At 33.6% G+C, this 72,089-nt stretch overlaps 3 protein-coding genes and 1 long non-coding RNA gene across 5 annotated transcripts; 2 read left to right on the top strand and 2 right to left on the bottom strand.

Annotated features, from left to right (window-relative positions):
- The first annotated feature begins 5,688 nt into the window (after positions 1-5,688).
- Positions 5,689-14,137, top strand: LOC114324141 (ABSCISIC ACID-INSENSITIVE 5-like protein 3). Its single transcript, XM_028271886.2, has 3 exons — positions 5,689-7,074; positions 7,286-7,357; positions 13,680-14,137. Exons 1-3 carry the CDS (start codon positions 6,268-6,270, stop codon positions 13,755-13,757), a joined length of 957 nt encoding a protein of 318 aa, XP_028127687.2. The 5' UTR covers positions 5,689-6,267; the 3' UTR covers positions 13,758-14,137.
- Positions 6,219-8,541, bottom strand: LOC145792807 (uncharacterized). Its single transcript, XR_014332728.1, has 2 exons — positions 8,033-8,541; positions 6,219-7,048 (listed from the first exon to the last, which is right to left on the bottom strand). It is a non-coding gene; the product is annotated as an uncharacterized LOC145792807 (long non-coding RNA).
- A 16,843-nt stretch (positions 14,138-30,980) lies between the features above and the next one.
- LOC114324093 (uncharacterized) lies at positions 30,981-36,163 on the top strand. 2 transcript variants are annotated; one of them, XM_028271812.2, is made up of 3 exons: positions 30,981-31,320; positions 32,032-32,156; positions 35,534-36,163. In XM_028271812.2, the coding sequence occupies exons 2-3, from the start codon at positions 32,049-32,051 to the stop codon at positions 35,987-35,989; spliced, it is 564 nt and encodes a 187-aa protein (XP_028127613.2). In that variant the 5' UTR covers positions 30,981-31,320; positions 32,032-32,048; the 3' UTR covers positions 35,990-36,163. The 2 variants fall into 2 exon arrangements, with proteins under 2 accessions (XP_028127613.2, XP_028127614.2); XM_028271813.2 differs by lacking the exon at positions 30,981-31,320 and adding an exon at positions 31,408-31,637.
- Positions 36,164-47,665: 11,502 nt separating this feature from the next.
- On the bottom strand, positions 47,666-66,014 carry LOC114279025 (uncharacterized). The gene is made up of 13 exons (XM_028221189.2): positions 65,531-66,014; positions 65,329-65,416; positions 64,458-64,557; positions 64,293-64,366; positions 64,086-64,157; positions 63,825-63,902; positions 62,822-62,946; positions 62,112-62,184; positions 60,964-61,025; positions 60,511-60,891; positions 49,145-49,247; positions 48,136-48,367; positions 47,666-47,913 (listed from the first exon to the last, which is right to left on the bottom strand). The coding sequence occupies exons 1-12, from the start codon at positions 65,617-65,619 to the stop codon at positions 48,167-48,169; spliced, it is 1,446 nt and encodes a 481-aa protein (XP_028076990.1). The 5' UTR covers positions 65,620-66,014; the 3' UTR covers positions 47,666-47,913; positions 48,136-48,166.
- Between the last annotated feature and the right edge of the window lie 6,075 nt (positions 66,015-72,089).

Raw genomic sequence — 72,089 nt, 5'->3', positions numbered from 1 at the left:
AAAAGTCAAAAAGTGCATTTATTTAGTCTTCCCAAACTTGGCCTAAGCCTTGGTTTGGTTTTCATTGTGGGGGCCTCATTTGGGAACAAGCTAATTTAGTAATTTTTTAGCTATTTGATCAAAATATGAGCTAAAAAAACTAGTATGTTTGGGATGATTTTTTGACTTTTTACGAAAAGATGTGCAAAAAGTAGAGAGAAAAGAGAATCTTTGATTTTTTGGTATGGGTTGTTGGCTTTTTGGCTAATTTAGTATTTTTTTGACTTTTTGACTAACAGGAAAGGTTACCAAACGAGGCCTTAGCACAAAAGACAAAAAAAAAAAAGCTACAAAATCACAAAAAGACAAAAAAGCTACAAAAGTACCAAACTACCCCATATACAAATAAAAAATCAAAAAAGTATCATTCTATACTAAGGGCAATTTTGTCATTCTAAAGTCAAAAAATCAAAAAAGCCAAACAATAATACCAAACAACTAAAAAAGTCTCAGGCTAAAAAAGTCAAAAAAGTCAAAAAGTCAACTAAAAAAGCCAAAACCAAACGACACCTAAATTGTCACATTCTAAAAAATTAAAGAATAAAATTGATATAATTGAAACTAGATGGACAAATAGACACTAGACAAATTACTAAAAAAAAAATCCTAAAAATTTTATTGACAAAATTTTATTAACTCTACAATAATACCAACCCAATCTACTCCATTTGATTTCAAGCATGGTATGAAATTGTTCTCTATAATTTCTCTGTGGTCTTAATCTGAATCAGAGAGTTGTTTTTTGGCCCTATTTCATAATCCAAGCTATTTATTTTTTAGAACTATCTGTATATGTTATTCATAAAAAAAAATTAAGTTAATCTGATAATCATAGTCTCTTTATTTTATAGTATTTCTCTAAAGAAAAAGATGAAAGACAAGTATATGATTTTTAAAATAGACCATCTATTTTTATTTTATTTTTTTGAAACCGAAGTGATAAAATTAAAAAGTTACAATTGTTTTACTTACCTTTTTTTTTTCCCGGATTATATACACATGATCTTAAAAATTGAATAAGCTAGATCATCGAAATGGAGTTATAAAGAACCCATCCCTTTTTCTTTTCTCATGACATAGACAATCCCCCTCTTATGCCAAGAATAGTCCTATATCCCCTTTCATCATGTCTGGTAACCACATGGGTATCCAAGAACATTCACCACAGTTGCATCCACAAGCATATATATATAGCAAGTCTTCTTTGCTCATGGTGGTTGATTCTTCATCTAATAAATTCTCTCACTTTATATCCCAGTTGGGCATTAATCCAAGAAATCTTTTGTATTTGCATGGAATACCCATCATCAGTTTTGCTACTAATATTGGTGGTGTGTGAGGATGAGACATTGTGAGCCATTAGAATTTGCTTTGTTCATCTGTGGTGTGGTCTAAATTCCAATGAATAAATAAAAAAGTGCCAAGTGGCAAAAGCAAAACCACTTTAGAGATTCCATACTTGATACAAACAGAGAAAAACTTTGAAGAAGATTCTGATGTGCTAGCCTGCTATGTTTGGATTGTTTTGGTTCTGTTTTTCAAACCAAAATTGGTGAAAAGTAAGAGCTTTTCCAGAGTGAAGTTGTCCAAATATTTGGGGAAATTGCAAATCAGTTGTAAGATCAAAAGAAAAATTGTAAAGTCGTAGAAAAGTTTGTCACTTCAATTATTAAAGTTAGTTTTACCACTGATTTGAAATTTGTTTTAAAAACATGTATTGGATTGCAATTTCTCCCAAATGTTTTGTTTGGCATGATTAATCATGCAATGTACAAATTTATAAATGAGGAGTAGAAATATGTGAATTACATTACACTAAAGTTTGATAAAATAATGTTAAGGATATTTAAAATCTACACATTAAATTATGTGAGCCTCACTCCCTATGCAAGAAGGGGAGTAGTTGAATGTGTAAAATTTTAAGTGTCAATATGTTTACTCATTTTAATATATACTACACACTTCATTTTTAGGAACTTTATTTTTGTGATTTTATTAGTATCAGAGCCCAGATCTCACTTGTACCTCCATATTTTTGCAAATACTTTTATTTGTTCACATTAATTTGTAATTTTTTCAATTTTATACAGAATTATCATCCAAAATTATATGACATTCATTTTTAAAAAGAAAATTATACTCGTAATTCTTGTAATTTGTCTCTTGTATTAATTTGATCATTGTAGTTCTAATTGTATCAATTTTATCTTTCAATTTCTCATATTGTGTTAATTTAGTTTTAATTAATAACATTTGTTTAGATTCTTGACAAAAATCAAGGGTAAATTTTTTTATTAGAAAACATTTCAAATTAGATAACAACCTCTCAATCACTTTAAGAAAAGTGAATGAACTAGTTTACCAGTTGAATTGATTTAATTATAAGTACATGAATCAAATTGATATCAAAGATAAATAACCAAAACTTCTAAAATTATAAATACAAAAGTCATGATCAATCTATATTAATTTTACATAATTTTAAAATTTCTCAAATTATTGTGGCTTGGGTAGGAACATAGACAATCTCAAGCTATTTTCAACATAAACTAGCCCACGCAAATCCAATCCAAGCTTTGACCTATGCCCTCTACAAAAACTACTGTGGTTTTATATATATATATATATATGTATATCTGAAAGAGGCTTATCACTTATGGGGTGATATGATATTTGGAAAATGCTTTTCTTTTAATTTTTTTCATAAATAATCATCTATCAAAATTAGAATGATATGATAGTGATAATTTTGATATTAAGAAATCTCGCAATGGATTATTTTGTTTTAAAATAATTAATTCTTAATTGTGCCACACCATTTTATATGCATTCTTTGTATATAATTTATGTTCCTATATCATTACAAATGATATTTAGCGATGTAGATTAATAGACTAAATCAAGACATTTAGTTTAGTGGTTACATAGAATTAGTGTGCGGTTGTAAATTCAACTCTAATATTATTGACTTTCTAGCTACTATTGGACTTTAGTAGTCCAGTTTGATGTAGTGTTTCTCTTATTTGTATCGATTAACCCCGAAAAAATAAAAATAAATAAAGATTAATAGACTATCATAAGTAGTTTTGCTTCCTAATGCTAAAACACTTTGATAACAAACCATGGACCAACTCTCGTGATGAATTTATATTGGGCTTACATTGAAACTAAGCCCCAAACTTTATAGACTCCATTTGCCCTGATTACAACCCATCATTTTCTACTTCAATTTTTTTTCTTTCATTTTTCTTTTCTCTCATCAAATTTTAAATCCAATCAAATTATACAAATTATTATTTTATTATTTTATTTTATTTAATATTTGTGGACCACAGTATAAGGCTGGGGAGAAAGTGTTATATCATGTTTTGTAACCACTCATTATCATAGAAAAACAAAACAAAATTTAACGAATGGTGATTTCTATTATTGTAGGTGAATGACTAAGTAAAATTATATTTTGCTAATTCTAACTACAATAAAATGTAATCACATTTCATGAGATTTTAAGATGGTTTTTTTCCTTCCAAGTTGGATCAATTTCATCAAATTCCATTATTCCAATCACACCTCTCTTTTTTCGTAAGCAAAACTATGATATTATTTAATATATTCTATTCAGTTTATTTTTTCCTATTCTTTTAATTAGTTTAAAAAGAAAGGGAAGTTACATAGTACATTAAGATCATGTTTGTTTGGGTGGACATGAGCTTGGGATTGGACTAATAGTCCAATAAAATTATTAATCCGATGTTTGGTTAAACAATTGAAGTACGGATTAATTATTTTAAACTTGACTATTAGTTAAGATAGGATACATAATCCAACGGATTGGTAGTCCTAGGACTATTAGTCATAGGAATACTAATCCAGTCCGCCCAAACAAACATGGCCTAAGGGCATGTTTGATTGGAGGGATTAAAGCATGGGATTGGGATTATTAATCCGTGGGCCCAATTATCCTATGTTTGTTTTGACACTTTGGTTTAGGATTATTAATCCAATGGATAATTAATCCAACAAATTTGTAAGATTATTAGTAATGGGGTAGGGGTGGGATAGTTAACACCACACTAATTTGATAGGATTATTAATACTTCACTAATAGTGAAGTGAATCAAACATGACCTAATAGAACTCAAAGCCCAATATTACGCATGGTAAAGGGCTAAGGATTCGTTATCCTCAAATTATTATTGATTGCTCTTCACAGCTATTAGATCAAATAAGAATCTCAAAGAACTAGAATCTCAAGACATAATCTAATGGATGTGAGTATTTATATTAGAACAATAAAAATAAAAAATAGACAGAGGATTGCACGCTCTCATAAGCAAATACCTCCTCCAACAAGTTAGGAATAGAACTTGGGTAGATTCTATCGAATTAAGGGTTTATCTAAGTTTAATTTAAAGTATAAAGAGATGTTCAAGTCCAAACCCGACCTCTACCCAAACTTGCTTGCCCAAAAGCCTAGGCCTAAATTTATCTCAAAACATTCGGGCTAGGCTTGAGTTATCCAAATTCAATCACAAAAAAATTAACTTCAATTGTCATAAAATTGCCCTTTTTGAAATAAAGAAAATATCTCAAAAAATTACAAATATGAAGCATAACAAAAAATTTATTTATGTTACGTGTATCAGATTATAGAATACACTATCTTATGATGGGACAATAATAAATATTTTGTAATATTTCATGCTTATTATTTATAATTATATATTAACAATATAATTTCAATTATTCAAGTTATGTGCATCCCCTTATTGGAGCATGCGTTGTTCCCACATCAAATAAATAGTAGAAAGAGATGAGTATATATGTTGGTCCTTAGTGTTAGGTAAGTAGACTCTAAAATTTCCTCTCAGATGGATTGAGTCGGCACTGTTGTATGCTTGTAGGCTTTATAATTCACTAAAAACTAATATCAGAGTCAATAGCAGACGATTTATGATCGAAATTTCTTGGTGAGCTTGGGTTTGCACATAAACTCTTGATGGAGTACAAATGCACAGCAACACAAGCCCAATCTATTAGGGAGAAACTTCAAAATCCACAAATGCCACACCAAAACCAAACATACATTGGAGAGGCCGTCTAATTTATATTAACACTAGGTCATGGCCGAATTAAATTTCAACTAGCAAATTTTAGCTTAGATCCTAACCAAAAATTTAAAATTATCTATTCAAATTCTAAAATTTTAAAATTTAGACTCAATTACATTAGATTGAGTTAGCTCGAGTTTCACCTAGGACTGCAAACGAACCGAACTGAGTCAAGCCAAGCTTTGTTGAGCTCGAGCTCGGCTCGTTTACTTATCGAGCTCGTTTATTGAGCTCGAGCTCAGCTCGATAAAAAACTGGGCTCAAGCTCAGCTTAGCTTAGCTCATTAACATTAATAAAGCTCAAGTTCGGCTCGGCTTGGCTCGGCTCGATAATTTTTTTTAATATTATTTATATATATTTATATATTAAATAATATTTTATTATATAATTTAAATAAAGATAAATGAGCCGAGCTTACGCGAGTTCGAACTCGGCTTGTTTACTAAACAAGCTTTATAGTCAAGCTCGAACTCGGCTTATTTACTAAACGAGCCGAGCCGAGCCAAACCGAACTTGCTCATTAACTGCTCGATTCATTTGCAGTCCTAGTTCTACCCCAATGTCATCACTTTCTTATGGTGGGCATACAACCACTTGATCTTTCTTTTTTGTAATCTTGCGACTACTCATCCACTCCATAATCCCTCGAGTACACAATCATTACTTCCAGAAATTCAACCGTCGAGTGTCAAGCCGTTAAAATCCCCCCGCCAATTTAGCACTCAAACCCGTCCTAGCTGTTGAGATGAAAACTCTCTCTCTCTCTCTCTCTCTCTCTCTCTCATACATACCTACACAAGTATGCTTCTCTTTATCGAATCCGCATAAAGAGATTGTTTCTAACGGGTTCTTCGATCTTTCTGGCTCCTCAGATACCTCTTCTAAAACTTCTCTCTCTCTCTCTCTCTCTCTCTCTCTCTCTCGTCACTATTCCACTACTCACACAATGTGACTTTTCTTTCTTCAAACAATTGTGGAAACTAGGAACTATCTCAAAAGCAATGTGTTACACTCTTCTTTTTCCAATCCAATTCCAATTTCGTGCTCTGCACCATTACCATGTTCTGTTTTTCAAAACAGATTTCAATTACTCGATCAGATTAAGTGTTTGCATAAATGGGTTATAGAGCTGTTTTCTCTCCCAGCAGAGTTCATGGGCCTCATTTTCCAATTTTACACAACCTTACCTTGGATCAACTGGGTAATTCAAATTTAACCAAACCCTTGAATAATATGGATTTGGTTGAGTTAGTCAAGAATGAGATCTCCGCTGATGAAGAAGGCCAGTCTATGCAAAACCCATCTTCTTCTTCCTCTTCTTCTTCTTCTTCAATCTTTCTAGGGAATTTGAATTTGAATGGGACACTGAGTAGGAAAACTATGGATGAGGTCTGGAAGGAAATTGCTCATCAAGAGCATGTCAATGCCACTGATGAAATCAAATCAGTGCATCAACAATTGGCCCTTGGAGAGACAACCATTGAGGATATTTTAGCGAGAGCCGGTGTCATTAATACTCAGCCGTTTATGGGAATTGATCCAATGGTCGTGGTGTCACAGCAGGCAGATTGGTTCAAGTTTCCGATGGCTTCTGTTCATCATAATCATCATCATCAGCAGCAGCAACAACAGCAAATGACAATGCCAATACTATCAGTGGTGGACTCAAATTTCCAAGTTTCAGAGTTGGAGTTTGAGACCCCGGGTGGTGTGGATGTTGGTTGTCACTCAGAGAACCAGCTGGGATTGCAAATGCCAATGCCAATGCCAATGGTGCCAGCAAGTTGTTCCTTGGAATCTCAGATGGGCATTGAAAGGAAGCGCTCATTCACAGATGAGATGATGGAGAAGACCATTGAGAGGAGGCAGAAAAGGATGATCAAGAACCGAGAGTCAGCTGCTAGGTCAAGGGCAAGGAAGCAGGTTAATGTTGGAATTAGCTTTCAAAAATGCATGTACCCAGAAAATAATATTTAGAAACGTGTCAAGAATTTGAATGTGATCTACACATTTCAAATTCCGAACACTTTTTTGAGTATTTTTTCTGGGTACTTAGCATTGCTACTTGAGTTTCTTGCTTGGCTCCATTTGATGATTAAAGTGTAGTACTTTCTGTATGCTTTGGTGATTGTAGGCTTACACTAATCAATTGGAGCATGAGGTGTTTCAGTTGAGGAAAACAAATAGTTGGCTCAAAAAGAAGAAGGTACAGTTCTCTTGCTTCTTCAAAGTTCAGCAATATGCTCTATATTTTTCGTCCTTCAAATAATTTGGTACATGGGTGGCTTGACCCAATGATAAAGATTTGCTATTAACGTTCTGGTGGCATGAGTTCAAGTTACAAAAATACTCTCTTTAAAAATAGGGTACGAGTGCATACTTCTTGCCTTTCCCATAACCCCGCTTTTATGGAAGGAAGCGAAACTCGTGGACTGAATAGCCATTTTAAAAAGTAATTTGGCACATGTAGTGATTAAAGCATGAAAAAACCTAGAAACAAATTTGCTTGTAAAACCAAAAACATTATTTTTTTGAAAATATATCATGGGTTTTCTAAAAAGTTCCCAATGTTTTATATCCATAGAAACTAATTAACAAATTGAACGCCAAAGACACTACAGTAGTTTCTTGTAAAGGGTTGAGTCTAGACTCTAATGCTAGTTCTTCTTATTTTCACTTTTTTATTTTTTTATTTTCTAGATGATTGGGTGTCTGCAAAAATCAGAGGGTTTGTTAGTTTTTGAGCACTTTTCTGATTAGGTAACTTTACTGTTTCTATTATTCCACAAGTTACACTGGAAATTCATACTGTTAGTCACTTTTCCCTCTCTTCTCCTTTCCGTCTATAAATCTACTCTCAGATCCTTAATCCAAACATTACCTTAGAGTTTTGGAGACGGCAAACTCCAAATTAATTGGCAATTGATGGAGCGGCCTCAAGATTACATGAACCGAGTTTGGATGGCTTAGTGAGACGATGTGAGATAAGTTTCCATTCTTCTCCCGCATACGTGACTTGATTGTATGTGCAGGTGACAGAGATAAGAGACACAAAAAATAGACCTGGAACGGCGACTTGACCCATAAGAGACTACCCAAGACCTAACTCTAATAACATATTAGAGTGCTGGAGGCATCCAACCCAAAATTCATTTGCAATAGGTGGACTTATTTCAAAATTATATGAACCGAATTTGAATAGTTTAGAAAAGTGATGCAAGACAAGTTTGACACAAACCTTGGAGACATAATGGTTCGCACAGTTAACAAAGCCTACCATAGTGTTAGTTATTCAAAATGTGTGATTTGGAAAGGCCCACTACACTCTTGAGGAACTTGCTTGGCCTCAGCTTCGGACTGAGGTATTGAAGCACTGCTAAAGGAGGCACAAATAGCAGTATCCCAAGGGCAGTGCTTTACAGAGGGCTTAGAATCAATCCAAAGTAGTGATGGTTGGAGAATTTTTGTGAGATTTTTCATTGATTCTCCTATGTCATGAGATGTAAGTTAGTGGAGACAATTTGCATCTACAAAAGGTTGATTATGATGCTTCCAAAACAGTGGCTCATTCATTTTGATACCAAATGATGTCGATCACTAGGTTCTGTTGAGTGTAAGTATTGATATTGTTCGAGTAAATTTTGGGTTAAGGTTCTCTATGGACTCGAACCTTTGACTTGATGAACTTGCCGACAACACCCCAACCTCTGGGATGGACTTGGGCTTCAACTATTCTTTTGGCTTATTTTTCGTCTTTGGTAGATTTTTTTTTTTTTTTACAAATCATTTTAATTTTTAGGATCGTCTAGTCTAGACAGATTTAAAAAGAAAAAATTTTAAAATGAAGACAAAAATAAACAAAAGAAAAAAAATAAGTAAACTTATAAGTTAAGCGCTAAACATTGAAATCTCTACACATGTTTGTGGCTTTTTAGCCTTATTCTTTCAACATTTTTCTTTGTGGGAATTGACACAGTCCCGAGTAGCAAATGGAATGGTGTACTCCAGCATAGGGCACTTTGATCACAGACATATTTTTATGTTAGGTTTCTAGTAGAGTTCATTAATTAACAATCTCTCTCCCTCCCTTTAACCGTTGAAGATCTCTCCATTTCAAACCAAAAATGGAGAGATCTATTTCATGATCAATGTTTGAGAAAGAGCGACATTATCACATCTTTATTTTAAACCAATAATAAAGGGAATTTTAAAACTTGACAATTTATACAGAGTTAATTTTGAATTTCAATGATATGTTATAGCCTTGTGCATTACAATAAATATCTATATTACCTACCAGAAATGGAAAGTAATGCAGAATAAGATTTTGAACTGTTTTATATTTTTATTTATATGATTTTGGAATTAGATTTTGACTATTATTTTGTTATTTAGTCTAAAGTAGTTAGCATGTTTTGAAAAATAGGTTAAAAGCTAGCTTTTTTTTTTTTTTTTTTTCTTTTGAAAAAACTTATAAAAAAATAAAGAGATAATATAATTTTAAAAAGTCAAAAAGTCAAAAAATTGACTTTTAACGAACTTGCCAAAATAGGCTGAAATAGGATTGCAAGTGGAGCCAGGTATGATAGAAGCCAGCTTGACATCTGAGTATCTAAAGTTGGGTTGACCTGACCCTCAATGCCGTTGGGTCTACCCGCCAAGGTGAGAATTAGTTTGCACAACACGAGATTGAGATTTTTGTCTTCTATTTTTTTACTTAGGTTTACTATTATGTATCAATTTAAGTTTCCAATTTTAAAATTATTTGTTCTACAAATATTAGGTTTAGTTTTATAATTATAAAGAGCCATGTAAGTGTACGGGCATGAGGAGTTTTATTCATTCAATTAATAATATTTTCAAAAGTTTCTCTTATTTTTCTTGTAGATTCAAAGTTGATCTTGTGGATTCAAGAAATCACATCCATTAGAATGTTATCTAATCTTCATTTTCCATTGCTGATGCATCAAAAAGGATCCAAATCCAGTGATGTGTCAGTTTCGAATGTCATCCAAGTTAAGATGGATGCATTGCCCTATTATATAAATGTTAGTAAAAATAATGTTAATCCCTAATCGATAGGAATTGAATAATAATTCAAACCAAATAATTGAACAAGAACAATCAGGCAATTGTGCAATTGATTCAAATGTCTCAAAAGAATAAGGACTTCTCTAGAACAATTGATAGTTACAAAGTAAATAAAAAGTAATTTCAGAATAAAATTACTAAAGTTCACCAAGTTACAAATTATGAATTACAAAGAAACTACTTCTAAGTTACAAGATTACCCCCAAGTCTAAAAGTTAAGTGTTGTTGAGTTGTTGATGTCCTTCTTCCTGTCATTCTCTTGGCTTTTATACTCCCTCCTTTCTTGGCTTATGATTGCAGGACTCTAAACATGCAACTGTCATTGCCTTAACTACTTCTGTAACTGCTCCCTCACTTTCAAGCCTTCAAACTTCATCAAGTCTTTACCCGTCGAACCATCCCCCCCTCATGTTTCCACGTCCTTCAACATTCTAGGCCTCCCATCGATAGAGCCTAGTCTTTATTCTGCACATGATCCTCTCTACAAGCAACCTACTAAGTCCGTGACTTAGCCTGATAACTGTCCCATCTTCTGAGTCATCAATGCACACGATCAACTTCTCTAATGCCACTTGTCCTTTGATTGATGAGAAACTCTCATTCTAACTTTGCCAAATGTCACCATTTGATTAATCTACCTGACGACAAAAACTTAACAAAAAATAGGTGCGAACAATAATCTTGGATTTGACTGTCCTCTATGAGTAAAAACTCTTCAATTCTAGTGCTTCATTTGGGACCTAGTTTTCAGCCACCAAAGAAAAGAAGAAAAAAACTTTGGCGATGTATTAGGAAATTCCTTTTTAAGTATTTGTATCTCAATTAATTTATAATATATTCTTATATTTTAATAAATTCAATTATTTGGACATTTGATCCATCAAATTTTAATTTTTATATTTAAGATATTTTATGAACAATTTTACCCTTATAAATATTTTAAACGGTTTACAATTTGATGATGTGAACATTCATATTTTATAGTATGAATGTTCACATTAACGTGTGAATGTTCACATCACAAAACATTCACACTGCTAATGTGAATATTATTATTAATGGTAGTTTGATAATTACGTCACTTATAGGACTTATTGAAATATAAAAAAAATAATTAGGATTAAGTGGAATATAAGTAGGTGAAGAAGGATTTATGAATAAATACCCCAATTGAAAATTTTACCCATAAATTTCATATGGGAGAATGTTGATCCATTTAGTCCTAAGAATTTTATTATGAACCAATTAGTCATTTTTGTTTTAGAAAGTTGTATTTATTTGATTTGATGCTATTTGAGTTTAAGTAAATGTCCTTTTATGATTCATCTTTTCAATTTTCTGATTATTTTTTTGGATGGGAATGGAGAGGTGATGTGTGGAAGATTCTTTTTTGAGGGATTGATGGCTGAAATGTTAGTTGTTGAGCATAAAAATTTACATTTCTGTTAATGTGATTTTGTGGTGTTACATTGGAGTGTTAAATTAGAGTGTTGCGTTTAAAAAAAGTATACTAAAGAGTTTTCGTGTGTTACATTGATTGGAGTGTTACGTTTAGAAAAAAATATATTAAGGAGTTTTTTTGAAATATTACGTTGTTATGTTTGAGAAAAGTAAACTAAGAAGTTTTTTTAATATGTTACATTAGTTGGAGTGTTACATTTGAAAAAAATATACTAAAGAATTTTTTTGGAATATTACGTTATTACGTTTGAGAAAAATACACTAAAGAGTTTTGTTAAAATGTTATACATTTGAAAAAAATACCCTAAGTAGTTTTTAAGTGTGTTATATTGGAGTGTTATATTTAGGAAAAATACACTAAAAAGTTTTTAGTATGTTATATTAGAGTGTTACGTTTAGGAAAAACACACTAAAGAGTTTTTGTGTATTACATTGATTGCAGTGATATGTTTGGAAAAAATACATTAAAGAATTTTTTTAGAATGTTACGTTGTTAAGGTTGAAAAAAATACACTAATGCTGTGTTTGGTTGGGGGATTTGGGGAGAGATTTGGAAAGGGAAATGAAAAAGGTAGGTGAAATGTGAATAAAACATGCCTATATTTCACCTAGTTTCACACACCTTTTTCCTTTCCCTTTCCAAATCCCTCCCCAAATCCCCCAACCAAACACAACATAAAGAGTTTTTTATTATATTACATTGGAGTGTTATATTTTTATAGTATTACATTAGAGTATTATGTTTAAAAAAATACACTAAGAAGTTTTTTTTAAATATTATGTTTAGTAATTTCAATATTATGCGAAAACTCACATTTGTCCATCAACACATAACACATGCGCGTTTACACTTGATCACTGATCCCTTATGTAATTCAGACTAGAATAGGACCGTTGGGTCTATACGAAAAAGTGATGACCAAACAGTTCATAAGATCACTATTTAAAATTTATTGATACTTCACCCAAAAAAATTAGTCCTAACAATATAAATATATCAACTAGGATAGCATGATGATAAATAATAAATTGGAAGGTCACTGTTGTTTTCTTCATTCAGGCACTTGCAATTTCCACATTTCTGAGTTTACTTGAACCTTCTATGGTGTTGTTGTATGTCATAGTTCTCTCTCTTGTTAACTTCCTTCCCTTCTGTTGTGTTGTATTTGTGTTGTATAACTGTCAATTTGCTATTGTATATTCTTCCTTTTCACCACTATAAAAAGAAAGAAAAAGGGAAAAGATGGGTTCGTTTGGTTTGTATTTGTGAAAAAATTTTGGGAAATTTTCTTTACAAATAAGTTTTTAAAAATAACAAACCAAACAAATTTTCCTAAAAAAATTTCTCAAAACTTGTAAACCAAACAAGTTTTCCAAACAAATCTCTCTCTCACACACATCAAATCAATCATTTTTTCCAAAACCCGCTCTCAAAATAATTTTTCAAAACATCTTTTGAAAAAAACCAAACCAAACAACTTTTCGTACTTTTTATCTCTAAAACACATCTCTCAAACACAAACCAAACATACCTGTATTTTCAGCATGGGACCTTTGATCATATTTTTGTCCGAGACATTCATCGTTTTCAGATTTTTTAAGCTAGTTTTTGAAAATTCGAAAACCACTTATTGATATTTTCTAAAAAGGTTGTTTTTTCAAAACAGTTCAGCAACCAAGTTTGATGTGTGACAACAAGAAAATCAGAACACAACCAGACAACAGTTCCAACTTCATTTTTCTTTACCTGTATTTTTTCTCTTTCATTTTTGTTTCCCTCCTCAACAAATCCAAGATCCAAATGCATCATACATGTTGTGAATTGGAAAAAAAAATGCTCTTTTCATTATAATTTATCAATGTCAAGTCCTTTAATTGTTTGTGTGACAATCAAGAAAGCTAAAGACATTGAAACAAGACTGGTGTGGCTGATCACTAACTTCCCTCTCTTGTTTGATCTTTCTTGTTGTTAGCAGGAAGTCGAAATGCTTCTGTCTTCATCAACCCCCTTCGCCAGATACCAGCTGCGGCGATCAAACTCAGCATCATTCTAGCCATCATCTGTCAATAACATCCAGAATTTTCTTTTCTTTGTTAGTTGGTTGAAATCGGCATAAGACTTTTTGTTTTGTCATGAGCTTTGGTTTTGGTTGTTGTCTTGGAAGTCTATATTTTCACACGATTAACCACTCTGGATATACTGATTCTCATCCCTTTTTTTGAATTGATAGTTGGACAAGGAATGTTGAGCACCTAGAATAAACAGAATTTTGATGGAAGTCATTTTGAACAAAAAGAGAAGCACAAATTATACTCCTAATCCCTGTTATTTTTCCATTTGTGTCAATTTTTTTTTTTTTTTTTTTTTGGGAACATTCTATGCATTTTTTTTTAGGATTAATTACACCAAAACCTTCTCAATTATTAGTGAATATTATTTTACTCTCTTCATTTATGAATTCGTACATTTTGACCCTCTCAATTATAAATTTTGTTTACTTTTACCACATCCAAACCACAGGTAAATAAATGAGAAGTAAAGTGATATTTATCGATACTTTAACGCTGTGTTTGGGTTGGGGATTTGGAAAGGGAAAGGGAAATGAAAAAGGTGTGTGAAATTAGATGAAATATAGGTATGTTTTATTTAAATTTCACATTTCTTTTCCATTTTCCTTTCCAAATCCCTCCTTAAATCTCCCAACCAAATACAGCATAAGAGTTTTGATATAATTAATCTTTATTTTTATGCATGTAGCACAATTGAATTTTTAAATATCTAAAAATTAAGTAATCTTAGAGTTCTGTGAGTGGATCAGGCTTATCGAAACTAACCCAAACCTCTCAAAATTAGGAATGGTCATTCCAATTCAAGACACTTGGAAGTGTCTCATAGTCATTATTTGAAAGACTCGAGTCTGGTGTCTAGGTTGTTGACCCTCATTGCACAAAATTTAATAGAATTATTCCCCTCTCATATGAAACATCTTCTAGAAAGTATGCCATATGCAAAAGTGAAATGATACATCTCCTAAAAATGAAGCTCTAAACAAAGCTCTATGCAATTGGTAATAAAAAAAATAAAATAAAATAAAAAAGAAACCAAAACATCACATCATATGAGACACACCACCTCTAGAGTTCCATTAGAGCTTTTATTTTAAAACTCTAAAATATTTTTGTATGCAAAAAGCAAGTAATGTCTTGTCTTTTAAGTTTTCTACTAACTTCATCATTAGCGGACTCTTGAAAAAGAACACTCTTGTGCGTCTAAGGATATGTTTTGCAGGAGCAAGTAGAAACGAAAGTTCTACTCATCACCTTGAAGTCTAGTCCATAATCCATCCAATTAATAATATTATCAATTTTATACAAAACATTTATATACTCTCTCTTCTTTTCTTTTCTTTTTTTTTTTCTTTTTTTTTTTTGGTTAAATTACATTACTCAGGCACAATCCATGTTTAAACTTAAACTACAACAGTTAAATGTCTAAAAATAAACCACACCCAATAATCCTTATTCAAAATGACATGGATTGATGCCTTGAGTGGGTGGGACGAAATGGGAATCGCATATCTCACATGAAGAATCATATTTTGGAACAAGTTCAAAGCACAAACCATATGCTTAGACCTCATTATTCAAATCCTTTCTTGCCCCTATCATTAGACCCTTTTCCAAAACAAAAATTAGCCATCTTTTAATTAGATAAATTGAATTGACCAACCCCTTGTACCTTCTCTAGTTTGCAGTCCCTAACCTATGATGGGTTGAGTATACCTTCTTATTAGAGTATGGGACCTAATTGATTTATTAAAAATATTTAATTTAATTTGGTATTGGTTATAGTATATTTTCTATATAGTATATCTAATTTTTGAAAACTCAATAGATATTTAATAATTAATTTTGTAACAACTAGAATTTTAATAAAAAAAACCCAAGAGTTCATAATATATATTGATATTGTGTTTGTTTCTCCATGTGTGAAGCAACGTGATTATCATCATTGTAGTAGAAATTGTGCTTGTTGCTAAAGTAATGGGTTTGACTTGGTGGAGTTGCAACTGTTGTCTCTAATTGGGCTGATTTGGTCTATTATTTTTGGATCTTTTACAATTTTGTTTCAAAGACTTTTGTTCTTTTATTTAGTAAGGTTTTTCTCTTATTTATTTGTAATTATTTATAATTCACCTAAGAGTTATTTGTGAGACCATTCGTGTCTTGTTTGTAATCATTTGAAAACTTTTTGGTTAATAATGGAATTGGATTTCGATCATGTAGACGTATCTCACATTGAGAGAACCACATAAAAAATTTTGTGTCGTTGATTTAATTTTTCTTCATTAGTTTTTATTTCCATTGATTGATTTACTTGTAGGAAATCATCTATTTTCCCTAACAAATGGTATAAGAGCTTACGGTTTATTTGGATTTATTTATTTGTGTAAATCAATGGAGACGAATGTGGGTCGTATGTCTAGCTTTAATAAAAGCAATTGGATAACTTGAAAAACTAAAATGGATGACCTATCATTTTCTAAATATTTGTATGGGTCTATTGAGGGTGATAGTGGCAAACCCCAGGATATAAAAGATGATGAGTGGAAGAGGCTTAATCGAAAAGTCGTTGGTATTATCCGTCAATAGATTGATGATAGTGTGTTTCATCATGTAGCTATTGAAATTTCGGCACATGATCTATGAAAAAAATTAGAAGGTCTTTAAGATAAAAAAATCAGCTACAAATAAAGCTTTTTCATTTTGTAAATTGGTTAATTTAAAATATAAATATGGCTACCCAATTCCGGAACATTTGAATGAATTAAAAAAATATTGTTAACCAACTTGCTTCTATGAAAATTATTTTTGATGATGAGTTATAGGTTTTGATGTTATTTAGTTCTTTGCCTGAAAGTTGGGAGACTTTGGTTGTGACGGTTAGTAATTCAGCGCCCGATGGAGTTGTCACAATGAGCCAAGTCACTAGTAACTTGTTGAATGAAGAAACTAGAAGAAAATTAGCGAGTTCCTCTCATTTGAAGGCATTTGTTGCTAGAAGCCGAAGCAAAACAATGGGGAGGAGTAAGACTCCTCATGATTGTGATCAAAGCTGTGAAATTAAGAGATGGTTCTTTTCCAAAGAAATACATTGAGTGTCATTATTGCCATGAGAAATGACACATAAAGCGAAAATGCTGAAAGCTCCAGAATAAGGAAAAAATGAGTGACAAAAGTGTGGATAAGAAGCAAGAAGACACAATGGCGGTTACTACTGATGGTGATCTTATGGTTGTTTGTGAAGATGATTATGTCAATTTTGTGGGCCAAGAGAGCAATTAGGTGATTAATTTTGGTGCTTCTTTTTATGTGACTTCTCGAGTTTTTTTTTCCACTACCTATACCAAAGGAGATTATGATTGTGTTCGAATGAGTAATGAAAGTTTGTCCAAGATTGTTGGCATGGGTGATGTTTTCTTGAAAACAAATTTGAGTTGCAAGTTATTGTTTAAAGATGTGAGGCATGTTCTCGACATTCACCTTAATATGATCTCTATCGGGAAGCTAGATGATGAAGACTACAACAATAAATTTGGTGATGGAAAATGGAAGTTCACAAAGGGTTCTTTAGTGGTGGCTAAGTGGAAGAAGACTCGCACACTTTATTCAATATAAGGAAAAATTTGTAAAGGTGTTGTCAATGCAGTTGAAGATGATACTTCTACCGAATTGTGGCACAAACGGCTTGGACACATAAGTGAAAAGTGGTTGTAAATTTTGTTTAAGAAAGAGTTTCTACTCGGTTTGAAAGGTACACATCTTAAAACTTGTGTTCATTGTTTGGCAAGTAAACAACATAGAGTTTCTTTTCATAAATATGTTGTTTCTAGAAAAGAAAATGTTTTGGAGTTTATTCATTCGAATATTTATGATCCTTTAAAAGCTAGAACACATAGTGGTGCACTTTATTTTGCTACTTTCATTGATGATTATACAAGGAAAGTTTGGACTTTTGCATTAAAAACTAAAGATCAAGTTCTGGATGTATTTAAGCATTTTTCAGGCCATAGTTGAAAGAGAAACATGATAGAAATTGAAGTACATCCGAACAGACAATGGTGATGAATACATTGGGCTATTTGATGAATATTGTCACAGCCAAGGTATTTGGTACCAAAAGACAGTTAAGAAGACTCCTTAACAAAATGGTGTTGCCGAGAGGATGAATCGCACCATTGTGGAAAAAACAAGATGTCAGCTTTCACATGCTAAATTGCCAAGATCTTTTTGGGGGTGAGGCAATGAGGACAGCGGTTGACATGATCAATTTGTCTCATTCCTATCCTTTGAATGGTGATGTCCCCGAAAGAGGTTGGATCGGCAAAGATGTATCTTATGAGCACTTGAGAGTGTTTGGTTACCAAGCCTTTATTCACATTTCAAAGGATAAGAGGTCCAAGCTTGATAGCAAGTCAAGACAATATATTTTTCTTGGCTATGGACATGATGAATTTGGTTATTGATTGTGGGATTCAGTCGACAAGAAAGTTATTTGAAGTTGTGATGTTATGTTTCTTGAAGACCAAACAGTTGAACACTTTAGCAAAGGTGATCAATCGGAGCTAAAAATTAGTGATCTTATTGACATGGATTTATCTCCTTCATCTTTAGTCGATGATGAAAATGGAGGAGATATGCAGCCACCTCTTGAAGATATAGATGATGATGCTACTCCAAATGAAGTTGAGCCCGAAATTGAAGAAGAACATCTAACTCAAAAATCACCACCACAACTTGAGTTGAGAAAATCTACAAAGGATCGGCAACCTTCGAAAAAGTATTCTCCTAATGAATATGTGTTGATATCTGATCAAGGGGAGCTCGAGAGCTACTAATGAGCAATTGAGCATGCAAAGAAAGGTGATTAGAAAAAGACCATAGAATAGGAAATAAACTCCTCGCTTGAAAATCACACTTATGATTTAGTGAAGTTGCTAAGGGGAGGAAAATTCTGAAAAATAAGTGGGTTTTCAAATTGAATAATGATGGCAAGAATCTGAGGTACAAAACCCATTTTATTGTAAAAGGTTTTGGACAAAAGAAATGTATTGACTTTGATGATATTTTCTCGCCGATTGTGAAGCTGTCTTCTATTCGAGTTGTACTTGACATGGCTGCAAGTATGAACCTTGAAGTTGAGCAACTTGATGTGAAGACTGCATTTCTTCATGGTGATCTTGAAGAAGAAATTTACATGGAACAACCAGAAGGTTTTGTAGAGAAAAGGAAAAAGAAATTTGTTTATAAATTGAAGAAAAGTTTGTATGGCCTCGAGCAAGCCCCGCAACAATGGTACAAAAAAAATTGAATTTTTTATAATGAATAATGGTTTTTCTAAAACCATTTCGGATCATTGTATGTTTGTGGAAAAAAAAATTAGATGGCAAATTTATTATTCTTTTGTTTTATGTTGATAATATGTTAATTGTGAGTCAAGATTACACTATGATTAACAGTTTGAAATTGGAGTTGAGCCAGTCATTTACTATGAAAGATTTGGGGCAGGCAAAGTAAATACTTAGTATGAAGATTGTTCATGATCGAAAGAAGGGACTGATTTGGTTGTCTCAAGAAAGCTACATTGAGAAGGTTCTTGAGAGGTTCAATATGAATAAAACAAAGCCAGTTAGTTGTCCACTTGCGGGTCACTTCAAGTTTAGTTCAAATCAATGTCTTGCAAGTGAGAAAGACAAGGAAGAGATACTGAAAATTCTTTATGCTTCAGCGGTTGGTTTTTCGATGTACGCCATGGTTTGTATAAGGCTGGATATTACTTACGCCGTTGGTGTGGTGAGTCGGTTTCTCTCTAACCCAAGTAAAGAACATTGGGCAGCGGTAAAACAAATTTTAAGGTATCTTCGAGGGACTTCGAATGTGTGTTTGTATTTTGGAAATGGTAGGCCGATGCTTGATAGGTTCACAGATTCTGACATAGCTGGTGATGTTGATTCTAGAAAATCTACTTCGGAGTATTTGATGACTTTTGTACGGGGAGCTGTGGCATGACAATCTAAATTATAAAAATGTGTTGCTTTCTCAGCTACCGAATCAGAATTTATTGTCATTATAGAAGCTTGCAAAAAGGGGTTATGGTTGAAGAATTTTTTGCAAGAATTGGGTTTGAAGCAAGAAAGGTATGTGCTTTATTGTGATAGTCAAAGTACTATTTATTTGAGTAAAAATTTTACTTTTCATTCGAGATCAAAACATATTGACGTAAGATATCATTGGATTCGTGATGTGTTAGATTCGAAATTGTTACAACTCGAAAAGGTTCACACGGATGATAATATTTCAGATATGTTGACTAAGACTTTGTCGAGGAACAAACATTTGAAGTGTCAAACTTTGACAGGTATGATTGATGTCTCCACCTAAGTCGGTAGAGGGAGAATTGTTGAGTATACCTCCTTATTGGAGTATGAGACCTAATTGATTTATTAAAAATATTTAATTTGGTTTGGTGTTAGTTATAATATATTTTTTATATATTATATCTAACTTTTAAAAGTCTAATAATTAGTTTAGTAGCAACTAAGATTTTGATAAAAAATCCAAGAGTTCGCAATATATATTATTGGTATTGCGTTTGTTTCTCCATGTGTGAAGCAGCCTTGATTATCATCATTGTAGTAGAAATTGCGCTTGATGCTAAAGTAATAGGTTTGACTTGGTGGATCTGTAGCTATTGTCTCTGATTCGACTGATTTGGGTCTATTATTTTTGTATCTTCTATAACTATACTTCGAAGACTTTTGTTTATTTATTTAGTGAGTTCTTTTCTCTAATTTATTTATGATTATTTGGAATTCACCTAAAGGTGGTTTGTGAAACCATTCGTATCTCGTTTGTAATCCTTTAAAAACTTTTTGATTGATAGTGAAATCAAATTTCGATCTTGTGGACGCACCTTATATTGAGAAAATTACATAAAAATTCTTGTGTCGTTATTAATTTAATTTTTTTGCATTAATTTTTATTTCTATTGATTGATTTATTTGTAAAAAAATTATCTATTTTCCTTAACATGGTGGGCATAAAGGGCTGGGTCAGACTTAGGCCAAGTTTGGCTATCCTAAATAAGTACACATTTTTTATTTTTTTTTCATCACATCATCTCTCTACTTTTTGTAAAAAGACAAAAAATATACTTATTTAAGTCATTCCAAGCAACCCTTTAGGGTGAAATTGGACTTGCACTTCATTTGGTATTGACTTTTTAAATAATTTTTTAACATTTTTAAAATTTAAAAAAATTTAATATGTTTGAGAATTGCTGAGAAAGTTAATTTTTTTGGTAATGAAAAAGTTAATTTTGTTTTTGTTTTTTTCAGTGAGTTTTTTTTATGCTTCCCAAATAAGTTTGCTTTTTAGGTTATTTTACAAAAAAAAATAATAACTTTTTATTTCTTTTTATTCCAAACAGTAATGAGTGTATGTGATGGTGGTGGTGATTGGCAGGGAAGGGAAGAGGGGATGACAAAGGACCAGATCAAGTAGTGTCCAACGGTGAGTAGTTGGCCACTAGAATTGGAGAGATTAGAAAGGATGGTGGAGTTAAGTTACAAGAGAAAATTTTGTTTTTGTCTTTTTTTGCAATCAATTTTGACTATTCCGTATCTATCGCAATTATGGGTTGCGTCCCACCAATTGGGATTATTTTTTGAAAAAATATTAGTGAAAAGTTTATTTTTACGGATATATATCACATCAGATTTAATGATTAATTTATTTTGGTTAAAATGACATGATTAATTAAGGTCAAGATTGGCAACTCTAATATAATCTATCTTTTTATTTTTTTATTTTTTTTTCTATCACATCACCTCTCTACTTTTTTACACATCTTTTCGTAAAAAGAAAAAAATTATACTTATTTAGGTCATCTCAAACAACCCCTAAATATGTTCGGTAGAATTATAAATAATTGTTTTAATGGTAAATTACATTGACACCCCCTTGAAGTTTGGTTCAATTACTATTCATTTCCTAACATTTTAGAAATTATATTCTCATCCTTGTGGTTAATAGTTTCATTTCACAAACTCTCCTATTTATATAAAAGGTAACAACTCTTGGTAGAAAAATAGATAAATTTACATTAAAAAATAAATAAAGGAAAGGAGAAAAAAAAGAAAAAGTAAAACAAAGTAAAAAAAGAGAGAATGTATGAGTTCAATATCTTTATTCTATCTAAATAATTACAATGACAAGAGGAGTTAGTGTAATTTTTCAAATGCTAAAGGGTGATATATATTAAACCCAAACCCAAAATGTAAGTGTAATTTACCCTTGTTTTAAATTACCGTTTTTTTTTTTCCCTCTTTTTGCTTTAGTACTGTTTCTATCATTACATTCTCACTCTATTCTCATATATTGGGTTGTTTTGAGAAGTTGGTAAAAAATTAACTTTTGACTTTTTACCAAGTTTTTTGACTTTTTTGGAAGTGATTTGGGAAGTTGGTAAAAAGCTGATTTTTTGCTTTTTAGTTTAATATTTATTTATGGTGTCAAATCAAATTAAAATGACCAAAATACCCTTACCCAACATAAGAGAGTTATTTTTTTATTTATTTTTCATAGGCCCTAATTTGTAATTTTAGAGCTGCGTTTTTAGCACTTGCCAAATGGCTTTTTTGGCGTTTTTGGCAGCCACATTTTTGGACATTTTGTCCAAAAACGTGACTTTTTACCATGTTCCCAAAATGGCACATTATTATTAGACGCCATCAAAGTCGCAAACGGGCCGAATTATTCATGAATAGTTCAAGCTCGACTCGTTTAAAACTCATTTAAACTTGGTTTATTTAATAAATGAACATGTTCGAATTTGATTTTTAAACTTATTTATTAATCGAGCCGAGTTCGAATAGCCCTAAGCTCAGCTCAATAAGACTCGTGAATATAAAAATAAATAAATAAATAATTATTTATTTTTAATAATATATCAAATAAATTTTTAATAATCTATTTTATTTTTTTATTTATGTTTGGTGTTTGTATAAATTTACATATTTGATTGATGTAATATTAATATAAAAATTATTGTATATCTTACTCATAATTTTGTATTTTTTTATCTTAATAAATAAATTAATTTAAGTTTAATTTTTTTTTCAAGCTTTACATAAGCGAGCAAGCTCGAGCGAAGCTCGAGTTCGTCAAATATTTGACGAGCCAAGCTCAAACTCGATTATTTAAGTTTGATTTGAGTTCAAACTTGACTAATTCTTAATAAACAACCTTGAGCACTCAAAGGCTAAGTTCGGCCCGGCTTAACTCAACTCAACTCGTTTACAGTTCTAATCGCCATCTACCATCGACGTGCTATGGTGGTAGATAAGTGAACATATGTGGACAAATAAACAGGTGAGTAGGGTTAATATAATTTTTCAAATTGTTGTTATCCTTTTGAATTTTAAAAAAAAAAATGGAGTTTGAGATAATTGCTCCAAAATTTTCAACTTTAGATTTATGGTATAAGTGTCCTATCTTTTAACATTTTGTGTTTTCTACTTCTTTTTTTTTTTTTTGTAATTTTCTTTTAAAAAAAATGTGTGTATGTATAATTTTATTTTATTTTATTTTTATAATTTTTCAATTTATTATGTAAGATGGAATTAAAGCAAAACTCAGGGGGCATTACTTATCAGTGGGGTAAGGAAAAAATTATCAAAATATGATAGGTGCAAGTTATTCTGTGGTGGGGTGTAAGTAAAAATCTATGACTTGCACCTAGGGATGGGCAACGGTTTATCCGAACCGCTCAAACCGCCCAATCCGCTCAACCCGCATATAAATGGGCGGTTTCGCAAACATAATGCGGGCGGATGCGGTTTGAAATACGACAAATTTGCTGGTTGCGGGCGGGTCGCGGTTTAAACCCGCAACCCGCAAAAACCATCCGCACTTTAATTATTATTATTATTATTATTTTTTATATACCAACTTTGTAACCTTTACAGGAGCACCATTATATTCTCTATGACACTAGGATCCTTATTTTTAAGTATTTCTCAACTTTCTTAATGCCGTAGAATTATCAAGTCCTAAACTTGGTTTCTTATATGATTTTCATTGGTGATTCATCCATTTTTTCCTAATAAAATTTTCCTTCTAATGGTCGATGGAACTTATAGTTTGATTATTGATTACTGAACTGGCAATTCTAATTGAGTACAACCTTTAATGCATTGATATACATTTTTTTCATGGCAAAAATGCTAATGTAGAGTCTCTTTGTTTTGGGTACTTTCATTTAATGCATTGATATTCAATTTTTATTTGTAAACTTTTCAAAAAATTGTTATCACAAATATATAAAATGAATCTGATGCCTAAATTCGCTGGGAAAAAAAAACTTGAAAATTAATTTTTAAAGAGAAAAGTGTAAACCGCAAACCGCCCGCAACCGCCCGCACATTTGCAAACCCTATCCGCACAAACCGCAAACCGCACTGCGGGCGGTTGCGGGTTGACTTTTTCCCAAACCGCATAGATGCGGGCGGGTCAAAACCGAACCGCAAACCGCACAAAACCGATCCGCGAACACCCCTACTTGCACCCCTCTATGTTCGTGCTTTTTTGTTTTCCTTTTCTGTTTCACGATAAAGTAATTCTTCCTAAAACTAGGGTTGCAAATGATCATAACAATTCATGAATAGGCTCGAACTCGACCAAGTAAAGGTTCGTTCGAACTTGGTTCGTTGAATTTTTATTACATTTAGTTTGAACTTGAGCTTGATAAAATCTTAATAAAAAAAGTCCAAACTTACTAAAACTCGGCTCGTGAATTCGGCTCGGTAGCTAACTCGTTTAATATTTATTTAAATAATAAAATAAATATATTATTTTTATATTAAATAATGTAAAAATATGTATAAAAAATAAGATAAATATGTTATTTGTTTATTTAAAATATATAAATATAAATAAGGGTAAAGAACCAACTAATCCTAAAATATGATCTTGTGAACTATTTAGTCCTTTTTTTTTTCTTCTTATAAATCCAAAAGTCTCATTAAAGTGAAAATTACACAAAAAGGAAGTCACTTATACATTTGGGTTTAAGTTTTTAGGAATAAAAATGGGTTTTTCCAAATGTGAAATTACACATTTGGATAATCCACACTATAGAGGTTTTGACTTTTGCCTATTTTTGAAACAAATCTCACATTACAAATAATAATGTAACACTACAATATAATACTTCAATAGCGTAACACTCTAATGTAACATATCAAAAAATTTCTTAGTGTAATTTTTCCAAACGTAATAACATGTATAACACCCCAAACTTTTTCCAAACTTAACACTCCAATATACCACACTCTAATGTAACACACAAAAAATTTTCTTACTGTACTTTTTTCAAACGTAACACTCCAATATAACACACAAAAAAAAAGTAACTCTTTAGTGTGCTTTTCCCAAACGTAACACTCCAATCAATATAATCTCAAACGTAACACTTTAATATAAAACACATGAAAAAAATAAAAATCCTTAGCGTATTTTTTCCAAACGTAGCACTCCAATCAATGTAATGTCAAACGTAATATTCTAATATAACACACAAAAACACTAAAAAACTTCTTAGTGTACTTTTCACTAGCGTAATACTCATAGTTTGAAATTATACATTTGTTCTTAACTTACTACATAATTTTTGTACTTCTTTTCGAATGATTTGAAAAATCGCACATCCTTTTTTTAGGGTATTACGATCGGAAAAAGTATAGTAAGGAATTTTTATTTATTTATTTATTTATTTTTTACAGTGTGATGTTTGGAAAAAGTATATTAAGAAATTTTTTTAAAATCTTACATTAAAGTCTTACACTAAGGAGTTTTTTTTTTTTTTTTGAGTGTTACGTTTGGAAAAAAATATAGTAAGAAAAAAAAAATTGAGCGTTAGTTTTTTTTTTTTTTTAGTGTTGCGTTTGAAAAAAAGTATACCAGTTAGGAGTTTTTTTGGACTGTTACATTAAAGTGTTACGTTTGAGTGTCACATTGGAGTGTTATATTTTTAATTATATGTTTACTCAAAACTTACTAATGAGTTTTTGTATTCCTTTTAAAATGTTTGAAAAATCATATATTTCAAATCATTTGTAATACTTTTGAAATGTTTGAAAATTTTCACATTTTAAGTCATTCCAAATTATAAAAAAAATTCCCATACAAAAATTAATCTCAAATTTGATTCTCATAAATTGTGTATCTAACATTTCTAGCATAGAAGGAGAAAAAAAAAACATAGTAGAAATAAGGGTATAACTATAAATCTAATTTCTAAATAATATATCCAATCTCTATTTCTAAAATTAATGGGACTAATTGATCTATAAAAAAAAAATTGGGACTAAATGGATCACCATAATACATTTATATAATAATAGCGGTAGATATTATTATTTTAGTAAGATGTTAACTTTTTTTTTTTTGGTATGCTTATATATGTTGTATATATAATTGTATAATTAAAATTTCAATTGTAACTTTAGTTTTATATGTAAGTATAAATTTATAATTTTTTTTGGCTCGTTAAGACTCGTAAACAAACTCGAGTTCGAGTCAAATTTAAGTCAACTTAATTTGTTAAATTTCTAATAAGTTCGAACCCGAGTTCGAACTCATTAAAATCTTAATAAATAAAATGAAACATATTAAAACTCGAGTCGACTCGACTTGACTCGATTTATGTACAACTCCACCTAAAATTTATAGGTAAGTGAGATAAGGTGTGGGCCAGGATGAAATTTCTCCGCCAAAAAATTTACAAGGTCAAAATCTCAATTTAATTTAAACATGAATTATAAGGCCTGGTTTGGGATATCCAGAAAAAAAACTAAAAAGTTATTAAAAAAGATAAAAATTATCATTATTCATCAAAAAATAAATAAATAAATAAATTTTACACACAAAATTACAACTCAGTTTACAACTCAGTCTGACCGGTTCAGATCTGTGGCTGCATTTTTTTAGAAAAATTGCATAATTGGGGTGCAATTTTGACATACTACTGTTCGCCCCGTGGGGGCCCATCACGGATCTTATTTTGATAATTTGAACCGTTAAATATGTAGAACTCGTCGAGTAATATATATCTGTAAAAAATTACATTGAACGGATATTGCTAACTACATTATCAAATCAGTTTTGTATAAAAGAAAAAGGATGGTGTTATGGTTAATGGTTGAAAAAAAACTAATCTAATCAGATAGCTATTGATATCCGAGCAATGTGATTTTTTATAAAAATATAGTACTCGACGAGTTCTACACATTGAACGGTTCAGATTATCAAAATGAGACCTGTGATGGCCCCCATGGGCCAAATAACACCGTCCAGTGCAATGCCCAAAAACTAGGCAACCATTTCTTAGCATCAATTCAACCTGCGCAGACAGTATGGCCGTACAACTCACAGTCCTAATATTCTCCTACACACTAATTTATATAATTTTTTAATACACATTTTTTCAGAAAAAGTCAAAAAGTTAACCCAAACAACCATTTTTTTTCCTTAACTTTTTAGTCCAAAAAGTTAAAAAGTTCACTTATTTAAGACACGAACCTTGCTTCTGACCCCAATGACGTGGCAGCACGCCATTCACTGAAAACAAAAAAAAAAAAACAAAACAAAAAAAGAAGACAATTTTTTTTTTGGCCAATCCCGGCTCGACACGCACGACCCCAGCAACCCCACTGGGGGTTGGAAGCTTTATTCTTTAAGACACCCTAAACAACCCCTAAATATCTATTCCACGCACTATTAATGGCTCGTTTGAGATGCAATTTTGTTAGCGTTTGTCTAATTTTTTTAATTAAAATATTATATGGAAAAAAATGTAGCGTTAATAATAATTTTTTAATTTTACAAAAAAATATATATGTAAGAAATAAAGAGAATAAAAATGAATATTTAACCTTCGTTTGGCGTGTCAGGCTTTTTATTTTTTGACTATTTTAGTCACAAAAAGATAAAATAGACTTTTTAACCCAATAAAACAAAATATCACATCTAATCCGTAATCATTTTATTTTTTCTCTCACAAAAATTTAAAAAAAAAATCAAAAAATCTATCTGAAACGAAACTTTTTAGTCTCAAGTTAAAATAGCCAAAGAGTCAAAAGTTAAAAAATCAATCCATATCCTAAACAAATTCTTAAAATTTTTATCTGACTATTTAGCTTTTTTTTAAATAATTTTTTATTTCTTAACTAAAATACTATCTTCCCAAGCAAATCCTAAAAAACCCAGACCTAGTTTAGTGGTGAAACCAAAATTAAAAAGAAGAAAAAATTTAAATCAGTGCACCTTTTAAAAAGTAATAAGAGATTTATAAAAAGTTTATTATTTTAATTATTTTTTGAAAAATTTCATATTTCCCCTTAATGGATCAAAATGAATAAAACATTATTATTCGAAACAAAATAAATTAGACTCACTTTTCAAGTTTAACGGTGTGATAGTCGATTAGAATATTAAAAATAATACTATTTCACATATCTTCTCTAATTATGAATTAATCATATTACTTATACATTATTAAATCTAAAAAATAAATTTATATATTCCTTCTGTCCCAAAATATTAATCTCTTATTCTATTTTTTATTATTCCAAAATATTAGTCACTTTTCAAAAATTAATAAATAAAATAATATGAATTTATTATTTTGTTCTTTTTTTAAATTCATTAATAATAAAAAATTTAAATTATGATAATTGATATTATATGAAAAAAATTGAAGCGTTAATAATAATTTTTTAATTTTGCAAAAAAAAATATATGTAAGAAATAGAGAGAATAAAAATGAATATTTAACCTTCGTTTGGCATGTCAGGCTTTTTGACTTTTTAACTATTTTAGTCTCCGTTTGTAAAGTGGGTTGACTTTTTGACTTTTTTATTTTTTTGACTATTTTAGCCTGGGGTAAAAAATTTGGTTTGGGAAAGACTTTTTGACTTTTTTGACTTTTTTTGCAAGAGAAAAGTGTAATAATTATGAATTAGATGTGATATTTTATTTGTTGTGGCTAAAATAGCCTATTTTGTCTTTTGTGGCTATTTTAGCCACAAACCAACTTGTCAAACACCACCTAAGTCACAAAAAAGACAAAATAGACTTTTTAACTCAATAAGACAAAACATCACATCTAATCCATAATCATTTTATTTTTTTTCTCACAAAAATTAAAAAAAAAAAAAACCAAAAAACCTATTTGAAACGAGACTTTTTAGCCTCAAGTTAAAATAGCCAGTAAGTCAAAAGTTAAAAAATCAACCCACATCCCAAACAAATCCTTAAAATTTTTATTTGACTATTTATCTTTTTTTTAATAATTTTTTATTTCTTAACTAAAATACTATCTTCCAATGTTGTGAAACCCGGACCGGACCGGCCGGTTGAACTGGTTGGACTGGGAATCGGGCCTTGTTCCGGTCCAGTCAACCCCTAGAACCGAAGTAGGAGCAAAACCGGCGGTCGAATCGGGAAAACTAGTGACCCGGACCGGGTTTGGTGGGTTGGACCGTTGGTTTTTTTTTCTTTTCTTTCTTTCTTATGTATATATATATATTATATATAAATATATTTCAAAATTTTGACTAAAAATTCTTACTTCAAGAGCCTCCTCTCATAAGGAAGAGTCTCATTAGAAGTTGGAGAAGATTATGAAAGTCTATTCCTATTTATAGGAAAAGATTTTTCAAAGAGAACCTACAAAATTTTATGTGGGATTCAATCAAATTATTTGAAACATATTGATTGGAGGGAGAGTTAAAAATTTTATTTCCCTCCAAAATTAAACCTAACATTCAATCAATTTGTTTGGAGGGAATGTTTAAAAATTGTAATTTCTTTAAAACAAGTGACTTTTTTTTTATCAATTATGACTTTATTAAATATTATTAATAAATATTATACAACAATTTTTATTTTTATTTTTATTTGAGTATTTATATATATTTTTATTTATTTATAATTTATAATTATATTTTATAATTATATAATATTAATTATGACGTCACGGTTCGACCGTTTTGACCGGACGGTTGAACCGGTGACCCGTCCATCCAATCCTTTTTCCGGTTCACTCACCGGTCCGATTTTCAAAATATTACTATATTCCCAAGCGAATCCTAAAAAACCCAGAGCTAGTTTAGTGGTGAAACCAAAGTTAAAAAGAAGAAAAAATTTAAATCAGTGCACCTTTTAAAAAATAATAAGAGATTTATAAAAAGTTTATTATTTTAATTATTTTTTGAAAAATTTCACATTTCCCCTTAATGGATCAAAATGAATAAAGTAAAAAAAATTAAACTCACTTTTCAAGTTTAACGGTGTGTTAATCGATTAGAATATTAAAAATAATATTATTTCACATATCTTCTCTAATTATGAATTAATCATATTACTTATACATTATTAAATCTTAATAATAAATTTAAAAAATAAATTTATATATTTTCTCTGTCCCAAAATATTAATCTCTAATTGTATTTTTTATTATCCCAAAATATTAGTCACTTTTCAAAAATTAATAAATAAAATAATATGAATTTATTATTTTGTTCTTTTTTTAAATTCATTAATAATACAAAATTTAAATTATGATAATTGATATTTTAAATATATATATATTATCAAAGAATAATTTTAAAAAATTAATCAGCTTGTTTGGTTTTGATTTTCAAAAAATTTTATTTTTTTATTTTTCGTATTTTAATATTTTCAATGAATTTTTTTAATATTTTAAGTAATTTTTAGACACACCTAACATAAATACACTTAAAAAGTATAATATTTGTGAAAAAATCTTTGAAAAATATATTAAATACCAAAATATGCACACACAAAAATACAAAATTCAGTACATTTTTTATATTTTTTTATATTTATTAATTTTTTAAAATATTTTTTCAGAAATATTTTACTATTTAGATACATCTAAATAAAGTGTATTAAAAAAATTATTTAAAATTTAAAAAATATTTATTAAAAGTAAAAAAAATACGAATTTTTTTTTAAAAAAAACTGAATTAAAAAAATTAAAATTAAATACACTAAATATTTTTAAAATCTAATAATTATATTATTAAAAAAAATAGATTCTTAAAAAAAAGACTATTATTTTAGTACGGAGAGTATCATTTTTCTAAGGAATAGAATTAGATTCTCTACTTTGGCACTGAACAAACAAAAGTGTCATGTATCATAGCTTTATTTTTGTCGCTCTGCACTTATTATTGTAGGGCTGCCCCAAGTACTGACCGACATCCAAAAGCCCTATCTTCGTTCGCTGCCCGTTCTGCCCGTTCGCTTCCGAAAACTCTTGGTCAGCTCTCTCTCTCTCTCTCTCTCTCTCCTTTTGTTTTCAGTCTTTCTCTTGTTCTTTCAGTGTCTCTACGATTAATATCAATCGGTGGAAAATGAAAGAGAACTTTTAACTCTCTCTCTCTCTCTCTCTCTATCTCTCAGCATCGTTTTTGTTTACAGCTTCAGATCTGCTTACACCTACGTACAGCTCTCACTTCTCAATTCCAGGTAACTGTTTTTCTCACATAATTTTCTTTCACTTTCTCGGAAAATCATCACCTTTCTTTACTCTTTTTTTTTTTTTTTCCCTTCTCATTTTCTGTTACCTTTTACCTTGAAAAAAAAAAAAAGAAAAAATTCTCCATTTTCTCCGAAAATCTTATAAGTAAATTCGGTTACAATTTTCTTTTACTTTCTCGGAAAACTCTCAGCTTTCATAACTTGTTTTTCTAGTGTTTTCTGTTAGAACTTTTTGCCTTAAATTTCTTCCATTTTCCCGGAAAATCTCCGTTTAGTCATAAGTTCGGTTCACCCGAGGTCTTCTGGTATTTTCTGTACTCGTCCACTTTTTCTCGTATTTTCTTTTCCTGGAAACTTCTTCTTTCCAGGAAGAAGAAAAAAAAAAAAGATTTTCTTGTCTTATTCTCGTTCCATTTTCTTTTTCTTACTTTTACTAGTACTATTCCTCTTCGCTTCTACTTCTTCTTCTTCTCAGATCCGCATTATTATACATATACATACACATATGCATATACATATATCATGTATGTATAGGTTTCCATTGTCTTCTTTAAACTGAGTTGAGAAAATCAAAAAATTAAAAAAAAAATTTAAAAATTTAAATCTGAAAATATTTTTAACTGACTTTGGAATGAGATCCAATGGAGTCGGGGAGAGATCTAACGGTCTCGTATCGTATCATGTTGTTGTTGTTGGCAGGTGTGTGGGCCGTACAAATGGAGGTGATAGTTAACCAAGCTTTGCTATCTTGCGCCGGGGATACTCTTGCTACTATCCTATTCGCCCTCGTTTTTGTCAATAAAGTTTTGCTTTATTCAGCTCAAGTAAGTAAGCTTCATTTATTCATAGATTTTTTTTGTTTTTATTTTTTTTATATAAATAATTTTCGTTAATGAAAAAAAAATAAAGTAATTTAAGAAAAATGTTTTCAAAAAATATCTTTAGAAATTTTTTTCTCTAAACGCCATGCTTTTTTTTTTCCTTTTAAATAATTTTTTAGTGTTTTAAAAATTACTTCTTTGACAAAAACTATATAATATGAAATGGGTGGTTATTTGTTAGAATACAATAAAATAAAAGCATAGAAAAATGAAAATAATACCAAGTATTTTGTTTGGTTTTGAAGTTTAAAAAAAAATACATCTTTTGAGTTTTTAATCCGTATTTTTTGAGCTTTAGCGAATTTTTAAAAAAAATTTAATCAATTTTTTTTAATTTTTTAGATTTAATTAATTTAAATATATTTAAAAAGTATAAATTTTGTGAACTTTTTTTTAATTAAAATTCACTAAATGCAAAAAAAAATTACAAAAGTTCAATATATTTTTTTATTTTTTTTTTGTATTTATTAATTTTTCTAAAAAAATTGTATACATGTTTTTAAAATTAAATTTGGATTAGGCACATTTTAAAAAAAATTATTAAAATGAAAAAAAAAAAGAAAAAAAAAGGCTTACTAACAACAACAAAATATATAAAGTAAAAAAACGCAAAATCAACAGAGTTTTTTTTTTTTTTTTTGGTGAATAGAATCAAACAGAGTTTGAGTTCACATTTTTCACGGATTTAACTGTTCACTGATACATTTAAAATAACCACAAATAAGGTAAAAATAAGGTCTTATAATTTTGTAATTGTCATATTTCCTTATTTCGGTAATTTTAAGAATTTGTTGTAAAATTAACACCATCTGTATATGTAAGATTTTGCTTAGCATCTCATATTTTTTTAGATAAATATATTTATTTAGATCTTGTCTATTTTTTGTACGCATTTCTTCATAAAAACTCTTCTCAAACAACCTCTAAAAACATTTTTTTGTTGCTTTTTGCTCGGGCGCCGTTTGGGAAGTGGTTTTGTGGAATTTTTTTTTGATTATTTTAGCCATAAAAGATAAAATAGGCTATTTTAATCACAACAAACGAAATATTGCATCTAACTCATAATCATTACACTCTTCTCTCACAATAAAAGTCAAAAAAACCAAAAAATCAAAAAAATTCTTTCCAAATTAAGCTTTTTACCCTCGGTTAAAAGTCAATCCTCTTCTCAAACCAACCTAAGGGTCATTAGGAAGTTGACTATTTTAAAAATTATTTGGAATGATCTAAATAAATATATATATTTTTAATTTTTATAAAAAGAAAATTAAACTTGTTTTAAATTAAATGTAATGTTTATAAAAAAAAATAAGAATTATAATTATAAATTAAATATTTTTTTAACCCAAAAAGCGGAGAAAGCGTATTGCCAGTACGTGTTTCCTCTTCCCGGAACTGAAAGAAATCATTAAATTTGGTCTGTACCTTTTTCAGTTCCGGTTGGTCACCCATGTGGGCCCTGTTTGGATAATATATAAATAGTCAAGACTGTCATTTGCAGCGTTTGGCATTTAACTAGCAAGTTGAAAATGATTATTAAAATAAATAGGTACACATAACTATAGGTATAAATATATTTTGAATAAAGTGAGGATAGAGTTGACTAGCACATCACATTGCTATACTTGTAGTAGAGAAAATTTCAAACACAGAATAAATAAATATAACATAAAAAAATATTCACATTTATAATTGTAAAATATGTGTTATATTTGTGCATTTTATATTTATGATCTTGATAATTCATCTTTCAAAATTATTTTTAAAAAAAATTGATTAATCTGTTATTTATAAACAAGATGAATGATGAGTTTTATTTTTAAAATATACTATGAAACAATTATAATAAAATCATTTTAGTAATGATAATTGGGTCAAATTGATTTTTGTATATAAAATGACTAGCACATATAGTAGGTGAAGAAATTTGTATTGTGAAATAATATCAAAGTCTTTGGTCTTTGTTTGTTATTATTTTTGGGTCAATAGGATGTTTGGTAGAGATTACTGTGGCATGTATTTTGAATAATTTGATATATATATATATATATATATATATAACATGTGATCCACAATATATAAAAAAATAAAAATAAAAAATAAAAGAGAGATAAAATATACAATTTTATTGGGCCATTAAAGAAAAATATGAGGTGTGTGAAAGGAAAACGTGGGAGCTTATTAGAATGGCAAACACAGACCAATAGGATTTAGATGAACATTTTAAGGAGGGTATTTTTGAAATTTTGTGACAGCCTATATTATATGGATTTTTCAAAATGCTCAATATTTGATAAGGGTGTGATATTTGTATTCGATATTTTTCATTTCATACTTTTTATATATTTGTATTTTATACAATCATTATATGAATATATTCTTATAAAATTTCTATAAAATAATTTAAAAAAAAAATTTGACACTATGTCACATATAGAAAATGCTCTCTTATTCACAAATCAAATGATAATCCTTTCCAAAGAGAGTTTAAACTGCTCCCTCATGATTAGTTATCAAGATAAAAAAGTTTAAATCAAATGTAAGATTAATTTATTTGAAAACAATTTAGTCCAAACCTGGTCTCTTATTCACAAATCAAATGACAATCCTTTTCAAAGAGGGTTTAATTTTTCTCCAATTAATTTGAGGGTCTAATTTAAAAAATAATAATATTGGAAGGGTTATGAGGGATCCAACCATTCCAAATACAAGAACAGAAATCTTGCTCAGTTGTGGTGTCCTCACACACCTCACAATAGCTAAAGGTACGAGTAGGTTTGCTTTTCATTCCATGAGGCGGTCCTATAGGTTCAACCCTTTCGGATACAACAATCCTTGCAGTTACTAACACTGTTTTGTAGAGTAATAATGATGGTATGCGCGCGCGCGCACACACATATATATATATATACACTCAACTTAAAGTGCTGTCTTTTGAAAATTTTACATTAGTTATATGTCTGTTCAATGGCAAGGGGTTAAATACTTGTATGATCTAAAAACCAAGAAAATGAACGGCAAATCACAAAATATCATTACATAAACTCAATCACATGACGTTCTAAATTAGTACGATAAGTTAAAGACATGATGTGTTCTTAGTTCTCTATACAATGATTGTGGCTTATGGACCACGACTAGACACCCTTAATCCTTATCAATCCAACGTAACCTTGGTAAAAACAAAAAATCAGTTTTGTTATACCAGAGTCCATGTCAAAGCACTCATGGAAATCAAGAACAATAACAATGTTATATCATGATTTTGTTTATTTTGTATTTATTATTCCTGACTCTGGAATTGCATCTTCATCTATTAGTTTCAGGCCATTGTTGGGCTTAACATGCCCAAAGCCAAAGGACAGCATAACAATGAAAGCCAATTGAAAGTGGTTGATGCTGAGGAGGCAGATGGAGATGAAGACGATGACGACAATGATAATGGAGATGGTGGCGTAGGAGAAGATGAAGATGAGCTGCCATCAGGAGGAGGACACAGTGACAATCCCAACAGCAGCAATGGGAATGCCAAAAAGGGGCCTGAAGAAGGCGCGGGTGGAGCAGGGGAAGAGAACGGGGAAGAGGAAGATGAAGAGGATGGCGATGGCCATGGGGACGGTGATGATGAGGATGGCGATGAAGATGGTGAAGAAGATGATGAGGACGGTGGGGATGAGGATGAGGAGGAAATCGTAGAAGAAGAGGAACCCGCGGAGGATGAGGAGGAGGATGAAGAAGAAGAGGCACTCCAGCCTCCAAAGAAGAGGAAGAAGTGAAAGAAAAACTAGTGATACTTTTTAACTGTGGACTTCTGGGTATTTGAATTTGCAACCTTGTCTAGCTTATGAGGGAGAACTGGTTTTTTAACTTGTTTTTATCATCTTGGATTTGAAGCTTTTTAGATAATGGAACTTTTAAGAGCATCAATTTGGTGGATTGAGCTAACAAAATCTACTTTCATCACTTTGATTCTCTATTCTTTTCTCTACTTTTTTTGGTGGGCTTTAGATGCTAAAGTCTATTAGTATTATTTTTTCACAAAAATATATTAATGCTTTTATTCCTCCTGTCATTGCAGTTACTAAGCAACTATAATTGATCTATGGCATGTCAATTAATAGCATGATCATCTTTTTGCTCAGCTGCGTAACATATACTATGTATAAACAGCTAAAGTTTGTCAAGGTGAATGAAACCATGTCATGATGTTATCCATGCCTTTCAACAGATCGGACTCTGCCAAATTTATAAGTCATCCAGTATTTATTCGAATCTGAATTCAACAGATCCAACAATGGCCAATCTAAATTTGAATCTGTCTTATCTGGATAGCCCAAACAGTGTATGAAAAATAGAGACAATAGAAACAAAATATAAATCTACTAGGACAAAATAACTTCTATTTTCCAATTACGTGTATCCGAATCCACTACATTTAATATTAGATCAATCATGAGATTATAAAGCAATCAAATCAAATTTTATTAAATACATTTCAAATATATTGGATCCCGTTTTGATTGAATTCAGATACACTCAATCCATTGAAAAGGCTACTGTTATCATTTTTTAGAGAGTACACATTTTTTAATAGAGACTAAAATATTAACAAATTTATTAATATGTATCCCAAAGACACCTTAAAAATTTTAGAATGTTGGTAATTTTTATTACATGCACTTTTATACAAAATTTATAAACATTTTAAATTTCTTAATATGTTTACTAAAAATACATGTTAACAAAACCTTTTAAAAATCATTCACTTTGTTGATGGTGCAAATGGAATCATTTCAACTACTAATATCTACACTGGCATTAGAACATTTATTCTTAGGGACACCAACAATTTATGGCCCCAATTTTAACTTTGCTTTTCATGCCAACAAAAGAGAGCCTTGAGCAAACACCATTGTAGTCCCTCAAGCCTAAACCACATTTCATAAGAGAAGAAGCCCCATTTTGCACATCAAGCAAATTGGATTAAGCAACTCCAAATAAATATTGAGTACAACAATGATCCCATCTACGCAGTATCAATGACGACCAATAAGAAGTTCCAAATGAGGTGAATATACCTGCCCCCATTTAGAATTTCTTATTGGTTAGTGACACTAGATAACAATTTCCACGTGATATCAAGGCAACACAAATATACAATTTTCTCAATAAACTCAATCCTAAAGGGTACCCCCTAGTCATCACTAAGCCAATCCAACACGAGGACAATTTGGCTCAGACCTTGCACTAGTTCCAAGAGTGTTCAGCAAAGCCAGAATTCATGTGGTTCCCTTCTTAGATTGTTTTATCTTTTCCTTCTTTTTTTCTTTTACATTAAATTTTTTATTTAAATCAAAGCATCAATAAGAGGCTTAGCAATCTATATATATATATATATATGGATACCCAAAATAGAAAGAATCAAACAATCTCAGTGGTATTAGCTGATGTAATGCAGAAAAAAGCTAATTTAAGAAAGTGCACATGGAGTACAGTGGTATTCACTGGAGATCCTTTCAACAAGCCCTGATGTATGATCCCTATTTGCAGAAGTAGAAACTCTCTTGCATGGCCATTGTCAAACAATCTCACTACATCAATACTCTTTCATCATTGCACACCAGGTAGTGAAAATCGAAAAATCCTAAATTAGGATTTATTCCAGGATAAATATACCGAATTTAGAAAATGGTATTTTTCTACTCATACTAAAAAACAGATACAGGATTATAAACTCCAGTATTATACCTATCTTGAGGAAATTCAAGTTCTATTCCCTTTTCCATTATGGTATGTTCAGCATGTCCAAATCCCTGCTACCCAATTAAATGTTTTAGACAATATCCAGCGAAAATGGTTAACAACCGATGGCCAAGAAATTTATTCTGTCCATCCACCAACACAGCTTTTAGAATTACAGCCTACAGGTAATAATAATAAACCTATGACGATGGCAGCTTATACAGACATTCCTCATAAAAACCAGCATTGTGACCCAGTACTTATCCAAGATATTATTCCAGTTCTCAAACAAAATAATTATACTAATCTTTGCTGTCAAACCGCAGGCAAACATCTTACTAGAATTGAAGAAATTGTAGCTCATGTTAAGAAAAGCTGCAAATTAGAATCAAAACCAAAACCTCCAGACATTGAACCAGTTTTAATTAAACCAACTCCAGTATTAAAAGACTTTAAATTAAAATCCAAAGAAGAAACAGAATTTATGGATACCCTTCTTTCCAAAATAAAGGGTTTACATATTAGTGAACCTTCTCCGACTTCTATGTCTCAAGTTCTTATGTTATCCAGTGATCGTATAGGTTCTTCTGAAGAATCCTATGACTCCTTATCGCCTCAACAGATATTTGAAATACAGCAAAATTTCCAACATGAACCTTCTTCTCTCAATCGGGTTACTTATAGTAATACCACCCAGAAAACATCCATGACTGGTCCTAGCCAGTACTATTATCCTCGTCCTAGCCCCATAGATATCCTTTATGAAGAAGATTTTCTCCATACTCAACGTTGTTATCATAGCAACACCATTTATGAATGGAATCTTGATGGTCTTTCTGAATACCAGATGTATGAACTTCTCCAGCATATGCTCATGTTTGCTACTGTTAGTAAACAAAACAATAATTCTGACCACCAAGTTGCCCGTTACCTTGTTAGCGGCTTTACTAGGATCCTGAAAGGATGGTGGGATAACATTCTCACCCCTAATATGAAAGAAGAAATCCTTTCATCCACCAAAACCGTTGTTGATGTAGATACACGTCTTGATCGCCAAGAAGAAGATGCTGTATATACATTAATCAACACTATTGTCACACATTTTGTTGGCAATATTACTGGAATTGAAGACCGTAGCAGAGAATTGCTTATGACGCTTCGTTGCCCTTCTTTATCCCATTTTAGGTGGTATAAAGATGTTTTCCTGATGAAAGTCATGCGTCGAACCGATGGCAGTGCAGAACATTGGAAAGCCAAATTTATTGATGGCCTTCCTACTCTTTGCAGAACGAGTTCGTAAGAAACTAAGAGACAGACATAACCAAATTTCCATTCCTTATTATCAATATACTTATGGCCAGCTTATAGGTATCATTACCGACGAAGGTCTTGCACTTTGCAATGATCTTAAACTCCAGCAACAAATTAAACAACATCTTACAGGAAGGAAAGAGTTAGGCGAATTCTGTGAACAATTTGCCTATGATCCTCAAATTTAGTATCCTACCAAGCAAAGAAGATATAAGAGTTATTCTAAAATGTTGTAAATGCGGACAAATAGGTCATTATGCTAATAAGTGTAAAGCTAAGATCCAATCTAAGCTTAATAAGTTAGCATTAGATGATGAGGTCCAGCAAAAGATTTTACAGTTAATCTCTGAATCCAGTTCTTCAGCAGAAGACGATGCAGACGAACTTGCTGCTATTTATTCTTCCAGTTCAGATGAAGATGAACTAGAAGAATCTCCAGAAAATTGTCCTTGTAAAGGTTCTGTTGAACAAATTTCTGATGAACTCAATTATTGGAAATCAATAGTTGAAATGAATGGACTTAATATTGGCCCTAGTATTAATGTCCTTACTGATACTGAACAAAATCTTTTAAATATTGCAGATGAAATTAAGGATCCAGCCACAAAATTAAAATTTCTTGAAATGTGTTATAAACAAAAGAAAGAAGAAACTCTTCCACCTAAGCATTATGACATGAAAGAAGTTTTTAATCGTATGCAGACAACAACCAACATAGAAAAACCCACTACTATTCAAGAATTAAAAATGGAAATTAATGCCTTGAAAGTAGAAATAAAGCATTTACAGACTTCAAATATTGCTATTAATTCTGAAATTAAACGAATCAATAATAAATTACAGAATACCGATAAAGAAAACAATGTTGAACAGTCAAATCCAGATTATCTTATGTTATTAAATAGAATAACATTTTGAAAATGGTATATTCGTATCACCTTCATGATTCCACCAGATTATATTCGTGATGCTATTGCTTTGGTTGGCAGTGGTGCAGATATGAATTGTATCCAGGAAGGCTTAGTTCCAACTAAATATTTTCAGAAAACAAGCCAGTCATTAACAAGCGCCAGTGGTAATAGTTTATACATTGATTATAAACTTCCAGAAGTATTAATATGTAACCAGGGACTATGTTTGAAAACTTCTTTTGTTCTTATCAAGAACATGGCCCAAAACATAATCCTAGGTACTCCTTTCCTACATCTGTTAATGCCCATAGAAAAAATTGATACTATTGGCATTCATGCAACCCTAGACGGTCAAAGGATTGTTTTTGAGTTTATTACTTCACCCCACAGTAAAGAATTAGATCATATATCTGATGATCTAGTTTCTTTAAAACAAAGTCAAATTAATTTTCTTCAAAAAGAAATTAGTTTTTTAACTACCGAACAAAGAATACAGCAAACATCTTTTCAGCAGAAAATTAAATTGCTTGAAAAACAATTTCAGGAAGAAATCTGCAGTGATGTTCCCAATGCTTTTTGGGATCGCAAGAAACATATTGTTTCCTTGCCCTACGAGCCCACTTTTGATGAAAGAAAAATTCCTACAAAAGCTCGTCCCAGTCAAATGAATGTACTGCCTTTTATGTTAATAAAAATGCAGAAATTGAAAGAGGTGTGCCAAGATTAGTAATTAATTATAAACCTCTTAATGAAGCCTTACAGTGGATTCGATATCTAGTTCCTAATAAAAAGGATCTTTTAGATCGCTTACAGGATGCAGTAATATTTTCTAAATTTGATATGAAGTCAGGCTATTGGCAAGTTCAAATTGCAGAAAATGATAGATACAAAACTGCTTTTACAGTACCTTTTGGGCATTTTGAATGGAATGTTATGCCATTTGGTTTAAAAAATGCGCCTTCAGAATTTCAGCATATTATGAATGATATTTTTAATCCTTATACAGAATTTGTCATATGCTATATTGATGATGTTCTTATTTTCTCATCTTCCATAGACCAGCATATGAAGCATCTTAATATATTTAAGCATGTTATCTCTAGAAATGGTCTTGTTGTTTCAGCTCCAAAGATGAAACTTTTTCAAACAACTGTTCGATTTTTAGGACATAATATTCATAATGGGACTATTATTCCTATAAATCGTAGTATGGAATTTGCTTCTAAATTTCCTGATGAAATTAAAGATAAAACTCAATTACAGCAATTTTTGGGTAGTTTGAATTACATCCATGATTATTATCCTAATCTTGCTACTGATGCAGCTATTTTATACAGTCGTCTTCATAAAAATCCTCCTGCTTGGAGTCCAGAACATACCGCAGCTGTTAAGAAAATTAAAGCTAGAGTTCAAACTCTTCCTTGTTTATGGTTACCTAATCCAGATTGGAAAAAGATTGTTGAAACCGATGCCTCCGATATAGGATTTGGTGGCATGTTAAAACAATTTAATCCAAAGACTAAAAAAGAAGAACTTTTGCGTTTTCATTCTGGTATTTGGCATGATGCAGCAAAAAGATATCCGACAATTAAAAAAGAATGTTTAGCCATTGTTAGATGTGTCTTAAAATTCCAGGATGATTTATTAAATCAACAATTTTTAATTAGAGTTGATTGTTCTGCTGCAAAGCAAATCTTTAAACAAGATGTTGTTAATTTAGCTCAACGACAGATTTTTGCCTCTTGGCAATCTGCACTTTCTGCTTTTGATTTTGATATTGAATATATTAAAGGCGAATCTAATTCTCTTCCCGATTTTCTTACTCGTGAATATTTGTAAAACTCCCGCAATGACCACTAGAGGCCGTGGCCCAGGCCGTAGGGGCCGTGGAAGGGGTTCTAACCCCTATCATACAGAATTTCCGCCATTATTCGGCCAATCCAGTACTCCAGGGGAATCTTCTAGCAAAACTGCTAAAGATGTCCTTCTTGCTGCAGACACATCTTATTTCCAGAATTCTATCAAAGAGGAAACTGTCCTCTATATTGATTCTGCCGATATTCAATGGATGGTTGATCCTTGGGAGATTAAGCGTCGCTATCTTGCCACTCAACATTCTCCTCTCCATTTTGATCAATACCGATATGTGTACGAGCAAATTCTTACTGAACTTGCATATGTACAATTCCAGCATACTCTGGCCGCTCCTAATCGAACTGCCAGTCCTATTAATTACAGTAAGGCCACTATCCAGACTATTTTACCCATTCAAGCTTGGGGCATTCATCCACATGTCACCCGAACCCTTGACATTCGTTCTAAAGAAACCCGCTACAATTATTGGGATTATATAGATGCCTTTACTCAGGCATTTTATTATATGAACCCTCCTCGCAGCCATTCTTGGTTTTTTCGAGTTCTTCCTGACTTATTAAAAAATGATCTCCCATCCTGGTTTCTCATTTGGTGGGATACATTTGGTCTCCAACTTGATGCATTTCCAGAACATGTTAGGCTTGCATTCAATGAATGGCAAGCAGCTTTCAGTAAAATTCCAGCAAATAAGGACATTTCTATGTCAAAATGTCTTGTCCATTTTGTTATCAGATTTGGAATTCCATGGATCTGGAAGTGGGATTTCAGATGTGATTTCCAGAATAAAATTCCACGCTTAAAAAGAATTTTTCTCTATAAATGGTGGATTAAAATGGATGATCCTAAGCCAAAGCAGGAGTTGCTTCAGAAAATTAAGGATCATACACAAGCTTGTTGGGATGCCTCTCCCAAGCTTATTCCAGCATCTCCAGTAAATCCTTTTATCCAGGTCCAGCAAGAACTTAGATAGCAATTTCCAGACTTATCAGAAACAGAACTTATTGTTAAAAGTATGGATTATATGAAGCAACAGTTTCTCCAATCCATGTCCAGCAAAGATTCCAGTATGAAATCAGTCTCCAGTACCCAAAGTGAGGATGACAGAGTTCCTACTGATCCTTACGATGATGAAAATGAGTTTACAGTCCTTGTAGGAGAATCCCAAGATCCACATGAAGTCCCGACCGACAATGAACCAAATTTTGGAGATTTTTGAGATTCGGTTACAGAAATGATTGCTGACAAACTCATCCAAGACAAAAACAAAAGTAAAGGCAAAGGCAAAGATGACTAATACCTTTGGCCTACCCATACAGTTCTGTCTGCCATTCCAGTTAGCCACTTTTACAGCTCTACAAAACGACATACCAACTTTCGGTGCATGATTGACAACCTGCCAACCTACTTTTGGCAAAAGCAGATTCCACTATCTGCTTCCTTTCCAGCTGTCTCACGTTACCGACAAGAAGATAGAGAAGATAGGATGCTCGACTGCAACAACCATCTAGCACACGCCACCTGTCTTCGTTATCTCTCTTTCTTGTAATATAAATAGGTAGCCTTTGGATTGTAGAAGGCACCACGAAATTTATTTTCTAAGTTTTATATTCTATCTTCTCTCTCTCTTCTTTCAGTGTGTTTTTCTTTGAAGCTAGCAGTTTAATAAAAGTCTACTGTTTTGTAAGTATTTCTCTTTGTATTTCCTTTAATGTATAACTGTTTATCAACTTATTATATTAAATGATATATTAGATATTTGGACAAATAGAAAAAGAAATTTATTACATTACATAGAATTTGCACGTAATGGTAATGAACTTTGGGTTCAACAACAATTAGAAGAGTGTAATAATAAGATAAACGAAGTCCAGAATTTAATCAACGAACAAATCTGCCTTTTGGCAAGGGCCACTAGGCCTCCTCCTCCAGCACAGTAAATATATGGACCATATATGATGTAATTAAATTTAAATCAAATAAAACTATGTTAAATCTTATTCTTGGGTTTCTGCCGTATGAGAGGTAGTATAGAGTAAGGTTGAGTAGGACGTCATTCAAGTCGCGTAGCTCTGTTTGTCCGTCTTGTGGTTAACAGTTAGGACTATCTGTAGCGTAAGTCGTTGACAGACGTGCTTAGCCTATACCCTGTGTCAAGCACTTTTATTGGTATCAGAGTAGTATGAAAAATAGAGATTTATAAGTCATCCAGTATTTATTCGAATTTATAAGTCATCCAGTATTTATTTGAATCTGAATTCAACAGATCCAACGATGGCCAATCTAAATTTGAATCCGTCTTATCTGGATAACCCATCCATCAACTTCGATTTATATAGATATATATTTTTTGAATTATAGCATTCTTGCATCCATTTTTACATGTCAAACAGTGTATGAAAAATAGAGATAATAGAAACAAAATATAAATCTACTAGGACAAAACAACTTCAATTTCTCAATTACGTGTATCCGAATCCACTACATTTAATATTAGATCAATCATGAGATTGTAAAGCAATCAAATCAAATTTTATTAAATACATTTCAAATATATTGGATCCCGTTTTGACTGAATTCAGATACACTCAATGCATTGAAAAGGCTACTGTTATCATTTTTTAGAGAGTACACATTTTTTAATAGAGACTAAAATATTAACAAATTTATTAATATGTATCCCAAAGACACCTTAAAAATTTTAGAATGTTAGAAATTTTTATTACATGCACTTTTATACAAAATTTATAAACATTTTAAATTTCTTAATATGTTTACTAAAAATACATTTTAACAAAATCTTTTAAAAATCATTCACTTTGTTGATGGTGCAAATGGAATCATTTCAACTACTAATATCTACACTGGCATTAGAACATTTATTCTTAGGGACACCAACAATTTATGGCCCCCAATTTTAACATTGCTTTTCGTGCCAACAAAAGAGAGCCTTGAGCATACACCATTGTAAGAGCATCTCCAACCCACTAGGCATATGATGCTTGTTAGGGCATCTCCAATGCACTAGGCATATAATACTTGTTAGTTAAAATGTCTAGTGTGATTCACTTTTTTCAATTCCAATGCACTAGGTATATGATTAGGCATTTTGGCTCAACTCATATTCACTAGCTACATGTAGCTAGCTTTCAACGCTAGGCAAAATGTATTCAATCATTAAGATCATTTCCCTCCATCTTTGTTGTTGATGTGGCATTCTATAAAATTAATAGTATTTGGATAAATAGCTAAAATAAAGAGCATGGTTGGAGTAAAAACATAAAACAGTTGATAGGCAAAATAAAATATATACTTTATAGTAATATTTAGATAGGTAAAATGCCTACTATCGTTGGAGATGCTCTTAGTCAAAATGCCTAATGTGACTCACTTTTTTCAACTCCAATGCACTAGGCATATGCTTAGGCATTTTGGCTCAGCTCACATTCACTAGCTACATGTAGCTAGCCTTCAAGGCTAGGCAAAATGTATTTAATCATTAAGATTATTTCCCTCCATCTTTGTTGCTGATGTGGCATTCTATAAAGTTAATAGTATTTGGATGAATAGCTAAAATAAAGAGCATGGTTGGGGCAGAAACATGAAATCGTTGATAGGTAAAATAAAATGTATACTTTATAATAATATTTAGATAGGTAAAATGCCTACTACCATTGGAGATGCTCTAATCCCTCAAGCCTAAACCACATTTCATAAGAGAACAAGCCCCATTTTGCACATCAAGCAAATTGGATTAAGCAACTCCAAATAAATATTGAGTACAACAATGATCCCATCTACGCAGTATCAACGACGACCAATAAGAAGTTCCAAATGAGGTGAATATACCTGCCCCCATTTAGAGTTTCTTATTGGTTAGTGACACCGGATAACAATTTTCACATGATATCAAGGCAACACAAATATACAATTTCCTCAATAAACTCAATCCTAAAAGGTACCCCCTAGTCATCACTAAGCCAATCCAACACGAGGACAATTTGGCTCAGACCTTGCAATAGTTCCAAGAGTGTTCAGCAAAGCCAGAATTCATGTGGTTCCCTTCTTAGATTGTTTTATCTTTTCCTTCTTTTTTCTTTTACGTTAAATTTTTTATTTAAATCAAAGCATCAATAAGAGGCTTAGCAATATATATATATATATATATATATATGGATAACCAAAATAGAAAGAATCAAACAATCTCAGTGGTATTAGCTGATGTAATGCAGAAAAAAGCTAATTTAAGAAAGTGCACATAGAGTACAGTGGTATTCACTGGAGATCCTTTCAACAAGCCCTGATGTATGATCCCTATTTGCAGAAGTAGGAACTCTCTTGCATGGCCATTGTCAAACAATCTCACTACATCAATACTCTTTCATCATTGCACAAAAGCCATTACTTTACGTTCTTGTATCACTAAAACAGCTACTCCTAATAGAAGCGGCAGGGTAGAATTATTCCGAAAGTATTTTCACAGGAACAACTGTGTACATTTTTTGTTTTCTACTTCCTTGTTCTATAGTCATGAGACAAACACTAACTGTCCAATTACTACCTTCATGGAACAAGTAGAGTGCAAAAACTCTAGACCTAAAGGGATGGTTCAAGATATGGAAGTAGGAACGCCAAAAACCTAATTTTATTACTTGACTAAGGCCTGGTTTGGCATACCAGAAAAATTACAAATTAAAAAATTATTAAAAAAATTAAAAAATTATCACTATTCACAAATTAAAAATATAAAAAAATTAATTTACACAATATTTTAATACAAGCCAATGAGTTGTCAATACGTATTGGTCTGTCAAAGGAACAGAAAAGAAAATTAGATATATATATATATATATATATATATTCATTAAGTTGGAGATTAAGTTGGAGGGTAATGTTGGGCCCGTGACGGGTTCTGTTTTGATAAACCGAACCGTTCAATGTTTAGAACTCGTTGAGTACTATATGTCTATAGAAAATCACATTGATCGGATATAGATAGCTATGTAATCAAATCAGATTTTTTTTAGCCGTTTACTTTTCACTGTCCATTAATTTCATACAAAACTGTTTTGATCACATAGTTATTGATCACATAGCTATCGACATCCAATTAAAGTGATTTTTCATAGACATATAATACTCAACGAGTTCTACACATTGAACTGTTCGGATTATCGAAACGGGACCCGTGGTGAGCCCCCACGGCCCAACAGTACCCGTGAAGCCTCATGCACCATTTCAACCAAGCCGTACTATCCTCCTGCCGCCTGTCATTGATGAGTCTACCATGTAAGGGTAAAAACGTAATTTTTCCATTTTATACAATGTTTTAATACAATTTTTTTTTTGTAAAAAAGACAAAAAATTATCCTAAACAACCTTTTTTTTTCCTCAACTTTTTAGTCCAAAAATTCAAAAAATGTACTTATTTAGAACATCCCAAACAACCCCCAACATTCCAAGAATGAACAAATAAAGGAAGAGATACACTTAGCCGTCTCATCTCCTCAAGATGGAGGAATCTCGAGTTCAACTCATCCCCTTTGGACCGCACCCACATAATTATCCCAGTAACTACTTTGTGAACGTGGGGAATTAGCAAGTAAGAGGTGGATATCTCGCTAGAAATAAATTAATTAATTAACAAACAAACAAACAAGAATGGAAAGATTTTGACTTTGTTCAATTCAATACAAAACCATAGCAAATCCACAAAAAAAGTTACGAAAACAGAAAGAAAAATACAAATTTACTTATACTATAATCTATAGATTAGTTTCTACTTACAAGTCAGCCATCTCACAAGAGTTACATGTTACTCCATCTGGTCATCCTATGTTTAGTAATTGTCTTCTTCCCTGATCCTATGAAGAAAAAAAAAATTGTTTTATCAATAAGTACGCACGAAAAGACAGAATGAAAACACTGACCTTAGAAATAATGGTTACTCGACAATGTTCACATTTGTATGAAACCACACCATACAACTATTTATCATAAACTGTAGACCACAAGGTGTAATATGTAGTAAGGCAATTGCACGATTGATTTGAGTGGAAACTGGTGTAAAAGAACTAATAACTTACGAGAGTAGTAGGCTGTTGTTGAAGTGCCTGATCATTTCTTTGTTGCATCAATAAACATAGCTCGAGTCCAATGCTCAACATTCTCAGTTTGTGATGGAGGAGGAGGAAAAGTCGGATGCTCCACAAGATCCCATCCTTCTATAAGGTTTTCATACTTTCCAATATCAGATGGTTCGGTGGCATAAAGAAAACTGGCAGCAGAACTTGGAAAGTTATTGTCACAAGTATTTCTCTGCATGGTGAAAAAAAGAACCTTGTCAACGAGCAAGCACGCCAAATACTCAATAAAACCAATCTCAGATTGTCCAAAGTTAAATTTTTTATATAAAAAAAATGTCACTTCTTCTCAAATATTATGTTATATCAATGGTAAGCAGTATACTTCTTAGTTATCACTAAAACAAAACACAAAGATACCCTGAGCACACTTTGACTGAACAAACAATGCACTACTTTCCAATAAAATGATAATACTAATTTTTCTTTCTTCTGATAAATCCTGCTCAACAAATAATGCATACAAAGGCCACCAGCATGTAGTTTTAAGCTATGGAATGCCAACAATCCTATGTTTGCAATATGTGTTGTACGAGTATGAGAAAGGTTTAGACACCTATGTGTGATAATCGAATTGTGTTTTGAGGTCACATTTCCTACTAAATAAGTTCTTTTGATGTGACTGTATCAAAGCCCTCCAACTACCGCCACCTATGTAGATTAACTAATATAAGTGTTTTATGTTATTTTATTTTATTTTATTTTATTTTATTTTTATTTTATTTTTTTTTATTTTTTTGGGGGGGGGGGATGAAAAAGAAAAAAAAAGAAATAGAAAAAGAAAAAGAAAAGAAAAGAAGGAGCAAAAGAAAAGCCCAAACGAAAAATCCGATGAGCCATGCTAAGGGGTGCAATGTTTAATAAGGCCACTCCAATGTACAAAGGCACAAAGATCCATTAGTAACAATATTCAATAGTTCTTCAGATGCAAAGTCTAGGCTGAAATCGATACCATTTGAGGTATTGTATGTGCACTCTCTAGTAAAGTGCTCGACGAAATGGCTGAATTCACATTCCATGCTGATTTGCTCAGTTGTTGAACTTGCTTGGATGACCTGAAAAACAAAATCAACAAATGTCATGCACAGCAAGGACAAAGCATCACACAAATAACACATAATAAATATTACTAAAATGAAAGACTCTCATCATGCATGACATTTGAAATAGGTTAGAATAATCGACAAAGCAATTTCATAGCAATATTGAGTGGTTCTGCTACAAGGGAGAAAAGATGGGAAGATTTTGACCTCCCTTCGTTGTCATTCAGTCCTTTTAGCATGAGCGACCTGAAAAATAATTATACATACTTTTCTTTTGTTTAAAATTGCAGAACCTACTAGCAATAAACATAGCGAATTCTCTCTTTCATTTTTCTGAGTATAATATAATTTTACCATAACATTGCCAAAATGTTTGGAGACACTCAACTCTGGAACAAAAAGAAAGATCCTTTCTTTTAAGAACACGTCTTTCAGGAACCTCAAAATGACAGGTGCCAATGAGGTTAGGCTAAAGTAAAAACTAAGAGTCACAAAAAAGGCTTCATTTGAAGATAGAAAACGCAAAATGGATACTCCTAGTCGATGTCATCTAGAATAAATCGAAGGAAATTGAATTCATTAACATGAGAAGTCCAGAAAGAAGGATCTGTAATTCAACTTAATATTTCTAATGGCCTTTGAGTATCTGAAAATCTTCAAATAGTTGATTACAAACAGAGTCCTTAGCTTAGCCTATTTCTCTAAGTTGCTTGTAGCCTTTGCTTTCGCAGTTCACCTATTTAAAGATCCTTTAGGTTGGCCATTCCACTAGTGGCAATATGGCCAGACCAAAGCTGGCATTGTAACCCCAGATTCTTATCAGCTAAATCTCTTTGCGGGCAGCTCTCTGTGCTTCCAGGAATTTTAGCATATCTTATGATGGTTGACGTCCAGCTACAAGCCTCTCCAAATTTCCCTCACCTTGAAGTATCAATTTGATCTAGAAGCCAATCCAAACTCATTGAAAGGCCTGTCATCAACCGGTCAACACGGTTCAATGTTTGCTCGCGTGGCACAGCAATGGTGTGCTAGGCGTTAGGTGCGCCTGGCTTGGATGGCCCTCAAAGCATTTGAGGCAGTTCGGACCTCGGCAGAGATTTTATATTATTTTTTTGTTGTAATCGCGCTTGGCCCACATGCTGCACACTCCGATAGACACGGCATTGGCTAAACCCGCTAATTGCGTGGTGATGCGTCCACGTGCTGCGCACTTTCAGGCGGAGTCCCCCCGATTCCATAGAATAAGAGGGGGACGCGTTTCCTTTTTCCCATCAGCAAACAACACCAACTCACTGTGCTAGTATAGTTCATCTGAGAACAGACACACTGCTGAGCAAGATCTCCTTCTCCAACTAGCTTTTTCTTTGCTGACATTTCCTACAGAATGGCAGCAAAACAGATTCCGTTAACACAACTACTGCTCAGGTTGATTTAGAGGCCGCCTTGGCCGAAGCGATCGGGTCTACATGGAGATTTGCATCAGACTTTCCTCTTAAAAATGCAATCGCGAAACACTGCCTCGCCAATTGGCTTATCGCTCGAAAGACTTCAAGCAACCACCAATTGATAGTTCACCGTGAATTCCATGGGCCACACCTGCCGGAAAACAGCGTAGGGGCAGTCTGCAAATCTCTCAGACTTTTTAATATGGTCGAGATCAACGTAGTACCGACCAAAGATAAAGATTTCATAGTCGTCCACGACTTCAACACAGAAAGAACGACGCAGTTAGGCAATTGAAATTGGTTTGATATGTCGACGAAAGAGGCTGTTGGCACCCCCCTGGTAGTTCCCATAATGGGCGGTGACTCCCTAACCAGCGAGTTCACACCCACCGATGAGAAAGTTGTCAAGCAAGAAACCCTTCTCAAGAATGCCTTTGAAACAAACAAACAGGCAACCATACGGATTGACGCTCACGAGAGGCAGGCCGCTCCCCTCGTCGCTTGGCTGAGCCATAGGCCGGCCTATCATGACAAGACAATCGTTATCTTTCATACATATGGATACAACAATGGACACGAGTTCGCCTTGGCGGTCAATCAAGCCGGCGCTACAAAAAATTGGCGCGAAACTGTAGCGCTAATGCCAAACATTCTGCCGAATGAACTCTCTAGGCTCGCGAAGCAATATCCACCAAATTGCACGTCGCATTTTTACGACCTCGTTGAGGCCAGCAAGAATTGGTTCGCATCTGTCTTCTCCCAGAATATGATGGTGGTCGTCACTTTCCTCAAGATTGCGGGCAATGGCGAAGGACAGACTAACAAAGTCGTTGATCCAAATGGAAATGAGGTTCTGCATCCTAAAGAGAAGGAGGAATATCTCCGCGATTCAGCTTCAATCGAAATCGCGAAATGAATCTGCGCCACCCATCCCGGAATCGAGATTGGAGGCGTCACACGAACTTATGCTTATAAGAGTCGAGGACATCGCTACAAAATCAATCTTTGGACGGGTCAACCGAAGCGGTGGCCGACCCACGCGACAAAGTACATCTGGGAAGATTTCGCCAAGCCTGGAAATGCGCTCAGATGGGGTCAAACGATTATCTCTGATCGCATTGGTGACGACCTTGCAGCTTGTGTGCTTCAAAGCTGTGGAAAAAATTTTGTCAGCAGTCATGAATATCTTGCTGTTCATGTCGATTAGATGGGCGATCTGTGTCTTAGTCTAAGCTTCCGCTTAACGCATCTTTGCTACTTTAATGTATTTTTTTAATGATATTGTTGGAGTTTTGAGCACATCTTAATCGCAAGTAGATATTTTTTTTGAATCGGATTTGACTTCAAGCAGATGTACTTCTTTGTCTCTCGATAAATCTAATGACCCTGCGACCGGCCTCTCGCCTTAAACTAATTTCTGAGAGTTAGGTCGCCGCCTCTCGTGGTTTCCATGTTCTATGGAAACGGCCGCTCGGGACTTGCCTTCCCGCAACTCATCGAGCTTGCCTGGCCCGCTCGGGTGGTGGCACAAGCCATCGTTAAATCGTTCGTAATCCTTTACTCTCGCATAAATGAGAGGGGAATCCAAAGATGATCACTTTTCAGCTAATTGGAATCTGCAATCCCAAAAGAGGCAAGCACTATGTGGGGTCCACAACTTATAGAATTTTGGCCTAACCATTCTGCATAATGGATCATGACATGGGCCATTTATGGCCGTAAAAACTGGCACAAATTCCAACCTATTCAGCACAATGAACAAGTTCTTCCAATTGGAATAAAGGAGGTTAAAATTATTCGAGTAGACATGACGTGCTGGCACGCCACTAGCCTCGCATTGATGCCACTCTTTCTTGCGCACACTTATATAATGCTGAGCTAATAATAGAGATAAAAATAGTCAGCTTGTAAACTGGACCTTTATTACTGCCCCTAATCTCAAGATCAAAGCGACATATACCTCTTCTCTTTCAAGTCTTTTTGCAACTTGTTCCAAAGCAAGCGTTTGTGAATCTGCCAGGCAGCCTTCACGAAAATGGCTGATCAACTGTGTGAGGGGCGTTGCTCCGAAGCCAATCTATCATTCGTTGGGATATCCATCACCCCTGAATTCATCGATGAGGCCCTCAGAGGCTTTTGGGAGTCTTTTGCCAAAAGAGCCGTTGGCTACAAAGAGGTTTACGTTCAGGTTGATCGAGATCCTAAAGTTGCCTGGGAAGGAGCGCTCAATGGTTACCTCGGCAAATATTCTGGCGTAAAAAATGTTCATTTTGCGCCGAACAACGCCACGATTGGAAAGCCCCCACGCCATATCGACATTTTGCTTCGGAAAAAATTTAGCGGCGAACGTCTTGCGACGCTCGAAGGTGTGGCAATTTCAAACGGTGCAACTGGTTGGCTTGCGCTCGCATGTGTAAACCTTCTCTTGAAGGCAAGACAAGATATTGATGTCTTCTTGTTTGGGGCAGGAAAAGTTGCCGAGGCTGTGATTCTTGCCCTCAATCATGGTGCGGCTGCAAAAATCAAAACCATGGCAGTGCTCAGCCAAGCTCCAATTGAAGGTGGGGTTCCAGCTCGATGCCATCATTGATCGGAAGGTTATACCAAAAGCCAAACTCGTCATAACAGCAACAAATTCCGAGGAGCTCGGTACTCGAGGCCGACGAAATTGCGCCAAATGCAGTAACCATATCCCTCGGAAAAGATGAATTGCCCGCCGCCTACTTCGATCGCCTTTTGAACGCAGAGGGTCTGATTATTGGCGACGATCTGGATGCGATCGAATCGCACAATGTCAATTCCCTGGTGCTTTACTACTCGAAACGTGATTTGAAGCTGACAGAACATGGAAGGGATCATTGGATAAAGAACTACGCCAATGTCCTTGCTGATCCAGCTCTCATGGAGGAACTTAAGACATGAGAGGGGCCAGCCAACTTTTCATCGGTTGGCCTTGCCAGCCTAGACTTGGCGATGGCCGGCCGACTCTACGAAACTCTTACTGCGAAACTCTCCCACCCCCAGTAGACAAAACCCTCTTAGGATTGCGCTCTTCAGAAGGTGCGCCTCCCCAGTCACAACCGGAAAGTCACTCAACTTGGCTCAAGTACCCTACTTAGTTTGTCTCTCTGTCGTGTTTAGTATCAGCAACAATAACAAATATTGTAAATAACATATATTTATATGGTAATTATATGGCATGTAAGCGTGACAACGATTATGTTTTCCATAGTTTGATAAACTCAACACCCGAAAAAGCCGGTGACCAAAGGGTTGGGACCTCTTTGCACGAACTCCTATGGCTGCCAGACTATCTACAGAGCTTTTTCGGAAGCTGACGCAGCATCTGATCGCCACACAATCCTCGCGGACGTGGATGGCGTGGCTACATGCAAGCAGTTTGACTGAGAGTTTTCGAGTGACTGTTTTAAAAGGACAATATTTCGTCCCAAGCGATAAAACTCGCTCACATGACTAAGTCGTTGCTTTAATTCAACTGCGTGAAAAGATTTAAAGGGCAGAACTGTTTGTGTTTCGTATCCAGTTCACCGGCAATTATTGGCTACGCATAAAGCTCATTATCGTCGATTCTTTACCCAAACACTGATGCCATTCCAAATGCGTTGGGCCAAAGATGTACTCATGTCGGACAGGCGCAATTTGGACTTCGTGATCCTCAAGTCTATCGCAGTGCTGCTTTATTACAGGCTATGCTTCCACCCTCCATTATTTGGTCAACTGGACCTAGCTTTTGACAAGAATAGGCCAGCGTTCATCTATCTATCTTTCAAAAACATGCAGTTGCTGCTGCGTAAAGGATGTAACATCGGATTTGGTGTGGAGACGGTGCTCGCTACGACTATACTGCCTTACTGTAGTGATCTGTCCCGCCAAGCGATGAGGGGAGCGGCCTGCCTCTCGTGAGCGTCAATCCATACGGTTGCATGTTCGTTTGTTTCAAAAGCATTCCCAAGAAGGGTTTCCAGCTTGACAACTTTCTCATCGGTGGGTGTGAACTCGCCGGTTAGTGAGTCACCGCCCATTTTGGGAACTACCAGGGGGGTGCCAACGACCTCCTCCGTCGACATCTCAGACCAATTTCAATTGCCCAACTGCACCGTTCTTTCTATGTTGAAGTCATGGGCGACTATGAAATCTCCATCTTTGGTCGGTACTACCTCGATCTCGACCATATTGAAAAGCCTGAAAGATTTGCAAACTGCCCCTACACTGTTTTCCGGCAAGTGTGGCCCATGGAATCCACGGTGAACTATCAATTGGCGGTCGCTTGAAGTCTTTCGAGCGATAAGCCAATTGGCGAGGCAGTGTTTCGCGATCGCATCTTTAAGAGGAAAGTCCGATGCAAATCTCCATGTAGACCCAGTCGTTTCGGCCAAGGCGGCCTCTAAATCAACTTGAGCAGCAGTTGTGTTAACGGAATCTGTTTTGACTGCCATTCTGTAAGAAATGTCAGCAAAGGAAAAGCTAGTTAGAGAAGGAGAGCTTGCTCAATAGTGTGTCTATTCTCAAATGAACTATACTAGCGCAATGAGTTGGTGTTGTTCGCTGATGGGAAAAAGGAAACGCATCCCCCTCTTCTACAAAATTCTGTGGGCCCGGAGGGACTCCGTATGAAAGTGCACAGCATGTGGACGCATCACCATGCAATTAGCAAGCTTAGCCAATGTCGTGTCTGTCAGAGTGTGCAGCATGTGAGCCAAGCGCAATTACAATAAAAAAATAATATAAAAACTCTGCCGAGGTCCGAACCGTCTCAAATGCTTTGAGGGCCATCCAAGCCAAGCGCACCTAACGCCTAGCACACCATTGTTGCGCCGCTCGAGCATTAATGGTTCGGGACCTGGTGTCATCTGGAAACCTATGAAGCATAGACACGGCAAAATCAGCGCCGTGGCGGTGTCAGACACGAGGACACGTCGGGGACACGTACAGGACACGTCATCTACCGTGTCCCTTTAATTTAATTGTTTTTCTTGTAGGGGACATGCATGTCCAGATCTGGACACGACGTGAGACACGGCAAGGAGGGAGAGACAAATGAGAGACTGTGGAAGAGAGTGAAGAGAGACAAACCTGTCGAAGATCGAAGATCGAAGCTCCATCAGTCGAAGATCGAAGATCCATGAATCCAGTCGAAGATCAAAGCTCCAAGCTCCTCCATCAGTCGAAGATCGAAGATCAAAGCTCCATGAATCCAGTCGAAGATCAAAGCTCCAAGCTCCATCAGTCGATCGAATAATCGAACACCCCAAACGAGCGCGATCTGTCTCTCTCTCGCCTTCTCAATCTCTCTCTCTCTCGATCGCGACCTCGACCTGTCTCCCTCCCTCTCTCTCTCTCTCTCTCTCTCCCTTGCTTCTGTCTTTTTATCTGAGGGTTTAGTTATTATATAATAACTATTATAATTATTTATTATATAATAGTTATTATATAACATACTGTTATTATATATTATATAATAGTTATTATTATTATTATTATTATTATTATTATTATTATATAACATATAATATATTTATAAGATAATATATAATATATATTACATATTATAAGATAATATATACTCATATATATTAATAAAAAAAATAAACACATGCATGTAAAATAAAAAAAAAAAATTAATTGAAACATATTATTTAAAAAATATAATAAATAATTAAACAATTAATGTGTATTAAAATAAAAATATTTATAAAAAAATTAAAAAATTTGCCGTGTCCCCTGCCGTGTCCGTGTCCCTATTTTTTAGAAATTGCCGTGTCCCGTGTCCGTGTCCGTATACGTGTCCGTGTCCGTGTCCGTATACGTGTCCGTGTCCGTGTCCGTGTCCGTGCTTCATAGCTGGAAACAATGCCAAGCCTAATACATGTTGCAGCCGTGGCTTATCAAAATTGGTCAAATGGATGACCCTTTCAATTTTACAAGCCTTGACGCGCAACAAATGAACATTGAACCGTGTTAATAAGTTGATGGCTTTTTACGAAAAAATATGCAGAAAGATAAAGAGAGTGATGTGACAACTTATAGTGACTTTTTGACTTTTAAGCTAAAATAGCCTATCCCCAAATGGGTAATTGTTTAGTGGATGTACAATAGACAACATGTCAGCTCTATCTTATATTAAATGGACTCAACTAATGAGTATTGGCCTATCGGGTATGTGTCCCTCCGACCCAAGCATTGGGCATCTCTATACCCTAATCTTAGGACATAGGAATATTATACGTAGGCCTGAAAATGAGCCGAGTCGAGCATTAGTATGCTTGGACTTGTTTATTAAGATTTTAACGAGTTCGAGTTCGAGTTCGAGCTCGAACTCGAACTAAATAAAAATTTAACAAACCGAGCTTGAGCCGAGTTAACTTAGGCATGACTCAAGTTTGAGCCTCTTCATGAGCCTTAACGAGCCAAAAAAATTATAAATTCATACTTGCATATGAGACTAAAGTTACAATTAAAACTTTGATTCTACAATTATATATACAATATATACAAACATACTAAAAAAAGATCAATATTTTATCAAAATAATAATATTTACCACCACTATTATATAAATGTATTATCTATAGCTAGCTATTATTTACATTTATATTTTTTAAATATATAAATAACATATTTATCTTTTTTTTATACATATTTTTATATAATATATAAATAATAAATGTTAAACGAACCAGAAAACGAGCCGAGCTTACGAGCCAAGTTTTAATATGTTTGTGTTTATTAAAATTTTAACGAGCTCGAACTTGAAAGCAAAAAAAATTTAACAAACCGAGTTCAAGCGAGTTCTTACCGAGTCAAGCTCGAGCCTATTCATGAACGGCTCTGTTCATTTGCAGCCCTACATATTCTAATACGATGTTATTTTTTAGTAATGGACTTCAAATTAAAAGGGATTTAGGGAAAAGGGGGATATCTATCTCCCATCCATGTGTTCTTTACTATCCAGAGGGGATATCTTCTTCTCTAAACATCATAAAAAATTAGAAGATCGAATCGCCTAATTTGGGTGTGAGAGTTGGACACATATTTCATACCCTCACCCTTTGTCATACCTGTTGGATACAGAGTCTGTAGAAATTTAATGTATAAAGAGAAAAAAGAGAATTGTTAATGTATAAAGAGAAAAAAGAGAATTGTATTATTGATTGATGTTTGTAATTGTTTTTTATTACAATGATTCATGATTCCTATATATAGAAGAGGGTGAGTGTGTAGTAGGTAAGAAGTAGGTGAAGTGGAGGTGGTAGTGGTGTAGTGGGTTAGGTTTAGTGGAGTAGGTGAGGTGGTAGTGGTGTAGTGGGTTAGGTTTAGTGGAGTAGGTTTAAGTGGGTGAAGTAGGTGATAAATTTTAACAGCCCCCCGCAAACTCAAAGGGGATAGGAACTAGCCAACTTGAGTTTGGAGAGAGTTACAAAACAAGAAAATACATAAAAATAAACGAGGATAGGTGACACTGTATGGTCGTGTCAGACCATTGGTGAAGACACTGGATGGTGGTGTCATAACGTTGTAGAGGACACTGTATGGTGGTGTCATAATGGTGTAGAAGACACTGGATGGCGGTGTCAGACCGCTGTAGAAGACAGTTTATGGGGTCATGTCGGACCGTTGTAGAAGACAGTTTATGGGGTCATGTCGGACCGTTGTAGCAGACAATGTGGTGACAGTTGTTGTGACAGTTTACGGAGTCTTGCTGGACCCTTGTAGAAACTAACCGGAATCAATGTCGGGACAGTTTACAGAGTCTTGTCGGACCCTTGTAGAAACTAACCGGAATCTATGTCGGGACAGTTTACAGAGTCTTGTCGGACCCTTGTAGAAACTAACCGGAATCTATGTCGGGACAGTTTACAGAGTCTTGTCGGACCCTTGTAGAAACTAACCGGAATCTATGTCGGGACAGTTTACAGAGTCTTGTCGGACCCATAAAGGAGCTAACCGGAATTAATGCCGGGACAGTTTATAGGGTCATGTCGGACCGATGTAGAAGACACTGTATGAGTGTGTATATAGACTGCCCAAAAGATATACATGGATATAGATATCGAGCCCTCAAAAGTCGTGCCCTATTTTGTGGCTTGGAATAGCAGGGGATTGAAACCAGACGCAAGGAAGGCCGGTGTCGCGACGGAGCTTTGGCAAAGGGACATCGACGTGCAAGCGGTGGTGGTCTCCGGCGACTGAACAATAGTGCACTCAGAAAGGAAATTTCAAGGTATGTGTAGAAAAATTTTAGCAGATTAGGTTGAGGTCCGGCGGACGGCCAAGGCGAGGTTGCCGCCCGCCGGTGAAGCGAAAAATACTAAGTGCTTAACCTTGCTCTGATACCATGTAGAAATTTAATGTATAAAGAGAAAAAAGAGAATTGTATTATTGATTGATGTTTGTAATTGTTTTTTATTACAATGATTCATGATTCCTATATATAGAAGAGGGTGAGTGTGTAGTAGGTAAGAAGTAGGTGAAGTGGAGGTGGTAGTGGTGTAGTGGGTTAGGTTTAGTGGAGTAGGTGAGGTGGTAGTGGTGTAGTGGGTTAGGTTTAGTGGAGTAGGTTTAAGTGGGTGAAGTAGGTGATAAATTTTAACAGAGTCCATGTAACATTGGTTCTAGCTAACACACCCAACAAATTTTTAAACACACCTAGCAAGTTTCCACGTTTGTCATTGTCATATGTTGGACATAGAGCACTAACACAAATAGAGTAGCATGCAAACTTGTGATTTCACAAGTAACTGGGCCCGCCATAGCATCTCCAAACACTGATCAACAAAGAGCAAAAAGATTTAAAGCAAAGGCATGAGGGTGACCCTTTGACCATCACTATTCACATCAAATATATTGCCTTCAAAAAGAAAAGTCCCCTATTTGACACTGATACTCTTCCCATGTACATTCCTCTTCCAATTGCAGCAGACCATATGGCTCAATCATGAGCCCATCTACAGAGAATTTATAGCCAGTTTGAATTCTATGGTTGACAAGTATTACTTTGAATTTCTATAAAATTTACTTACTAATAACATATCCATAGCCTATCAGTTTCACTAGTAACTGGGTCCACCATAGCATCTCCAAGGACTGACCAGCAAAAAACAAAAAGATTTAAAGCAAGGGCGTGAGGGTGACCCTTTGACCATCACTATTCACATCAAATATATTGCCTTCAGAAAGAAAAGTTCCTTTTTTTCTTTTTTGTTTGATTGGCACCGGTGTTTCCGGATCAAAGCCCGACTAATCCTCAGGGGTGCACAGGCCCTCGGCAAGGAGTTTTCTGCAAGTGCACCATGGTTAATTCAAGGGCTTTCCCCCAGTCCGGTGGCCCTAAGGAATTATTAGCACCTAAAAGGTTTCAATCCTTGAACCCCCAAGACCCAAGGCCTTCAGGCCAGCCCCTTGGGTTAAGAAAAGTTCCGTATTTTGACACCTGTACTCTTCGCATGTGCATTCCTCTTCCAATTGCAGAAGACCATATGGCTCAATCATGAGCCCATCTATAGAGAATTTATAGCCAGTTTGAATTCTATGGTTGACAAGTATTAATTTGAATTTCTATAAAATTTACTTCCTAATAACATATCCATCCAGGGCATGTGAAACTTCTTGTTCTTTAATGATGCATAAATAGCGAGCCAAAATAAATATGCACATGTCAATGATTACTTCACATTTCTATAAAATTTACTTCCTAACAACATATCCACCCAGGGCATGTGAAACTTGCTGTTCTTTAATGATGCGTAAATAGTGAGCCAAAATGATGATGCAGATGTCAAGTATCACATGAGGGAAAATAGGATAAATACCTCGAACAAGCCATTTTCAATGAAAAAACAGATCGCACTTCCTTGGGGGAAGAAAGTGTGGCCAGCAACTTTGCAAATGCTTCAAAAGTAGATGCCTCGGCAGGGACATCTAAGCATAATGAGTTATAACAGTAAGCTGTTACGCATGCCACACTTTTTTTGATAAGTGAAATCCCTTTCTGCAAGTCCTGATGCGTTTCAACAGAATGTGGCGAAGCCGAAGAATAGTTGAAGCTACTACTACGAGAAGAATCCAAATGGGCCTTCCTGTCAGATTCCATTGAAGCAACACCAAAATTACTGGAGCTTCTATCAGACCACGAAGTCTCCCCACTAACAGTGCAACTATTTTGGCGCGGTATAAATAGCGGGTATTCATTGCTGCATGACATAAATTATAGATCAATCCAACAGTCAATAAATCTCAGTAACCATTATTCCAGTCAGTAATACCTTCTGGAAGACGGACGGGCATCCCAATAAGAGTCTCGTTGCCATATTCGGGAGCATGAACCCTGAAACAAAATGATGGCATGATTACAACAAAGGTAACTAGATGAAGATTAGCACATGAAAGCACAAACTGTTGGTTTCTTGTTATGGCTTTAAATATCAGTTTGACAATAGACAATACAACTTCAAGATGGAAATAATTCAGGTAATTTTAAGTTGAAATAATCAATCATAAAATTTGGCAAACAATAAAAAAACAATTAAATTTTCTGGATGACTCGAAAAGGAAAATCTTATTCAGGTCAAACTAGAATTCATATTCATATGTTATGATTGAAATTTATATGCACTTTTTTAAGGGCAAACTAGAAATCAAACAATCTTATTGATACATATATGTGATGGTTTCCACATAATGAGTTACCCAAAAAACCACAAAAGATGCCTTTCATTTTATCCTCCATTTGTTCTCATCCAATGATGTAACCATGGTATGTGTTAATTTGATGTTATACATATTAAGATTTCAACTTTAGAGCCTATAATAATGGTATATTACAACCCATGTTATTTAGTGCATGATAGACTTCGAACAACGGCTCCACTTTGCCTAAAGGAATAAGATATGCAACACCGTTGACAACCATAAATAGGCAACAATTTATATTTACATCACATCCAAGATTAGATTGTCATTATGGAAGGTATAATAAGAATCAAGGTACAGCAACCATATATGACAAGAATAGTTTAATGTTAAAAGGTCACAATTGACAGACCTCTCCGCCATGATGCTACTCTATATGTATATAAATCATAAATTTCAGAAGTTGCAACTTCCAAGAAATACTATAACCTATCAATTTGAATAAAGGTAAGAGAACATCTTTAAAAAGTGATGTTTACTCGGGAAATCCTGACAAAAAATTTCACAATTCGATTCAATATAAATTGTAGCTGCATCTATCTCTCCCCTTTTTTTGAGTTTCCTATATCTACTAAAGATATTTTCCACTTAAAAATATTTTCACTGCAAAGTGAAGTTGGAATTTTTGATGAACTCAGCACAGTCCAAGAAATTTAAGAATTAAGATAAGATTCACAAAGATAGCTTTGACACATACACATGGAGGTGCATCCAAACTTACCGCAAAACCTGAGTTATGAAGAGCAGGAGCAGCAACACTGTGAACAACAAGATTTAAAAGTTGCACCATGTACCTGAGTTCCAGCCATTGATAAACCACTGGTTAGTTCAAAACACAAGAACATTCAACTTGAACATAAACTAACTGAATAGAGCTAATTTTGTATGAAAACGTAAAAAGACAATATGAAATACAGCGCATGGAAAGCCATAATGCATCATAACAAGATGTTACGTACAAGTTATACATGACGGAAAATATCTACAATGGAGCTTCTTATTAGGAGCAATGAACACATTGGCAACTACCTAGCTAGCGAAAGTGCCAACAATAATGAATCCTTTTCTATAAAGTCGAAACAAAGAAGATCCAGAATATGATGATAAATAAATACTCACAACACGAACACAAAAGGCTAACTCTTTTAGGAAAGCAAAATACCAAAACATTATTAGAACTCCTAGAACCAATAAAGGAATAAGCTGATCACAGATGGACTTCATTAAATCCTATCAGTATAATCATGACAATGAGCTAATTGCACCATCTTGAAATAGGTTACTCCAGCATATGTGAATTTTTTTAGTTAATATAGCTCAAAGAAAGCCAAACATGAAAAACAGGAGGGGGTAGGGTGCCCCCCCCCCCCCCCAAAAAATGTATATATATCTATATATATGTATATATAGAGTTAAATTGAGAAAGAATACCCCAAAGAGGCAGCAAGTTCTTTAGATGGAATTGAATGAGGATCAAGTCCTCTTGGTAAGAGTGCATTACAGATTTGATCGTATTGACCACTCGACCCATCTTTTCTCTCTCCATCTATATTTACCTGCAGCATGAATATGATATAGCTCATTCAAATCCACTAGAACAATCACCCTAAAGAGTTATAGCCTAGAAACATTAAAAAAATAATCCAATCATTCTACAAAATTATTCAGAACATCGAAGTCGTGAAATTAAAAACTTTAAATAATATACCATGAGACCAAATTGAAGTTCAACCAAGAAACGGGCCAATAAAAAGAAACGGACTTCAATTTTTTTTTTTTTTTTTTCTTATCTCCTTTTAAGGGATATTTTTTCCTGATTATCTGAAATTATAAATTAGAATAGTTTTAGTAACAACCATAGAAATATGATATGGCTATTTTTTTTAAAAAAAATAATGCAACCATCTTCCAAGTTTTTAATTTCACAAGGGTAGACAAGATGTCCAGGATCCCATTTCAGGAAGCAAAGGGCTTTGATTCAACTTTCAAGTCATCCCCTTTACGGCCAACATAAAGAAATCATCCAGGTAAGCAAGTGGAACATGGGACCACACGTGTTCCATCTTCCAAGGGTCAACACGTTTGAGCCCCAAACACATTGATAGCAAGGAAAAAAATAAGAGATATACATAGACAATATGAAGAACATCATAGATAGTTCGCATCTTAACAACAAAGCTGAGTATTTGAAAACTAACAATAATTGAAGACCAACATCAATTTCTAAAGGCATTCAGAATTAATATTCAACTGGGGAGTCCACACCCAACTCACCCCCTTCTCAGTACCCTTGATTAACGAAACAGCACTAAGAATAGGCAAACAGACCAATTGTCAACCTTACTAAGAATCTAAGACATGATAAGTAACAAAGAAAATAAACAAGTAAAAACATCTGAAACTTGTAGGAGTAATCAATCTTTGAGAAGCTTACCCGACGTTGTGGGAACAACTTGCAAATCTGTTTGATAACAACAGACTGTTTGTGGAGACGTTCCGAGGTAATCGCCATCTGCAGTTCATAATTATTCTAAGCATTAAATACAATATCTTTTGATCAACTAGAGAAGATGATATCTTGGTCAAGGTATGTCTCCACTGAAGAACGATTTGTATTGCAATTACCAAAGATTAAGAGAAGCAACCAGGAGATGGGAAAAAAAAAAAACTGACTAACTATAAAACCAATACTCACATGCCCCAAGCTTTGCGTACATATAAGATTAGGGTAGAATTTTTCCAGTTGCTCCACACGATTTCTTTCCAACTGCAATGAGAAGAAGTCCAAGACAAATATCTCCATTCATGATCGGAAAGAAAATCCATTCGATGACTATGAGAATATTACTAATAGTTTAATTAATCTAATAAAAGCCAAAAATAGGATGAAAATCAATCATACCACAGTCATGGCTGACTCAAGCAATTCATATTTGACTTTTAAATCATATGACATCTTCTCAATCTTAGTGTTCCCTACAAAAAATCAATTAGTCAAACAAGCTCACAAAGTAAAATCTAGGCACTGCTCAAGGTAAATTTCATGCAACAGTGCAGGGCAGTCAACCTTGCAGATATTGTTCTCTCTTAAGACGAAGCTTCTCCCTTAATCTTGCAAGCTTCTCACTTTGAAGCACCCTCCAACTGAGCTGATCATCCGCCTTACTCTGACAAAGGTTAAGCAATCAAACTCATGAAGCAAGCATATTTGCCAGAGATGCATTGAACAACAATGAGACAAAATTGAGATTACTTATGAATGGCAACATATTAAGATGGCAATGAAAAAGCAGCAGCAATGGTGTTAAAAATCCAAAATAGAAGAGAAATCAAAGACACATTACTAAAACAAAACTATGAATAACTGTGGAAGGAGCTAACAAGATACAAAGCTAGATGATTCTATATAGGCTTTTACAATTATTGGAGATGACCAAATACATTTTTACATTCACATGAACCCATTTAAAACCCTCATTGTAAGAAGCATGGACACACTAATAAGGTAATGTACCCGTGTCAGACACCGACACTATCAGATACACCCAGACACCTATCAAACAACCATTTGGAACATGTCCTATTATTTGCTTTTAATCTTTTTAGAATCAAACATGCTTCGGACACTTGGGGGACATACATGTCCATCATTTGTCGTGTACATACTTATATTTCAAATCATGAATAAAAAAATATACATGGCACATGAAACTAAAAGAAATTGGTTTACTAAAATGATATTTATCCGAGCCACTATCGGTATCGGTACAAAAGCCACAAATTCAGGCCTCGCTAAGGTGCTTCCCTCGTATCACTGGATAGGTTCATAACCAAATAATCATTCTACACAATAGAACATAGATAATCCACTGATATTTAAACAAAAATAACAAGACAGAAAGATCTACTACAAGTTCACAAGGGGGAAAAAATCAGACCTTTGCCACAAGCTTTTCACTCAATTTTGAATACAGTAAATCCCGACGACTCTTCAATGACTTCAAAGTAGTACTATACTCATTTAATCTGCATTCAACAAAACATAGAAACAACAAATCACAATCACAATCACAATCAATTTCTCTCGGCAATGAAATTTAAGAACTTGGCGATGCTACTGAATCTGGAGAATTCATTGACCTGTAATTGACACAGACGGGGCAAATGGAAGCAAGATTGGAGTTGTCACAGATGGCACAGCTGCTCGTTTTTCTCGTCGTCGTCGTCATCTATTTACCTCTTCATCGCAAAAACCACAACGCAAATTCCCAAAACTTTATTCACCCAAAAAAATTCCCAAACCTTTTATCACCGCAGCACAATCCAAAATCACAAATTCTCAGCGTTTGAGACTTTCAAATTCAGAATTTTGTAATAAGAAATCCGAATGTCTGAGAGATTGATCAAGACGTAAGGGAGGGTTTACAGAGCTTGTTTGGTGCAGTAGAGGAATTTCGAATTTGATATAGTGATGAATTAAAAAAATTGACACAAGTAGAGAGAGAGAGAGAGAGAGAGAGAGAGAGAGGCCTTTGTCTCTCTCCTGTTTCAAGTTTCAAAAAGCTAGCTCTCCTTTTATATGTTTAATTATTTTTTTAAGAAAAATAAATTAAAAAAATGCAATGGCAATTCTTGTGGTTTGGCTTGAAGTTTATTACCACTTAGATTCCACATTTATTAATTTGCGCACATAAAATTTAATGTATTATATAAAAATTTGATGAGAAGCCCTTTAACATAGTTTTACACCATTTTTATATAAAAATTTGATGAGAAGCCCTTTAACATAGTTTTGTACCATTTTTAATGTGTAAATTTTTTTTCAAATGTAATTATCTTGCAATGGACATAAATGAGCATGGCGTATTTTTATAAGATAAAATTTCAAACTAATGTATAAGTTGAAAAATAATTATAAATTAGTAATAAATTTTATCAATATTAATAATTATAATTATAATTTTTTTCATATATGTAAAAGGAATTAACTTGAACTCATTAAATAAATTGGATCCAATCGGAGCCCTATCGAAAAGCCCAAAAATTAATGAGTCCGGAGAAATTATCACCAAGTGACCTCAAATGAATTTTATTGCATGGACCCGTGAGAAAGTCAACAAATTGGGTCGAGAAAGACCCATTGGGATTATATCTCTAGAGAAAGTCCAGCAAGCCCATTCGAGGAGACCTAGATCATACGAGCGTCCGAGAAGGTTGATTGTTGTTTTCCAAAGAGATAAAACCCTCGAAAGAGATCCATTTTTCGAGGTTTTTGCTTAGTCTCGAAAGGGCTCGAAATTACGAACCTAGAGACCTATTTGAATTTGGACTCAAACGGGTTTGGATCCATGAACCTAGAGATCCGAAGTTCTTAGCTTCAAATGGATTTGGACGAAATCTAGAAGCCACTCTGTTGATGAATCCCAAAACACTTTGCAGGCTCAGAACTTTCTGGGATCTACCAGAACCATGGCACGTGATGGAGTCCAATAAAGGACTCAATCCCAATGCCGATGAGTGAAGATAAATTCACTCTTTGGTTAAACTAGCCTATACCCAGGTCAAGGTGGCACGATTTAGGGGGTCTTTGAGACTTAACAATATTTGTGGCAGGACATTCTCTTGAACTAACCTTGACCCTTTTGCGGCATGGCGTCCTCTAGGACAACTCCTGACCTTTTGGGATAATTTAGGATCATTGATTAGACATGGTTAAGAAAAAGGGTTCACTGAGAGTTAATCTCCTCTTTAGAATTTTTCTTCTTCTCGGAGAAGTCACCTCCTCAGACAAAGTGGTTAGAGAGAATATTTCTCATGTGCCTTATACGGTGCTTATAAATAGCACACACCCATAGCTTTACAATGGAAGGATTTTTGAGAGACAATTTTTGAAAGAGAACTAATTTCCCTTCTTTATTATTTACCTTGAGAGTAAAAGTAGGAAATACATGAGAGAGTCATGCCATTATTCTCTCTCTAACTACTTTGTCTTCTTCTTCACACAATCTCTTATCTCCATCATCTCTTTGCTATTGTGTTTCTAGTTGCAACCGTTGAAGAATATAAGCTTCTCATCATTTCTAGAAGATTCGAAGTTTTCGGCAATGTTCAAACTTTTTGGCCTCATTCTTGGACCCTCTCATACAATATATATCTATATATATATGTAATAATTTTCTCAATTACCACTTGTCGATAATTTTCCTTTTTTTATAAACAACTTAGCCATTTATATTATATTATTTGCAGCTTGAATCTTTAGATCTTGTTGGATCAAATTTAGGATGACTTGAAGTTGATGATGTAGGTGAAGATACAACCATTTGAGAATGAAAATGGCAGTAACAATTACTTATTGAGAACTTTTAGAAGTGAGGAAGATTATTACTATATGTAACTTATGATTAAAAAAAATAATATAATTTTACATTTTTTGGGTCATAACCAAACATCACATGAGATATAACTAAATACCACATTAAACATAACTAAATATCTCATGAATTATAACTAATATAATATCATAACTAAAAAACAAAATTGGTTATAATTAAAAAAAATGACATAAATAAAAGTGTATATGGTAAGAAATCTATATTGTAAAATTTCCCTTATAAGTGTGTGTGCAAGTTCATATCACAAGTGATATGCCTTGGCACTTCCCTTCTAAAATTAGACTTTCAATCTCTGTTGGAATTGAACATCAAAATAGATTTTCCAAATTTGTTTGATAGTAATTATAGTGAAATTTCACTGTACCAACAAATTTTGCTTATAATTTCAAGAAATGGTCATATTTATCGGTTGAAGAATAGTAGTGGCAGTGGTATTTGATGATGATAGTAACAGTGGCATTGTGGTAGGTTACTGAAAATATTTATCTATTTAAATAGTAAAATACAATAAAATTGAATTTTAAAAAATATATATTTATCTATTTAGGAATGTCCATAATTAATTTGATGAGTTGAATTTTTTTTAATCAATTTTAGATCTTGTTTATTTGATATGAAGAAGCTAAAAATATTGTAATCATTGTGAGTGAAATTATTTTCCATAGAACGCATAGTAAAAATTCACCATTAAAGAATAACGAACACAATGAAATTTTACTATATATTTTAAAATTTTATGTATTCAAGATGTGTTTAATAAATAGGTGAGAAGATTCTAAAAATCAATTTTATAAAAATAATAAAAAAGAATATCTTAGTCAAAAGTTATAATATTTTAAAATTTAAAATATAAACTATTGTAAAAATTATTTTCATAATGATAATGTATGATAGGCATTCATATCTTATTAGGAGCCTTTAAATATCTGATCTTCTAGTTCTTGTATTAGCTCGGTATTAATTTTAATTTTATTCCTAAGGTCTTCGTCTAAGGGCATGTGCTTTCCTGATTTTTTGAAATTTAATTTCTAAAGTCTACGTCTTAAGGGCATACAATTTTTTGGTTTTTTGAGATTCTTATATAGACAATATTTCCTTAATATTTCTACTCGGGTTGCTCTCCTTCTAAAAAAAAATTTCTATGGTAAAAACTATTTTTAAGAAATGTTTGTTTTCATTACATGTACTCCCACCTTGAGACTAAGCCTCGTTCAACATAGTATATTTTATTTTCCATTTTTTACTTTTCCCTTTCTGCCTACAATTCGCCCTCCAACGCCTAACCACGGCTCTCACGGGCTCTTCAGCTAAGGTCACTCAGTAATAAAATAGAAAATTAAAAATACTACGAAGGTTCAAAGCATGTAATATTAATGAGCAAACAAGCATTCCATAAACTTAGTTTTTCCAAAAAGAAAATAAATCTTTAGAATAAAAGAGTTACCCTTTCGAAATATTTAAGGAAAAAGAGAAACTACTCACACTTCATATTAATAAGAAATACACTTACAGAGATTATATTACAGACTCTGAAACTCTGAAAAACTTAATACACTTAGAGGTTTTTTGAGAGGGGTTGGAAAATTTACAACGCAGAGTGAAGTGGTGTTTTTTCATTCTGCTTCTTTCGTTGGCATGCAAGCCAATTTATACAACTCAAAAGACTAATCTATGTCCTATGACTACCTAGACTAATCTATGACTACCTAGACTCTAGGCTTTTTAGGCCTTTTGAAAACTTATGCCATCTTTGAAAACTTTGCCATCTTTGACGGAAGATTGAAATGGCATGCATATAAAGACAAGACCCATATACAATTATATGCTTGACTCAAATCACGATATAGATAGATTTTATCAATAAAGGATTAGAATAATGATATCGGGTACTACTTTGGGCCCCATCGCATATCATTCAATCCTTCCTTTTTGACAAAATTTTGACGCTATAATTTATTATAAGACACGTATAAAGATTTTTACAGCTTTTCTTTAATAAAGTAGGATAAGAGATATCTACTTTATTAAAGTAATGATTGAAGGAAAATCTTTATTACTGACAGACTCACAAAATATCTACAAAAATCTTTTTTGTCTTTTCTTGGCATGCATTTTTTCTGATATCTGAGGAGAATCTCTATCTTCTATGGATTTTGTCTTCTTTTGACGGTGAGCCAATTATTGATGCTGACCCATGGAGTGATGCTTGCAAGATTGAAAGAGTCACGTAGAAATATTACAAGATTAATGTAGTGGGACCCCCTGTTTTTTTTTTTTTTTTTTTTTTTTTTTTTTTTTTTTTATCCATACATTCTATCTGCTAGGTCGTCAAGATCTGCTGCTGAAAGTTGGTCGTAAAAATCATCTCCATCTCCCATGGGTGGTTCATCGTCCCATTCTTGATCATTTTCTCCCATCACTGGTGATTCATGAGAGACGCAATGTTGGTAGTTTGGGTACTGACTTTCATCGATAAATGTCTCTTTGCTGAATGGATATCCTGGGATGGCTAAATTACAATGTATCTTCTGATGTCTATCTTCACAGACTAGATGTCCATAATTTCCATTATAGGCTAGGAGAGAGTTTCTAGCAAATTTTCTCCATTTATTGAGCTGGTCTTTGAGTGAAAATCTTCTGCATGGCCAAGGTCTCCTATTGAGAAGTCCTGGGTATCCCGGAAATGTGGAAGTTCCTCTGAGGTACATTTTGTGTTTAGCTGGATTGCACCATATTTCCTTCCACTCTGGTAGTTTGCTATCTATTAAAGCTTCCACATACGGATGATGTTCTTCCATTACGCACAGTACTGCATGAGCAAGCTTATGTCCAAAGTTATCTGTCTGATCTGGATCTGTGAAAATTAGTCTAGAGACAAAGCCGTAATCTAACAATTTTGGAGCTGTTAGATAACGAGTTTCGCCCCTAATTTCTATCTCCAGCGGCTCGAATGTAGCTAAATTTATCTGGCAAAGGCAAATGCTGAAGTCTAGGTTACACTGACATCTACCAAAAAGTTCTGACCTCTTATTGCATCTTTCTTCATCTAAGCAGGGTTGCTCTTCATCTTCATAAGTATAGGTCCATTGGTAAGCTAGGCCGGGGCAGTCAACTCTTGCTATGGAGAGATCTTGAAGAAACTGCTGAATAATGACTAACTCGTCATTTCTGCTATCTCCAGCTAAGGTATAAATATAGGGTTTTAGGTCTTCCATTACTTGGGTTTTCTCACAAAGGGATCGAATGATAGAATGCCTGAAGAAATACATTCTAGCACTCAATTGGTCAAATTCCTCACTGGTGAGTTGTTTGATTTCTGGGCTAGGTAAGGAGGTAGGTGTTCTTTCTGGAGCTAATTTTTTAAGCTGGTTGGTTAAGGTTCTAATGGTTGCTCTCAATTGTTTTTCTTCGTCTCGGAGCTGGTCTAGCTCTTCACTGACCTTCTTGCCTTTATCCATAATTTTCTTGAAATTTTTGGAAAGGCCTTCACAATGTCTGCACATTTGGAGCGGATTCTGGGAATCTATCTGAGGATTAGAACTACTGCTGCTTGTACTACTGCTTCCACTTGTCTGGCTAACTGGAATGCCACTGGTAGCAAAGATGGTAGATCTCATCTTGCTCAATGTGTCCAGGTAATCTTTAGCTATCTGGCTAATAAAGTAACTGGTTCCTATTTGTCTTCGGGCATAGGTACTGGCTGACTCAAAATCATAAAATCCTTTAAACTGAGGTGTGGGAAAATTTTTGACTAAAGGTTCTACTTCTATCCAATCATGGTAAATACCAGGCTTGGTTCCTTTAGCTACTACATAGAAAGAAAAACTTTTAGACAGGGGCTTGTTTTGAATTTTTGAAAAATATATGCTGAGAGAGTTTAGGGCTGAAAGGCGCTTAGCTGGGTGGTTTTGGCTGGTCCAAAGGTTATCTAAAAGACACTGTTGAACTGGGTCTAGCTCAATCCCTGTTAAGGGTCTGAACTTGGTTCTGCCTTCATGAATGGGAAGAGAAAATCCTCCAAAGTTCATGGTCTTGCTGTTCTCCATTATCTGCACAAAGATTAAACTGGTTATCTTCTTTTTCTAAATAAATTTTTCTACTTAACCAGTCCGTTAATTTATTATCGCTTCCTTTAATATGCTCAAATTCTACTTTATATCCCTGTCCTACTATACAATCTAAAAATTTTGCCCATCTTCTAGTACTTAATTTACGCTCGTTTAGTTTGTTATGAAATCTAACTATGGCTTCACAATCTGTCCTTATTGTAAAAGGTTTGTGCAAAAATAATCTAAATTTATTTA

This window comes from Camellia sinensis, chromosome 6 (genome assembly GCF_055761805.1).
Source record: "Camellia sinensis isolate YWXY chromosome 6, ASM5576180v1, whole genome shotgun sequence".
NCBI classification, from domain to species: Eukaryota; Viridiplantae; Streptophyta; class Magnoliopsida; order Ericales; family Theaceae; genus Camellia; species Camellia sinensis.
The sequence above is the reverse complement of the archived record's forward strand: the minus strand, read 5'-3'. Positions and strand labels throughout refer to the sequence as shown.

Bases quoted from the DNA above. Each gene is read 5' to 3' on its own strand.
- LOC114279025 (XM_028221189.2), bottom strand. From the start codon at position 65,619: ATGACGACGACGACGAGAAAAACGAGCAGCTGTGCCATCTGTGACAAC. The intron at 65,417-65,530 runs GTCAATGAATTC...TGTTGAATGCAG, and splicing joins CCCGTCTGTGTCAATTACAG to ATTAAATGAGTATAGTACTA. The intron at 62,185-62,821 runs GTATTCTTTCTC...GCTGGAACTCAG, and splicing joins GAACTTGCTGCCTCTTTGGG to GTACATGGTGCAACTTTTAA.
- LOC114324093 (XM_028271812.2), top strand. From the start codon at position 32,049: ATGGAGGTGATAGTTAACCAAGCTTTGCTATCTTGCGCCGGGGATACT. The intron at 32,157-35,533 runs GTAAGTAAGCTT...TTCATCTATTAG, and splicing joins TTTTGCTTTATTCAGCTCAA to TTTCAGGCCATTGTTGGGCT.
- LOC114324141 (XM_028271886.2), top strand. From the start codon at position 6,268: ATGGGTTATAGAGCTGTTTTCTCTCCCAGCAGAGTTCATGGGCCTCAT. The intron at 7,075-7,285 runs GTTAATGTTGGA...TGGTGATTGTAG, and splicing joins GGTCAAGGGCAAGGAAGCAG to GCTTACACTAATCAATTGGA. The intron at 7,358-13,679 runs GTACAGTTCTCT...TGTTGTTAGCAG, and splicing joins GTTGGCTCAAAAAGAAGAAG to GAAGTCGAAATGCTTCTGTC.